At 33.3% G+C, this 60948-nt stretch overlaps 4 protein-coding genes across 4 annotated transcripts; 1 reads left to right on the top strand and 3 right to left on the bottom strand.

The window, feature by feature from the left end:
* Positions 1–3508: 3508 nt before the first annotated feature.
* Positions 3509–6237, bottom strand: LOC130967732 (norbelladine synthase-like). The gene is made up of 2 exons (XM_057892722.1): positions 6012–6237; positions 3509–3953 (listed from the first exon to the last, which is right to left on the bottom strand). Exons 1-2 carry the CDS (start codon positions 6193–6195, stop codon positions 3661–3663), a joined length of 477 nt encoding a protein of 158 aa, XP_057748705.1. The 5' UTR covers positions 6196–6237; the 3' UTR covers positions 3509–3660.
* Positions 6238–18826: 12589 nt separating this feature from the next.
* LOC130965469 (uncharacterized) lies at positions 18827–19499 on the bottom strand. Its single transcript, XM_057890228.1, has 3 exons — positions 19329–19499; positions 19108–19251; positions 18827–18877 (listed from the first exon to the last, which is right to left on the bottom strand). Exons 1-3 carry the CDS (start codon positions 19497–19499, stop codon positions 18827–18829), a joined length of 366 nt encoding a protein of 121 aa, XP_057746211.1.
* A 2135-nt stretch (positions 19500–21634) lies between these two features.
* Positions 21635–24395, top strand: LOC130965468 (cation/H(+) antiporter 19-like). Its single transcript, XM_057890226.1, has 3 exons — positions 21635–21838; positions 21994–22995; positions 23148–24395. The coding sequence occupies exons 1-3, from the start codon at positions 21635–21637 to the stop codon at positions 24393–24395; spliced, it is 2454 nt and encodes an 817-aa protein (XP_057746209.1).
* A 475-nt stretch (positions 24396–24870) lies between these two features.
* Positions 24871–27302, bottom strand: LOC130966079 (histone acetyltransferase MCC1-like). Its single transcript, XM_057890841.1, has 5 exons — positions 27066–27302; positions 26833–26977; positions 26133–26232; positions 25821–26049; positions 24871–25223 (listed from the first exon to the last, which is right to left on the bottom strand). The coding sequence occupies exons 1-5, from the start codon at positions 27170–27172 to the stop codon at positions 25037–25039; spliced, it is 768 nt and encodes a 255-aa protein (XP_057746824.1). The 5' UTR covers positions 27173–27302; the 3' UTR covers positions 24871–25036.
* Between the last annotated feature and the right edge of the window lie 33646 nt (positions 27303–60948).

Here is a 60948-nt window from a genome sequence, read left to right as displayed (position 1 = left end):
TAGCTGAAGTGTGGTTTGATTTTAATTTATTTTTTCGTTAGTAGTTTATAATTTTATAGGTGAATAATGTTTCATTGTTGATGATTTGAATTGAATATAATGAAAAAGTTCTGTATTAAAGAAAATATTTTTCTATCTTTGCAGCAAATTTAGGTGTAACACGAAGATATTTGAGTGTATTGTTTAAGAATTTTCGGTGTATGTGTGCTGATAAGTTCTGCATAATTCAAAACTCTTCTTCTCACTTCTCTCCATCTTCTGCTGCTTCTTCTTCTTTTTCATCATCATCATCATTATCTTTTTTTTTTCTTATTTATCTTTTTCTTTTTATTTTACCTTCTCAAGTATTTTTTTGTTTTACTCTTTTAACAAGAATAAAAATAAAAAAATCAAACAAAAAAAATACATAATACTGCAAAATTATTTGGAAGATGATGAACTTACATTCATTCAACTAAAAGAAAGAAAGAAATAAGAAAAAAAAAGAAAAAAAATACAGCATTAGAGGAAATATTTTTCTATATTTACAGCAAATTTGGGTGTGACACGAAGATATTCGAGTGCATTATTTAAGAATTTTCGGTGTATGTATGCTAATAAGTCATAATTTAAAACTCTTCCTCTTCCTCCTCCTCATCTTCTGCTGCTTCTTCTTTTTTATTCTTCTTGGGAGGAAAAAATCAAACAAAGAAAAAAAATACATAATGTTGTAAAATCAATAGAAAGATGAGGATGAAAAAATGCAGCAACAATAACAGTAATAAAAAAAACGACAATAAAGATAAAACATAGGAAGAAAAAAGAGAAGAAACGCAAAGAAAAAAGAGAAGAAGAAGAAGGAAGAGGAGGAGGAAAAACGCAGAATACAAAGAAGAATAATATAATTTCACACACGTATTATGTAAGTGACTCTTATATCAAAAAGACTTGTATGTGTAGCAATCTCCTTAAATAAATAATTAATCAATAATTAATAGGAGAGTTGGCATCATAAGGAACATTAATTCTTTGGGCAAAAGATTTACCACACCTACTAAGGTCAGAAGCTTACTCTAGAAGACTATTCAACAAATTAAGATTTTTTAACCATTCATATCTTCTTCTACCAATACTCCAATGGGTCTTTATAGCGCAGAATCCAATTTGCATAATATATGCCATAATTTCAGAATATATTGAATATTTATCCTTGCCGACAAATTTAAATATCTGTATAGATGAGATGAATATAAGGTAGCGTTTGATTTGAGAGATATAGACACTGGGATATAGACACAGTGGTACACAGTGATGTATGTCTACTGTTTGATTTGGTGAGATATTAAATTTGTGTATCTTTAATTTAGTGAGACACTAAGACACAACTTGTGAGACACTAATTTTTCACTCTTTTACTCTTATTGAAAATTAAAAATTTATCCTCTTATCTCCCCAAACCTTTCTTTTTTCTCTTCCTCTTTTAGATTCTATAACTAAATTTATCTTTTTATTTTCTTTAAAAAAAAAATTGTACATTTAATTTTTAAACTACACCATATCCGGTTTTCTTTTTCTGCGATAATCAATGAGTGTTTGTTTCTCAATATAGTAGATATTTAGTGCCTTAATTTGGAAATTAAAAAGATTCTTATTGATAGACCTCTCCTTTTTTATATACCCCAATTCAGTTGGGTTGAATGATAAAAACTTTTGTATGTTATATACTAAATGCATTTATCATATTGAAAAAGCTAAACCTTTTTTTTTTAAATTTTATTATCCAAAATTTTGAGAGTCTTATATAGTGTCCTTATTCTTTAAGACTTAGGATACTATTAGTTAATTTCTTTTTGAATAGGTTTTTAAAATAAAACTCGAATACTGATATCCCTCGATTCGACAGCATAAAAATTAATCTGTCGTAAATTGAAGTTTCATTTAAGAATTTATCGTTGATCAATAAATTACTGTACATACAAAATGAAATTCAAATTATTGAGTTAACCACTAAATTAACCCAACTTGGTTCAACACTAAGAATTTTCATTCACCATGTGACCTCTCCCAAGTCTCAAACTTGAATGTACCTGTGGCAAAACAAAAGTAATCATATCACCACTAGACTACAGCCTTGCATGCTGAAATTAAAAATTTGAGAAAAAGATAAATATGTTATTGACCTTTTGATCTACAAATATTTAAATTTTTAACTTTTTCAAAACTTAGATATATCGATCCTTTATGTTCACTTGGATCTATTAAAATTAACGAAAAAATTAAATGTGACTCTCATTGTACTGACTTGGTTGATATAGATATACATGTGGAGGAATTTTTAAAATGGAACAAATTAGATCTCATGATCAATGTGTCCAAATTTTGAAAATATTAAGAATTTAAATGTATTTTTAAATTCTCAATACTTAAATGTCTACGGACCAAAAAATCAATCATCGATTTGGCTTTTTATCTGAAAATTTGTAACATCATAGGTGACAGTTTCAAAAATAGTATTTTTTTTTTTTGGTATTAGAATAGTGTGTGGTTAAAAGCCCTAACTCTCACGGCAATTTTCTATATTCCTTTTTGACTCTTTGTTGGGCCAGCTTCACACAATATAATCCCCTTCTGGATTTTCGGCCTTCAATCTACATCAAGTACCAAAAAGTTATGAAATTAAACACAATGAGGCCCAAGAATTTGTAATGTTCTGACCCAAGAAAAAGAAGTTGTTAATGTTTTTTTAACCAACGCAAGTTGGCACAGATGGATGAGGGTCTGTGTCTCTTAACCATTTCTCCTGAGTTCGATACTCACTGAAGAATGGGAATGGAGCTTGTTTGCTTGGGAGGGTCGCCCACTTTGTGTGCCTCTGCAGTACCCGAGGGATTAGTCATTGGGCTTTCGGCCTGATGGATACCCTGGTGCAAACCAAAAAAAAAAAGAAAGTAATTGTTGTAATACCTAAATTTTGGTTTCGAATTACTAAAAACAAAATTAAGAGTCAATATTTAGTTTAAATAATATGAAAATAAATAATTTCAAAATATTAAAAAGTTACTTCAAAATAAAAATTAGACAAATTTGATATTAAAATAATCCACACCAGAGAATTGGCCTAAAAAGAGAACTTGTAATCTTTTAAATATTTTTTAAAATAAATTATAAATGTTGTAAAGTAAAAAAGATGGTAGAAATAAAGATGAGAGAATGTCCAAAAAAAAGAGAAATAATATACCAAAACAAAAGATGAGAGAATAAGAAGCAGCAAGTATTTACACTATGGGTGAGGAAAAGCTGAATTTGCATGAAATGGGATAAAATAACAAAATAAAAAATTACTAATATATAATGCCACTTAACCCCAAAGCCTAGTCTAGTTTGTAACTCATCTTAGAATTGATAGAACAAGACCTAATAATTATGTATGTACTGCTAATTAAATTGATAAGATTTAGTTAGATCGAATTAATCCTTATTGCATTGAGTTTGGAGATATATAGAAAAATAAAATAAAAAAACCATGACATTTCCTGATCAAAGAAATGCAACATTATCATATCAATTAATTCTCATTTAATAGCATAGGTGTCTCTCAATCCCCAAAACAAAACACAATAATATAACTTAATGAGAGAGAAACATCTTAGTAATTATTTTATTGAGATATTTGTGCTAAGCTTATTTTGGAGCCTTGTTTTTGTTGAGATAATTCTTTGCAAGTTCAGCAATATTTGCAAGTATCTGAGTGGAAACAAGTGATTCATTAGCAGCATGATCTTCTTTGAGTTCATACTCAATTGTGGATTTGATTATGCTTGAATCTTCACCTTTTTCAATCACTTCAAATCTAACCCTAAATAGAGTGAACCCTAACTCCAAGTACCCACCTTCAACTACCTCTGTTTCCTTTATGCGTTTCTCATTATCAATCTTTGTGAACTTCTCCTTGTAACTTGGTGGCCCCGGAATGCCTAATTAACATCCATGTAAACCAAATCAATGTCATTCAACACTTCTATAAAACAATTAATCAAACAAGAATATTAATTTCTCCACCAATAATAGCTTTTTTTTAAATCTAAATTGCTAGGGTGTATTTGTTTAACATTTTGCGATAAAATAATAGAGACATTGATATCGTAAAAACAGAGACGATATAGAAATATAATCTTTTGTTTTTGTCTCAATTTATATAGTAGTATTTTAAATTAGTCTCTACAAAATTTTTACTCAAATACTTTTAATTTTCAATAAAATTTAATCATTAAGTTGATTTTTAACTTTTTATTCCATCAGATAAATGAGTTTTCATATTAAATTTTTTTTCTTAATGTATTCATTGACCTATGAAAATTCTTAAGAATTATGTTTTTATTAGATAACAATAAAGACTGATTCGTCTATTTTTTTTTTTTATCAAATTTGAGGTGAGAATTGATTTTTCTAATTCTAACAAAATAAAAGATTAAGAATTGATTTGGTAATTAAATTTTGTTAAGGATTAAAGTTTTTTTTTCACGATATCTCCCAGTTCACCAGATTAAAAATTAATTCGTTGCGGATTAAAATTCTATTTAAAGGTTTGTCGCTAACCAATGAGTTATTGTATACACAATGCGGGATTCGATCCCACGACACTTTAACGGACTAGTTAGCAGTAGGCCAATCTAAGTTGGTTAAAAATCAAAGTATTTGATTAAACATTTTTTGGAAATTAATGCTATTACTCCCATTTATAAATAAGTAACTGATTAAATTTGTTTCATAGCTTCGTATCAAATCAAATGGCTAAATGATTGTAGTTAATTGAGTAATTCTAGGCTTCTAGCTAACAAGATATCCTAGCTTTGACAATTTTTTTTTCATGGACCTAGTACCATAATTTCATACATCTAGGCATCTAGGTAGCACAAAACTCTTGGATAGTGATTGGGTAAGAAACTCACAATCAACCGATCCCCAATGCCGGCCCTTTCCGTTAAAAGAAATAAAAGAAGTTGAAATAAATAAATAAAACAAACGATTACCTAATACCTAACTAGCAGTATACATTTTAGATTTGAATTTTCTAAAGTTTGAATTTCATTTTAGAGAGTAAAATGTGATCTTCTATCTTTGAATAGTTTCTCTTTCATATTTATTCTTTGTTCTACCTATAAAATCAATGGTGAAAAATCATACTTTATTTTCTAAAATAAAATTCAAACTTTAGAGGATCCAAATCCATACATTTTCCATTATAAGCAAGTATATGATGCTATTATATATCATTACTTTTCAGAATAGAAAAGAAAATGCATGTGCTAATTAATAGCTAGTTTGGCCTATTGTTAATGAGTACTGTTAGGAAGCCAATGGTTTAAGTGTATAAAGGATTGAACTTTTGATCTTTTGGATCTAGAGCTCTAATACCATGTGATACCACTCATCTAAAAAACTTTCGTTGATAGAAAAAGGTAACACTAATGGTTATATCTTTAATACTCTCTAAATCTCCATTGTACACATTGTATAAATATTTCATTGGCTCCTCATACTTTTCCATTGTATAAATATTCTATTGACTCCCTATACTTCCTCATTATTAATTGATGGTGAGTATGATTATAGTTAGAGGAATGCTCCTGGCCGGTTGCATGATTTTCCATAGCCTTATTATTCTATTATGTATATATAGAGACATTGAGATAGAATACACTATTAAAATAATATTCAAAAATTTATATCATTGATAAAAAAAAATCCTAAAAAATGTTAATAATAAATAAGTTTTCAAAAAACAATTACTAGAGCCTTGGCTCTAAATCTTGTTGGACTTCGACAAATCTAGTTCTTTCTTTCAAATATTATGTTCCAAAAGCCAAACATTATTCATGCCATAATCACATTAAAAAAATAATAATAAAAAAATGTCGATATATCTGTTAAATAAAAATTCTAAATAGGTAGTGAATTAAGGTCAACAGAATAAATAAGAAAAATTAGAAAAATACATGAGTAACCCTAATTAATTTGAGTATTTAAATTACCTGGAACAAAAGTTAGTTTGAGGACAGTTCCAAGAGTACCATCTCCTTCAGTCAACTCCACCTTCTGAAAGATTTGTGGCATCTCTTTCTCAACAAATTTTGCAATCTCAAGTGTCCCAAACAGCTTCCATGCTTCACTTGCTGCCACCTCAAGCTCTAGTTCGTGCTCAACCTTCCCAAACATCTTCTCTCTCTAATTTTGCACAAAAGTAAAGCTTATATATATAGGTCCACCACAAGGCAAATGTGAGACGTGGACTTTTTTATATCCAATCCAATCTACACCTTACCGTAAATTTAATTTAATTCAGAAAATAAAAATTATTAAATTATATTATTATAATTTTATAATTGTTTTATGTCTATATCTTTTATAATAAATTCTGTTTTGATATTAATATGTTTTAATAATTAATATATATTTTGTTTTGTTAATTATTAAAAAATAATTTAAATATATAATTAATAAATAATAACAATATTTTTATACGAATATTATGAATGTTTGGTGTATGAATTATATTATTGAAGATTTTATAATTTAATAAGTTTAATATCTCGATTTATCTTATTTGTAGTGAGTGCAGTATTTTATATTAGATGAAGTAGTTATGTGAAATTATAAAGAAATGAAATTAAACTTTTATTAATAATTATAACTTTTTCCTTAATATATAATTATTTGATTAAGAAACATAAACTGAATTAAATTATAAATTGAACCTCGCAAATAACCCCGCAATATAAGTTGTAGTATATGTGACGACAAATTTGCAGGCTCAAATTTGTGCTGAAGTTAGCTCCTAAAGATTCCTATAATTTTTTTTTTCAGAAAAAAGGAAAAATAATATAGTTTTTCTAGGGTTTAGCAACAATGGCAGGCCAGGCCTGTTTATCAAGTAGGGAATAATGCTGGTAAAACTTCATTTTCAGTTTAGTCAAATGCTTCCACTATGTACCAAAATAGTTCTTAACTACTTCCATTGCATGATTATACATTAGTATTTGCCTCATAACTACAAGGGATAAGAGTGAGAAGAGTGAGTTGGAGTCAGGGTAAATATGTAAATATTTAAGGGATAACATAATTTAGTTAGTTAGCATTTTTATTGTAGAGTTAGTATGTATATATATGTGATGCGTGTATTTGATTCTAGTGTGTGTGAAAAAGTAATAACAAATATCTTTCCATTACCCTTTATTTCTACTCTCAATTTTCTCTGTCAAGAAACCAACACTTGCTACATAGCTTTTTGCTGCATCTTTTATGGTATCAAGAGCCACCATTTCATCATTAGATCCACAATGAAAATCACTCTATCAGATTCAACAAAAAAGACTTTCTCACCCATTGCTGAAAAATTCAATGAAGACAATTACTCAACTTGGAGATATCTTGCACTTCTTACCATTGAAAGTTTGGGTCTCGAAACCCACCTTGATCCATCAAAGGCTCCAGAACAATTCACATCAGATGCCACCAAGAAAACACTCACTGAATCAGAAGAGTTCAAGAATTGGCGAAAGCGTGATAGAACCCTCACAACCTGGCTGGTAGCTTCGATGACAAACCCCTTCAAGAATAAAATCATTCATCTATCTAAATTTTCTGATGTTTGGAATCAAATAGATGAATACTTCCAAGCTGCCTCCTCTGCGCGTGTACAAAGCCTCAAGAGTCAACTACGATCCTGCAAGAAGACTGGTCCAGCAACTGAGTACCTTGCCAAAATTCGCAAAATTGTGGATTCCTTGTTTGCTGTGGGATATGAAGTACCAGAGGATGATCACCTTCAAGCTATCATTGATGGGCTTTCTGAAGATTATGCCGTATACATCTCTTCCGTCACAGCAAAGAGAGAATCTTTTCGAGTTGTTGAGGCTGAAGCATTTCTCCTTTCGCATGAAGAGATGCTCGAGCGCTTCAAAAAACCTGACATTGGTATGCCAACTGCTCATTATGTTCAAAATTCTCCATCAGGCTTTGATTACAACCGTGCCACCGCCAATCGACGCGGCCGTGGAGGCAGAAATGGCCGTGGTGGTGGACGTTTTGGCTTCAATAACAACAATTCAAGAGTGCAGTGTCAACTATGTGGAAGATTAGGGCATGTGGTGTGGAACTGCTACCACAGATTCGACCATTCGTTCAATCCCAATTCTGGAAATCCTTCTACGACACCTCAAATTCCATACATCAATGCACACCCACCACCTCCCCCCGCGAATTTTCACCAACCAACAGCCTTTCTTACTGCCCCATCCTCATCATTGAGTGATGCATCCTGGCTTGCAGATTCTGGTGCCAGCCACCATCTCACACCAGACCCTTCAAATCTTCTTTCTTCTTCTGCGAGCAACACAGACGCAAATCAAGTCTTTGTAGGTAATGGTACAGGTATTGCCATCAAGAATTCTGGCTCCTCTATCCTTTATGATAAATATGCTAATATCTCTTTCTGTTTAAAGAATTTGCTTCATGTCCCTCAAATTACCCAGAATTTGCTAAGTGTGTCCAGGTTTGCAGCTGAAAATGGGGTTTTCTTTGAATTTTGGCCTGATTTTTGTGTTATCCATGATCAGGCTACCAGGGACTTTCTCCTACAGGGCATAGTTAAAAATGGAGTTTACTCCTTTGACACTCTCAGAGTTCCTAAGCCTAATACTCAGGACACTGCTTTAAGCTGTAATTCTAATTTTCATCATGATGTTGTTCCTGGTTTAGACAACTTCAATTCAGCTCTTTGTAATTCTAATGTCATCAACAATTCTAATTTCACTGCTTTCAATACTCAATGTAATGTGAATAGTAATATTGTTCTATGGCACAAAAGACTTGGCCATTGTGCCATGAAAACTGTGCTTACCATCATGAATAAATGCTCCATTCCTATTACAAATTCTGCATCTTCTTTACAATATAAGTGTGAAATTTGTCTTCTGGCAAAGATGCATAGATTGCATTTTGACCAAACTGAAACAGTGTATAGTGCACCATTGCAGTGTGTTTTTGCTGATCTATGGGGACCATCCCCTGTGACTTCCCGAAATGGTTATAAATATTATGCTTGCTTTGTAGATGGCTTTTCAAAATTTACTGTTATTTTTCTTTTACAGAATAAATCTCAAACTTTATTAGCCTTTCAAAATTATAAGAAACTGATGGAAAAACAAACTGGTCACAACATTAAATTCCTACAAACCGACAAAGGAGGTGAGTTTCTTTCTAAACCCTTTACTAGCTTTCTTGTTACTGAGGGTATAGACATATTACAGAAATGGGGCTTTCCCTATTAGCTACAGCATCTCTTCCTATGGAATTTTGGGAAGATGCGTTTATTACATCTATTTACATCATTAATCGATTACCCACTAGTGTGTTGCAAAATAAAAGTCCTTATGAAACTCTATTTCACCATACACCAGATTTCACTTTCTTTAAAGTATTTGGATGTGCATGCTTTCCTTTCTTCAGACCATATAAGAATGTTAAATTTGACTATAAATCTGAGATTTGTCTTTTTCTTGGCTATGATCCTAATCATAAAGGTTATAAGTGCATGACAAAGAATGGTAAGGTTTACCTTGCAAGGCATGTTAGCTTTATTGAAACTTTATTCCCGTATCATTCTATATTTTCTAATTCTGCAATCAAGTCTACTGTAGATACACAAGATTATATTCCTGAATCCACTAAGTTTGAAATACACATACCCTCATCATCACCCTCTTCTACAGAAAATCCCTCTCTCCCAGCATCCTCTGTTCTGCCAGAACCACCAAACACCACCTCTAATGATTTCCCTATTCACATCAGACCTTCAATTTCACAAATATCAGACCCCCCACCTCTGCCTCAACCCCATTCACCTATCCCTGTTAGTGGCTTAAAGAGAGGTTTACCCTCCATTACACCTACAAACACCCATTCCATGATGACAAGGGCCAAATCTGAAATACACAAGCCAAAAGCCTTCAACACACAAGTGGTTGATCTTGTTTACAGTATACCACTTACAGTTAAGCAGGCCCTTAACTGACCTCATTGGAAGAGAGCAATGGACGCATAAATTCAGGCTTTAGAGAGGTGTAATACCTGGACTCTTACAGAACCACCAGCTAATGCAACAGTAATAGGAAGCAAATGGGTTTTTGCAATCAAGAAAAATCAAAATGGAGAGATTCTTAGGTATAAAGCTAGGCTGGTGGGCAAGGGTTTTCATCAAAAGGAAGGTGTGGACTATGAACAGATCTACTCACCAGTAATTCGACCAACCACAGTAAGAGTTATGTTAACCATTGCAGTTTCTCTGGGGTGGCCATTAAGGCAATTTGATTTTGACAATGCCTTCTTAAATGGCACACTGGAAGAGAATGTCTACATGGTTCAGCCTTAAGGGTATGTTCATCATAATAGTTCATTAGTTTGTAAGCTAAATAAAGCTATATATGGCTTGAAACAAGCACCTAGAGCTTGGTTCAAGACCTTAGCAGATACTCTCTACAAGTTTGGGTTTAAAAGTACTAAATCAGATGTGTCATTATTTGTTAGACACAATTCTTCCAATGTGACTTATTTGTTAGTGTATGTGGATGACATTATAGTCACAGGGAACAATTCACAGGAAATTGAAACTTTAATATCTCAATTACATGGAAAATTTTCTTTAAAAGATCTTGGCAGATTCAACTATTTTTTAGGTCTTGAAGCTACCTATCTTCCCCATGGAGATCTTTTGATATCTCAAATGAAGTATGCCAAGGAACTATTACTCAAGGCTGAAATGAATAATTCAAAGCCTTTGCCAACGCCAATGTCGACAGATTTGAAACTCTACTCCTCTGATTCAGAACCATTTGAAAATCCAACAAAGTACAGATCTATAGTTGGAGCCTTACAGTACTTAACAATGACCAGACCAGATATTACTTTTGCATTGAACCGGGTGTCTCAGTTTTCTCATGAACCAACCCTTAAACATTGGAAAAGTGTGAAGAGGATACTTCGTTATGTGCAAGGTACAGTAGAACATGGAATTGTTTTTACCAAATCCACTAATTTTAGGATTCTTATATTTGCAGATTCTGATTGGGGAGGTGACTTGGAGGATCGAAAGTCCATCACTGGATTTTGTGTTTACTTGGGCAATAACCTGATATCATGGAAGAGTAGCAAGCAGACAAAGGTCAGTAGAAGTAGTACAGAAGCCGAATACCGAGCTATGTGTGCAGCCCAAACTGAAATCATTTCAGTCCAGCAACTCTTGAGTGAATTACATATACCACAGGCTACACCGCCTACCATCTACTGTGATAATCAGAGTGCTTGTCTTCTAGCTGCTAATCCCATACTGCATAGTAGATGCAAGCACCTAGAGTTGGATCTTCATTTTCTTAGAGATCTAGTCAATCAGAAATTTCTTTTTGTGGCACATATTCCATCCCCTGATCAAGTTACCGATTGCCTGACTAAACCATTATCCCAGCACTTATTTGACAGATTCAGACACAAACTGAGGGTATTCTCATGTCCATACCTCAGTTTGAGGGGGGGTATAAGGGATAAGAGTGAGAAGAGTGAGTTGGAGTCAGGGTAAATATGTAAATATTCAAGGGATAACATAATTTAGTTAGTTAGCATTTCTATTGTAGAGTTAGTATGTATATATATATGTGATGCGTGTATTTGATTCTAGTGTGTGAAAAAGTAATAACAAATATCTTTCCATTACCCTTTATTTCTACTCTCAATTTTCTCTGTCAAAAAACCAACACTTACTACATAGCTTCTTGCTGCATCTTTTAATAACTTCATATTGGTGATTTATCATATGGTCTACTTGTAATTTATTATATTTCTAAGGTTATTTTGTTTATATTTTATTTTATTTGTACTCTATTAAAGAAGTATTAAGAATTTTATTTAAGAATTTATTATAAACTAATAAATTATTATATGCATAAGATGATATTTCTATCAATATTTTTAAACGAACTAATAAATTAATTATTAGATGAATTCAAATTAGTTAAAAGTTAATTCAATTTTAATCCACATGGGTCGTAGCTTATGCCCAATTAAAGCTGGAAGCTTGAACTTTTAACTAGTTTAAAAGTTAAAACTACTTTAAACATTAGATAAACTTACCCCAATAAGGTTTGCATAAATAAAAACATTAATAATTTATTATTTGTGCTGAAACTAATATATTATTATAATATTATTTTGGGTATTCTAAAGCTAATATATTTATGTGGACATGATTTACTTTGAATTCCGTTTGGGACTTTGGGTCATAGATTATATTTTTTGACATAATTTACACATCATTTTTTCTTGGTCAAATTTTTTTTTTGGTCTTGATTGGTCAACTTAAATACTCACTCTCGCACAGTCCAAACAAAAAAAAAAAAAACTCACTCACGCTAACAGGCACGCACACACTCCCCCTTTTCTTGGGTCTACCTTTTTATTTGTTTTTTTGTTTTAATTAGAAATAAGCCTTGAAACTGAGTATAAAAAAACTATAATCTGTTGACTTTTTATGTCTAGCTTTTGAGCGCATTTAAATTTTACAAAAAATAAACTCTTCTATTTAGCCCTATAAAAACATGATTATTATTGTGATAAGCTTAGTTACTAGATATGGCGGTTCAGTTTTTTTATGAAAGTATACATTTAATAAGAATTTGAAAAAGTTACATAATGAACATCTATAAATAGAGGCTTAAGCCTCTATATGTAACACATAGCAATAAAAAAGCGTTTCTTTCTCTCTTTTTACTATAATACTCTTCTACATTGCTAACACTTCTCTCTCTTACTATAGATATATAAATTATTCTTATTATATTGAGATTATTATATTGGCTAATATTAATACTAGATTTTCTACTCCTACTTTTATATTTAGTATATCTTTTATTTATTTTACAACAATATTTAGTATATCTTTTATTTTACAACACGTTATCAGCACGAGACTCTGATCAAATTTTTAGGAAGATTCAGGTAACAAATTTTCATTATGTCGAAGCTCTCTCATCTTGAATTCAATGCTCTTGATATATCTGGAAACAATTATTTATCATGGATACTAGATGCTGAAATTCATTTTGATTCAATGGATCTTGGAGATACCATTAAGGCTGAAAATAATGCATCCCAGAAGGATAAAGTCAAAGCCATGATTTTTCTTCGTCGTCATCTTGACGAAGGATTGAAAAATGAATATCTCACATTAAAAGATCCTGCAGATCTTTGGAAAGACCTTGAAAAAAGGTATAATCATAAAAAAATGGTGATACTTCCGCAAGCTCGATATGAATGGACGCACTTACGTCTACAAGATTTTAAATCTATAAATGAATATAATTCTGCAATATTTTGAATTACCTCACGAAAGAAATTATGTGGGGAAAAGATAACTGACCATGATATGTTGAGAAAACTTTATCAACCTTCCATGCCTCCAATGTTCTCCTGCAGCAGCAGTATCGAGAAAAAGGGTTTAAAAAATATTATGAGTTAATTTCTTGCCTTCTTGTTGCTGAACGCAACAATGAATTACTTTTAAAAAATCATGAAGCGCGTCTAGCTGGCGCCGCCCCATTTCCTGAAGTAAATGCGGTAAATCACTACCCCAAGAGAGGTAAATGACAAGGTTTTAATAACAAAAAAAATTATGGAAGGAAAAAGAATTATATTCAAAAGAGAGGATCTCACCAGAAGTGGGATAAAGAAAGAAATGTCGGGCATAATAAATCAACAGAGGATAAGTGTTTCCGTTGTGGTGGAAAGGGCCATTGGTCACGTACCTGTCGTACCCCAAGGCACCTAGTCGATCTTTACCAGGCATCTTTGAAAAAAGACAACAAGGGAAAAGAGTCGAATTTCGTTTCAAATGATGCTGAAAATTCCACCACTCATTATGATGTATCTGATTTCTTTGAGAATCCTGAAGGAAATATTGGTCATTTGATCAATGATGGAATAGTTTAATATGTGAGATTGTTAAGTATTCATGTAAATAAATAATGTAAAGAACTTATTATTAAGTTTTATTTTCTATGTATTTAAGTTTCAAATATGATGTATATAAATAATGAAATATTAATGTTTATGAATTTTGAAATCATTAAATGTGTCATGTTTTAAAATAAAATTTTAGTATATGACATTATTTTTATGTGCAGTATTTCTTAGAAAAATAATTCCGATCAAATATTCAATTTAACTGTGCATACTACTCATTTTATTATTATTTGTCTTTGAAGAGAATGGCAAGGATATGTAATGAAGATGTATGCCTTGCGGATAGTGCAAGTTCGCACACTATTCTCAAAAGTGATATATATTTTACTCATCTTGTGCCAAAAGAAGAATGTGTTAATACTATAATTGGCGCAGGCAATGTGATTGAAGGTTTTGGAAGAGCTATAATTTTATTTCCCGGAGGAACAAAATTCATAATAAATAATGCACCGTTGTCTACCAAATCTCGAAGAAACTTGTTGAGCTTTAAAGATATTCGTCGAAATGGATATCATATTGAGACTATGAATGAGGGAAATCATGAGTATTTATGTATCAAAACTCATGATTTAAATAAAAAGGTTATATTAGAAAAATTACCCTCACTTTCATCTGGGTTGTATTATACTAAGATTAGTGCAATTGAATCACATGCCATTGTAAACCAGAAGTTTACTAGCCCAAATGAGTTCATAAGTTGGCACGACCGATTGGGTCATCCGGGAACAACCATGATGAGGAGAATTATTGAAAACTCCCATGGACATTCACTAAAGAACCAGAAGATTTTTAAAACTAGTGAATTTTGTCGTGCTGCATGTTCTCAGGGAAAGTTAATATTAAGGCCATCACCAGTAAAGATTGGATTTGAGTCCCCTGAATTCCTAAAAAGGATTCAAGGTGATATATGTGGACCTATTCATCCACCATGTGGATCTTTTAGATATTTTATGGTCCTAATAAACGCATCTTTGAGATGGTCACATGTGTGCTTATTATCTTCTCGCAACCTGGCGTTTGCGAGATTAATGACTCAAATTATTCGATTAAAAGTACAATTTCCAGAAAATTCAATTAAAGCAATTCGTCTTGATAATGCTGGTGAATTTACTTCCCAAGCTTTTGATGCTTATTGTATGGCTAATGGAATAAGTGTTGAACATCCAATAGTTTATATTCACACACAAAATGGGTTAGCAGAATAGCTTATTAAACACCGTCAATTAATTGCTAGACCCTTACTTATGAGAACAAATCTCCCAACCTCGGTTTGGGGTATGCTATTTTACATGCTGCAACACTTATTCGTTTGAGGCCAACGAGTTACCATCAGTTCTCTCCTATGTAATTAGCCTTTGGCCAGCAGCCAAATATTTTCCATTTAAAAATATTTGGGTGTGCGATATATGTTCTCATTGCACCACCTAATCGCACCAAAATGGGACCCCAAAGAAAATTGGGGATATACGTTGGATATGATTCTCCCTCTATAGTGAGGTATCTTGAAATACAAATTGGAGATGTATTTAAAGCCCGATTTACGGATTGTCATTTTGATGAATCAAAATTTCCAACATTAGGGGGAGAGAATAAACTTCTTGAAAAGGAACTTAACTGGAATGCATCATCGTTGATGCATTTAGATCCTAGATCAAGGCAATGTGAACTAGAAGTTCAAAAGATTATACATTTGCAAAGAATAGCAAATGAATTGCCTGATGCATTTTTCAATACAAAGAGGATAACTAAATCTTATATACCAGCAGAAAATGCCCCAATTCGAATTGATGTCCCAGTAGGACAAGTAGCCACTGAAGCAAATTCACGCCAGAAGCGTGGCACGCCTGTCGGTTCCAAAGACAAAAATTCTCGAAAGAGAAAAGAGGTAAATAATATTCCTGTTAAAAAAGATATAGTAGAGACACTTGCAGTTGTCCAAAATTTTGATATAGTGTTAACGCCAGAAGACGTTCAGGTACCTGAAAACTGTGAAAATGACGAGATCTCGATAAATTATGTCTTTACAGGAGAGAAATGGGACCGAAATAAGACAATGTCAATGAAATATTTGCATATAATGTGGCATTGACTATCATGCATGAAAATAAGGATCTTGAGCCAAGATCAGTCGAAGAATGTCGACAAAGAAATGATTGGCCAAAATGAAAAGAAGCCATGAAGGCTGAATTAGACTCACTTGCAAAACGTGAAGTCTTTGGACCTGTAGTCCGTACACCTGAAGATGTAAAACCTGTTGGATACCGATGGGTATTTGTGAGAAAACGAAATGAGAAAAATGAAGTTGTGCGCTACAAAGCCCGACTTGTGGCACAAGGTTTTTCACAAAGGCCCAGTATAGATTATGAAGAAATGTATTCCCCTGTAGTGGATGCGATAACATTGCGTTATTTGGTTAGTTTATCTGCATATCATAAATTGCATTTGCATTTAATGGATGTGGTAACATCCTATTTATACGGCTCATTAGATCGGGATATCTATATGAAAGTCCCTGAAGGACTAAAGATATCTAAACCATCCAATGAATATTCGCAAGGGTTATACTCAGTCAAATTGCAAAGATCTTTATACGGTCTAAAGCAATCTGGACGAATGTGGTATAAGCGTCTTACTGAGTATCTAGTCAAAAATGGATTCAAGAATGATGATATCTGTCCATGTGTTTTCATAAAGAAATATGCATATGGATTTATTATAATTGCTGTGTACGTTGATGATTTATATATCATTGGGACTCTTGAAAAGATTCCAACAATTATAAAAACTCTAAAAGAAGAGTTTGAAATGAAAGATCTTGGAAGGACTAAATTTTGTCTCGGCCTACAAATCGAGCATATAAAAAATGGGATCTTTATTCATCAAACAACATACACAGAGAAGATCTTGAAGAGATTTTTTATGGATAAGTCACATCCATTAAGTACTCCAATGATCATAAGATCATTAGATGTGAAAAAGGATCAATTTCATCCTAAAGAAGAGAATGAAGATATCCTTGGTCCTGAAGTACCATATCTTAGTGCCATTGAAGCGCTGATGTATCTTGCTAATAATACGCGACCTGACATATTATTCGCGGTGAATTTACTAGCAAGGTATAGTTCCTCTCCAACCAGAAGACTTTGGAGTGGAATCAAGCAAATCTTTCGATATCTTCATGGAACGGTTGATATAGGATTGTTTTATCCCTATGGATTCAAGTCACAATTAGTTGGCTATGCAGATGCTGGATACTTGTCTGATCTACACAAAGGGAGAGAGTAAAGTATTATTTTTGTCCCCAACGTTTGGGATAAGTCCTATAATTGTCCCTAACATTTCATTCGTCCTATTTACGTCCACAACATTCCAAAACTGATTCAATGTTACCCTTCGGTTAAATTCACTGACGGAACACTAACGGAGATGCCTACGTGGACCAGACACGTTGGTAAGCCCACTCGTATGTATTGACACGAGTTTTTCTTTGCGCGTAATGTTTGCTTTAACCTTACGAAATGCTTGCAAACAGAGGAGAGCAACAAAAAACGTAACACTTCACATTCCACCCACACTTCGTAAACCCTATCGAGTTTTGATCGCATGTTCTTCGCCCTCGATTACTAAGCAAGAAGACGGATTGAAGCGGCTTGGTGTGGTCTATATTCCCTACAGAGAACAGCATTGCCCCGTGCGAAGAGTGGATCTTAGGAATTAAGAGTGCTCGTGTAGGAAGTTCCAACTGTCTGGGATTCCCTGTGCACATGCGATGACTTGTATAAGGAAAATGTGCTTCAACGTTGATACCTATGTATCTGACTACTATAAGAAGGCTGCATACATCTCCTACTACCAACATGTTGTGTTCCCTGTTAATGGACCAAACCTTTAGGACATAACTCAATTCGAGGATGTGTTGCCTCCCACTTATAGAAAACCCATTGGGAGGCCAAAGAAGAAGAGAACACGAGCTGCTAATGAGCAATCAAATAGGACTGGCCTGTCTCGTGAAGGACAGCAACAAAAGTGTTCCTATTGTTTATGCTCTGGTCATAACAAAAGGAGTTGTCCAAAGAAGCGCAAAGTCACTCCAAGTCCTGCTGTAAGTATATGTCATTTATTATTTGTTGGTGTGCTTACTGGTGTCTTCATCATTTTGGTAACTCAATTATTTGTTGCTCTGTCTTGTGTATAGGTTGACAATGCTGGTAATTCTACTTCAAAGGAGACGTCACAGAGAGGGGTCAGAAAAAGTGTGAGACTCTCTGCCAAGACAGCTTCTAGTAAGGCTACTGAAAGTGAAAATAGGAAGCAGAAGGGAAACAACAATAAATCACCCTCACACTCAAAGAGAAAGTCAGGTGTCAGCTCACAGCAATCACAAGCTGCAGTGAAAAGGGCTAAAGTTGATCATTCACAAACTGCTTCTGCACCAGCCCCAACAACTGCAAGGGTTCTGCCCACTCCAGTGAAGAGGGTCAGCCAGTCCAACCTTAGGTTTATGGCCAGGACTCCACCAAGAGCATGGAAGAATTTGGAGTGATTTACTGTCACTTGTGAATTTATATGACTAGTGAGATCTTTTGTATTTTGCATTTTGTATTCTGTTAGAAACTATGGTTGTTGGTTTCACTTTTTGTATCTGGAGGTGTTGCTACTTCAAAAACAATGTTTAGTATCTAGGTTAACTTATATTTCCAGTTTTTAGATATCTACATGACATCTATGTTGGTTAATGTTGAGGTTAATCCTTTATGTTATTCCTGTATCACTGATTCATTTAATCAAGGTTGCAAATAGTTACTTCAATGATGTTCCATGACAATGTAAACTGAACAGATAAAATTGGGTAACAATGAAGTTTTATTCAAAATCATTCAATCAACATCTTACATTTGATCCAACCCAATCCCTACAGCCACACTCCAGAATACAGACAACATATTGCCAACAAGCCTACACTAGCACCTATGTTCTACAACCTTAATGCAGAAAAAACCTCCCATTTCTTGTCAGTGACAATTTTTCACACAATAAAATCATAGCACATGTCCATCCAACCAGAGCTACTGCTACTGCCATTGTTAACATCCTCTCAAGTGTTGTCACTTTACCCTTCAAGCCTGTGATTTTCCTTTTCAATCGAGCAACTTCTTGCTCCTTTTCTGACTCTGCCCATACAAAGTACCCACACTCTTCTCCAATCTAGGCCAAAATCAAAAGAAAATTCAAATCAGATAACCAAGTAACAGCTAAACCCAACAATTACATTTTCTACTTACCCCATAGTTAACACAGCCCAAAAACCTCCTTCCGGGATTCTCTGCCGTTGATGAAGTCACAAGCACTGGCCTTTTCCCACAGTAACAAGTTGTTCTCCGTCGCCTCCCTTGGCTGCTGTTTCGATACGAAGCACTGCAACTACGCTCCGCCTGGGAGGCCTGCGAAGCCATGGACTCACCCAGGACTGCAATAGAGACGGCGATGGTGAGAAGAAGAAGGGACAAGAGGTGCATTCTCAAATTAGGGTTCACCCATTTAAATTATTATTTCTTCTTTTTTTGTTTCTCAGTAACGATCACTAGGAAAAACATTTGCCACAGTGGACAAAATTAGCCACGTAGGCATCTCCGTTAGTGTTCCGTCAGTGGATTTAACGGGAGGGTAACATTGAATCAGTTTTGGAATGTTATGGACGTAAATAGGACGAATGAAACGTTAGGGACAATTATAGGACTTACCCCAAACGTTGGGGACAAAAACAATACTTTACTCCAAAGGGAGATCTCAAACAGGATACTTGTTCACATATGGTGGTACAGTTATATCATGGAGGTCCACGAAATAGACGATTGCAGCAACATCTTCTAATCATGCTGAAATACTAGCGATACATGAAGCTAGTCGCGAGTGTTTTTGGCTTAGGAGTCTGATCAAATATATTTTGTCATCATGTGGACTGATTGATCATAAGATAGCTCCAACTGTCCTGTTTGAAGATAATACAACATGCATTGCTCAACTTAAAGGCGGATACATCAAAGGTGATAGAACAAAGCATATTTCTCCCAAATTCTTCTTTACTCGTGATCTTCAAAATCAAGAGACAATTGATGTCCAACAGATCCGCTCAAGTGACAATCTGGCAGATTTATTCACAAAGTCACTCTCAAAATTCTCCTTTGAAAGATTGGTACATGAGATTGGGATGCGCCGATTTCGAGACATTAAATGATGTCGCCAAGAAGGGGAGATTGTACTCTTTTTTCTTTGATAAGGTTTTTTTTCCATAGGGTTTTTCTTGACAAGGTTTTTAATGAGGCAGTCCTCATCACTAAAGGATATTGTACTCTTTTTCCTTCACTAAGATTTTTTTTCCCACTGGATTTTTCTTTAGTAAGGTTTTAACGAAGCAATAATCCTAAATGGTCATCCAAGTTGGAGTGTTGTGATAAGCTTAATTACGTGAATGCCCATTTATGATGGGCGGTTCAGTTTTTACAAGAAAGTGTACATTTAATAAAAATTTGGAAAAACTACATCATGAACATGTATAAATACTTAAATAGAGGCTTAAGCCTCTATGTAACACATAGCAATAAAAAAGCATTTCTCTCTCTTTTTACTATAATACTCTTCTACATTGCTAACACTTCTCTCTCTTACTATAGATATATAAATTATTCTTATTATATTGGAATTATTATATTGACTAATATTAATACTAGATTTTCTGCTCCTACTTTTATATTTAGTATATCTTTTATTTATTTTACAACAATATTTAGTATATCTTTTATTTTACAACAATTATTTATTTATTTGTTTGTTTTAAAATCCAGGAATAACAAGCTTTGTTCTACAAAACTGCAGTGAATGAAATTAATTATCATATGACCAAAATTAATAATAGCAATAATAATAAATCATTAAAAATATGATTTTGTTTGCTTTCTGAGAAAAAAAAATCGAAATATTATAACGAATAGTGATAGAATGACTCATTTTATACATACTAAGATAAAAAAAATTTATAAATATAAAAATAAGCCCCACCAATATTCTAATTTGTATTTGATTGTCTAAAATTTTGAGAACAAAAGTAACTAACATCCCATCTATAGTTTTATAAATTACTCACTCTAAACAACTTTTCCTTTTTTTTTTTCCTTTTCTTACACGGATCATCTAAATGAATTAATCAACTTTCTTCATGCAAACTAGGATTTGAACCGTACGTGTAGTTAACTATATAGTTAAAATAAACCTCTCAACACTTGCTACCATATATAAGAGAGTGAACATTTTCCATCATAACAAAATGCATAGCCCTTATAACACGAGATACTATCTATAGCAAAAGAAGCAAACCTCAAAAAGTTCATTGCCTTTGATCTTTCACCATTCACCATCTATCAGAAATTCGCGTTTGTGTGTGTTCACAAATTGGTCACATTAGCTAGTGTTGACACATGTTTTGTCCCTTCACATTCTTTCTCATTCCATGCACATATGAACCTTTCTATGTGTCTCGATAATTCTCTCTTTTTTTTTTTTCTTCTGTTAGTTAGGCCTGAATCCATTGGAAATGGCCACTCCTACTCCTCCTAATTCTTCAACATGTTCAACACCAATGAAAGCTGTATCCAATGGAGCATTCCAACATGAAAACCCTTTGGATTTTGCACTTCCATTGTTGATCCTTCAGATATGTTTGGTTGTTGCCTTCACCAGATTCCTTGCACTGATTTGCAGGCCTCTCAAACAACCTAGAGTCATTGCAGAAATTATTGTAAGTTTTTCATGAATAAGAATTAGACCCTTCATTGCATGAATCCTTGCCTTGAAACTATGACATGAAAGATTTTTTCTTTTTTATGCAAATCATTGCCATATCCAATTAAATCTTGTTTCATAAATTTCTTGGTCCACAAAATTCTAATGCAGGGTGGAATACTACTTGGGCCATCTGCAATTGGGAGAAATGAGAAATTCCTTAAGACAGTTTTCCCCAACAAAAGTTTAACTGTTCTTGAGACATTAGCCAATGTTGGTCTTTTGTTCTTCTTGTTTCTGGTTGGTCTTGAGCTAGACCTTAGTTCGATTCGAAAAACAGGAGCTAAGGCCTTGTGCATAGCCCTTGCAGGGATCACATTCCCTTTTGTACTTGGCATTGGAACATCATTTGCTCTCAAAGCCACCATTTCCAAAGGTACTAATCCAACACCATTCCTTCTATTCATGGGAGTTGCACTCTCAATCACAGCCTTTCCAGTCCTAGCTCGCATCCTGGCTGAGCTTAAACTCCTCACAACTGATGTTGGACGCATAGCAATGTCGGCTGCAGCTGTCAATGATGTTGCAGCATGGATACTACTTGCTCTGGCCATAGCCCTCTCTGGCTCAGAAACTTCCCCATTGATTTCACTTTGGGTCTTGCTTTGTGGTGCTGGTTTTGTTCTCTTTGCCATCTTTGCCATTAAACCAATTCTTAACATAATGGCTAAGCATTCGCTTGAGGGCGAGCCGGTGAAGGAGACCTACATATGCTTTACCTTGACACTAGTCCTGGCTTGCAGCTTTGTCACGGATGCCATTGGCATCCACGCGCTCTTTGGCGCATTTGTAGTAGGCGTAATTGTTCCCAAGGATGGCCCTTTTGCTGAGGTATTGACAGAGAAGATAGAAGACATTGTAACAGGCCTTTTCTTACCACTGTATTTTGTGTCAAGTGGATTGAAGACTGATGTGGCAAGTATAAGAGGAGCACTTTCTTGGGGATTGCTAGCACTAGTTATATTCACTGCTTGCTTTGGAAAGGTCATTGGCACATTCTCTGTTTCATTGTTATGTAAAGTTCCTTTTAGAGAAGCCTTGGCACTTGGATTTCTCATGAACACCAAGGGATTGGTGGAGCTCATTGTTCTCAACATTGGCAAGGATCGCAAGGTATGGGTATCTTCTGTCATCAAATGTTATTTTCTCCAGTTTCTTAATATAGTTACTTTTCTTGAGACATTGGCAAAAGTTAGTACTCACTAGTATTTTTTGATGACTTATATTTCTCACCATTTCACCTATCATATTTCTTGCAAATGAAGGTATTGAATGATCAGGCATTTGCAATATGTGTTTTGATGGCATTGTTCACCACCTTCATCACAACTCCAATAGTTATGGCAGTGTATAAGCCAGCTCGAAGAGGAGTACCATACGAGCATAAGATGATCCAACGCAAGGATCCTGACACTGAACTTCGGGTGCTAGCTTGCTTCCATAGCAACCGGAATATTCCTACCTTGATCAATTTGATAGAGTCATCAAGGGGAACTAGAAGGCGAGGGAAACTTTGCATATATGCTATGCATTTGATGGAACTCTCAGAGAGACCTTCAGCCATCACAATGGTTCATAAGGCGCGCAACAATGGACTTCCCTTTTGGAACAAAATACATGATGGCAAAGATAATTTGGTGATCGCATTTCAGGCTTTTGGACCCCTAAGCAGCGTCAATGTTCGCCCCATGACTGCAATCTCTTCTCTCAGTAATATTCACGAGGATATCTGCGCCAGCGCGCACCAAAAGAGAGCAGCAATGATTCTCCTCCCATTCCACAAACACCAACGCATTGATGGGACTATGGAGTCACTAGGACATTCATTTCGGATGGTGAATAAGAATGTCCTGAGCCATGCTCCTTGCTCCGTGGGAATTTTGGTTGATCGTGGCCTTGGAGGGGAAAGACAAGTTCCAGCCAGTGATGTTTCCTACAATGTAGTGGCTGCATTCTTTGGAGGACGTGATGACCGCGAAGCACTAGCCTATGGTATGAGATTGGCTGAGCATCCCGGAATTTTGCTTACTGTCATCAAGTTTATAGCTCCACCAGGGCAGACATTCGCCTTTGGTGCCAACTTGGTTGGTCTAACAGCAAACAAGGACAAGAAGGTAATATCTGTGGCTGATGGAACAACCATTGAAGAAGATAAAAGAGAGGATGACCAGTTTTGGTCTGAGTTCTTAAGTGTATGCAGTAGTAGTGAAGAATCTATAGTGTATGAGGAAAGGTTGGTGGAAAACAAAGATGATGTTAAAAATGTATTGATGGAAAAGAATAGGAGCAATCTAGTTTTGGTAGGTAGGATTCCACAAGTAGCACCTTTGGTAAACACAAGTGATTGTTCAGAGCTTGGTCCTGTTGGAAGCTACTTGGCTTCTTCAGATTTCTCCACTTCTGCTTCAGTTGTAGTGTTTCAGCAATATAATCCAAAATCAGACATACACCCGCTGGTACTGGAGGTTTCTGATTACTCAAATATGCCAGATACACCAAATCATCCTTTGTAGAGTTCATAGATAGATTCATTTTGTTACATAGGAATGTAGAGGTAAAGTTTGTGTATGGAGTTGTTGACTCTCAAGACATGTACAAATAAGATACCAAAAATAAAGGTAGAACAAAATCTGAAACTACTAGCTGGTTTGTAAAGTTAGAAAATATGAACCTTTAGATGTTAGAATTTCATTCCATATTGAGATACCATTTCTGCTTCCATTGTTTCAACTAACTACCAATGCTTAAATTAAATGACATCTACATGTACTAATAGGTCCATGTTTACAAGGGAGGACAGTATCATATCACACAGTAAAGAATTCAATGATACCGAGTATGATATCATTTAACCTCAATTGTTAGTGTATGTCTTTACAAATCAGAGTGTGTTGTGTACAATACTATTTAGGTTTATGGAAACTCAGAGCAATTTATCATTGTCAAAATGGTCAACAATATCACATAGGTTGCACAAACAGTAAAAACTTCTACAGGAGATGGGAAGTTTATTAAGCACGTGGTAGTTACAATAGGTATTATTTGGTTTCAATATAACCTTTTCTGGAGGCAATCAAGAGTAGAGTTGAATGATACAGGTAATAGTAGGAAGGGTAAAGACTAAAAAAGAAACAATAAATAAATAAATATAGGATTAAACAACATCATATCCAGTACACTCCACTGCTAGGTTTCTCTTGTTATGTGTTGGGGACACAAGAGAATGGCTTTCTTTACACTTTGCCCACTTTGAGATCTTCCTGTCGTCACTCTTGCACAGCCTTGCAGCCATCAACTTAAAGCCGCTCCTCAAGTAACTTACTATTGCGGCAAGTAGCTCTCTGAAATGAGAAATTGGAATTACAATTATTGAGGCGATTTTACTTGTGTTTAAAAAGAAGTGCAAAAAGATATACATGTCTGCGAAATACAAAAGGCCCTTGCAATTTGTACATTGGATCGAAATCCAATTAAGGTAGTGTTTCATTATGTGCCACATGATATGAGTTAAAAACAACAATTTTTTTTTTATCATAGAAACGAAATACTTGTCACAAAATAATAAGATGTACATATCAATAAAGAAGACCCTTATTGGTTACCTAATTTGATTGGGCAAAAAAAGGTTTAAGAACTCATGTCCCAAATCCAAATAAATAGTAAAGGTGCAAAAATCATACATTATCTTTTAAAAGGTTAATTAAAAAATGTGTAATGCGATGTTTTAAACCGATTACAGTGTGAACCATTCATGTTCTCGGTTCAAGTAGTTTTTTTTTGTTCAACCAGGATATATAATAACTGTTCAATTACTAATTTAGCTGGTTGAACCAATTGGATCATGAACCAAAAGCTTTACTGGTTCAACATCTGGTTAGTTTTCCAAAATATTGATTTAGTGCCAACAAGTCAAGGAAAAGAAGGTGTTTTGTACTTACAATGGTGAGCAAGGAGATCGTCCCCCATTTACATAGTACATGAACAAGTATGAATCATAATGTTGGCCATTGATTAAATAAAATCCCTGCAGCCTCCTTATGCACTTGAAAGACATTTTCTTGTACAAAAAGATTGCTGGGTTGTTGTAAGAAATTACGTGCAAATAAACAGCTCGGCATGTTGGAATGCTTGAAGCATATTTTATGACCTCCTTAATCAGAGAAGATGCTGCAGATGGGGCATAAATTAGACTGCTAAACTACCAATTATACATGCAGAAGTCCAATATTGAAAAAGATACAAACTCCTACCGATTCCAAGATTCCTATAAGTATCCACTACTCCAAGCGTCAGAATGTAAACTAAAGTTTGATCTGATTTGGCCGAGTCATATCCAAGCAGATCCACTATCTACAGGAATAAGATTAATCAGCAAAGATTCACAATTATCAGTAAGTGAAGGCAATAAAAATTTTGTATGCTGAAAAGGGCCTATCCTAGGAGACAATTTGTATATTTCTTGTGAAGTCAATTTTATCAAGCCATTATCCAACAGAAGTTAGCAGTAGAAAACTAACAAAATAACAAAACAACTTAATCAGATTGTGAGTATTAAAAACTAGTATAAGATCATGTTTGTCTTGATTATTTTGGAATCAAAACAATTTATTGAATCAGATTACAGACTTTAAGCACTAAACTTTCTCATCAAGTTTGCCTTGGTTAGTTGGTTTGTAGCCATAGCATGAACTGCAACTGATATTTGCTTTTTAAGACTATTAATGCATCCTAAATAAGTTTTCAATTAACAGTTTGCTATAAAAAATATATCCTTTAAAATCACCAAATAATTCATCAAAGCAATAAAGATTCATACTTTACAAATGAATGATGCTTTAACACAGGTTAGAAGACTTAAAACTCAGCTTTTCTTTCAGTCTAAAATTCAAGCAGGCACAGATGCACAAAACTTATTAAATCTGTTTGGAGAAATCAAACACAAAGACCAACCTCGCTTTCTTTCGCAAAAACAACCCGTGCTGTCACAAATCCAATGAGCTCATCACACCGGCCATCTGGTCGATTAGAGTCTACAACTCCCCATGACACAATGTCACATCCATTTACCACATCGTGGAAGAAAGTAGCTTCATACCTGAAAAATTGACAAGACTTCTAAGTAACACAATTTCATGGGCACATACCTAAAACACTGAAACATTTTCAATTTTTCATTATCTGACCTGATAGGAAACAGTTTCGTATGGATATGCTCTAAAGTCTCTAAGTCAGAAGGTCGAATGGGCCTGTAGCATATTTTTGGCTTAGTAGAAAATTTTGGGGCTACCATTGAGGTTTTTGTTCAAGAAGAAATAACTTAATCGCCAGCAAATATCTGATATCCTTGGAACGGTCGTGCAACCACTTCTCCTTCCATTTACTCTACAACAATGATAAAGGCCATTGAATACTTGCTATTACTGCACATTCAGCAGAATTTCAGATTCATCACATGTATAACATATTAGGATTAGAAATAGTATAACTGCCACCCAAAAAAAGAAAGAAAGAACATGAAGTGTTTTTCGCATTTCTGTTCCAGGAAATAAAAATCAATTCCTGTTAAGCAACGTAATGAAAAAGAATTTGGCTTTGTTATTGAGGGGAAAAGCTGAAGTGGAACACAAAAGAAAACAGGGGAAGAGATATGTACTCATTGGAGAGCTTGATAACCATATAAATTCAGTGTCTTTATTTAATGAAAACCTGAAGGGCCTTCAATTGAGCCTGGCTACTTCTCAAATAAGGTAACTAACTATGAATTACAGAGGCTTCTCTGCCAGCTAAGCTATATTGGAATATCTACAAGCTAGTGGTTTCACATTTCAATGTTCAATTCCATGGAACAAAAAGATTGAAGTGGAGTGCGCAGCATGAAATAGAAACCGAAATCGAAAACTTAAGAACGCGGGATAAAGAGACTATTACTTTCAATAATTAATTGAAGCAGAGAGGTGGTTATAACTGCAACAGTGGAGAAATAGTGTAAGGTGGATATTTATTATAGAGATCCAAATTCCAAAAGCAGTAAGTTAAGATCAGAATAGAGACAAAATTGGTTTCAAATTGGAAACCCTACAATGGTAATTGGGAATCATATAAACATAGTGCATGAGAAACAGCATAAGCAATATGATTCTACAGGATCGAAAACATAAGGAAGATCAGAAACGAAAGGAGTAAAATTGGAGGAATTTAGAATAAAAAGAAAAAAGATGGAGAAGGGGGAACGAACCAGATGCGAGGCGAAAAGAGAAGAGGGTAGAAGCAGAGATTTTGGCTTTGGGTGTTCGCGGTTGAAAGATGATGATCTGAGTCTCTCAGTCTGACGAGAATACGTGTTAAGGTTACTACCCTGTCACCATGTAACTGGGAACCACCTTTTTCTTCCTCTTTTTATTTTTTATTTTTATTTCTCACCGTATCTCTTAATACGATAGATTAAAGATTAATTTGTAGTAGTAGTGACTAGTGAGTTCCATTTAAGAATTTTTTATTGGCTAATAAATTTCTACATGTTTAAGGCTGAACTCTCAACGCTTGCTTAACCGAATTAGTAAATTAATCACTAGACCAACTCAATTTAATTTTTTATTTTTATTTTTATTTTTGATTTTTTTGTTTGTACTTTAATTTTTTGGTAATTGTCTGTGCTTATTTTTATTTTGATCTTTTTGTCTGTGCCACTGCTAACTTTTTCTTGTCTTTGTAATTTTTGCTTGTGGGCTTGTTCACTTATAATTGGGCTTCCTAGCATGACCAAACAGCTTGGTACCAAGTTAGCCAACGGGAGATAGCTTCCTGAAAGTTGGGGTGAAACTTTGAAGAGTTTTCTTTATAGTTAGAGTTCGAATTAATACCCAAAAGAAAAGAGAGTTCCAATTGGAAACTATCAAACTAAGAACTGGCACAACGGTAATTCATTCGCCTCGTGAATAATTATACTCAGGTTTAAAATTTAGTTGAGATGAGATGAAGAATTTTTAAAATATTTTGCGTGTGAGTGTGTAGTGTGACTAAGTTTGGATTGCCAGTTTTCTAATATGTTTGACCAAAAAAATAAACTAAAAAGTTTTTGCAAATTTGGAAAATAGTCAAATTTGTTTGAAGAAAAAAGATATTTAATTATAGTGTAGTATATCTATGTAGATTTAGAAACAAAATAAACTCATAATGATCTCTATTTTTAATTACAAAGATTTTTTGTAATCGAATATATATTACGCTTTCTATCTATAAATATCATTCGGTTTTCTATGAATAAAACTTTTTTTCTGTCTAGGTTTTGTAAGATTTACCACTCAAAGTTAGAGATTTATGCTTCTTCACCTATCTTTCGTAAACAAAAACCTATATTTGTGTTAGTAAATACAAGGAATGATTTTTTAGATAGAGACGAAGACTTTCAGTTAACCATGATTCTTGAGGCGAATGGAAAATGGTACTTACAATAGACTCTAATGATCATTTCGATTTCAGTTTAAGATGTGTAACTGTGTAAGTGCTAGGATTATATCATATATCTTTAGTGTAGTTTTTGTTGGAATAAATTATTTTATTAACCAAAATCATTTATATTGAATCACCAAAAATATATTATAATACGAAAACGTACTTTTATTTATAGAAATCAGAAATTGATGAAAGAATTTGGATCTTGTGATTCTTTTCGATCTTCTTTAACCAAAGTCTTCTGTATCCATAGGATTAAATTGTAACTCTTCTAATGAGTAAAGAGCGACAAAGGCGATTTTGGTATATGTTGGGGACTCAAACCCTGAAGGCACTATTTATATTTAAGCATGATACTCATTAAACCCTAAAACCTAAATAAAAATAGTATTTAAAATCCAAAAGATAATATATCTAAAATCCAAAAGATAATTATCTAAAGAACAAAAGATGATATCTGGTTTTATTCTCATTTAATTCCAAATCAAAAGTAACAATGACTTATTCAATTTAGCATTTAAAACAATAAATGAGATCACCATTATATAAGTCATTTAATTTGAAATAGGATAATTTGTGATTATAATTAATATATGTATTGCACACAAACAAATTAGAAAATTAAAATAATTACCTAACAATCTCCCATTTGGACTATACATATTTTTTTTCTTGACATAATCACATCTTATAAATTTTATGCACGCATCTGAATGCTATTTCTCTCATTACTTTAACAACCTGGTCTGTCTCACATATTAGATATGGAATCACCGCAACTTTCATCACATTAATGTCGTGACTAAACCACAATAATCACCATCCTAATATACTTAACGACAAAGATCAAATTTGGATGAGTAATATGGAAATTATATGCCAAGTAATCTCATGCATGTCTATTTCCAGTTGGTCCAACTTTAAAACTTTATGGAGATCAAGCACAAAACAAATGTTGCAAAATGAACATTTCACATAACATGAAATAAACCATCAACTTAATTCTGCAGAAAAAATAATTCAATTATCTGTCATAGGACATATAGCATAAAATAAATTCCCACTAAACTAAGGCATCACAAATATTGACACCCATCCGAACAGTGTGCTCATGAAAGATTTTAGGGATCAATTCCTTGGTTAATGAGTTTGCTAGCATCTCTGTTCCTATATGTCTTATGAAAATCTGTTTTTCTTAAACTTTCTCCTTGACAACTAAGAACTTGATGTTTGTATGCTTCGATTTTGTCAAACTCTTATTGTTGTTGGAGTATAGTACTGCTGATTTATTATTACAAAATATCTTTAATGACCTTTCAATGTCATCTATTATACGAAGTTCAGTGACAAAGTTTCGCAACCATATGCCATGAAATTGGAATCAGAGTACCCAATGATCTCCAAATTTTCTGATCTCTAATAAGTAAGCATGTAATCCTTTGTTCTCTTTAGAGAACACATTACTCGTTTAACAACTATCCAATGATCTATGCCCAAATTGCTCAAGTATCTACCCAACACTCCAACTATAAATGATATACTAGAATGTGTGTAGACTTGAGCATACATTAAATTCTCCAGTGCTGATGCATAAGGTTTATCATGCATTGCTGTCTTCTCAAGATCATTTTGGGGCATTGCTTGAGACTAAATGTAAGAATCGCAAATTAATTAACTAATTAATTAACGTAAAATAATAATAATTTAATTGCCCAAAATAGGTTCAAAATTTAGAATATTAATTAGAAAATATAAATACGATATTTGGACGCAATAGATTTTTCTGAGTTGGAAAATGTAATTTTATTTGAAAAATTACGTAAAAACGCGTACCGGTAAATTAACCGGCAGTACCGACTTAAGTTTGTTTGGTATTGTGCAAGAATAATTAAAAACAGTAGAAAACCTTAGAAAAATATTTAAAATTGAAAATCGAGCACTAATTAAAAAGGTTTGGCCCAAAATTGGACCAAACTGGACAAAAACGCTAATAGGTTGGACCGGACCCAAGTTAGGCCTAAGCCCAACATATAAATACACTTAAATGAACCCATTTCAGCCACATTCATCCTCATAACATAAACACAACAGCAGCTGAAGTGAGGAGAGAGGTGAGAGCTTTCCACTATTGTCACTATTCACTCCTCTCTTCCGGTGACCATAACTTGAGCTACGGTGCTCCGATTCGTGTGCCATCAGCGGCTACGCAAAACTCTCGCTGAGCCCGTCATTTCTAGCTAGGTATTGTGGTAAGCTTTTCAATTATCTCTGTCCAGTTTACTACCCTAAGAATTTCGAAAATTTGGATTTTGGTTTTAAGTGAATTTTTGTGTTTTAATTGATTAAGTGGTCTTTAAGGTTGGACTATTGATGGTTTGTGCCCCAAACACCATCGAAAAAGGTAAGGAAACTCTTTACCTTGTGAATTTGTGTATTTGGAAACCCTAGGTGTTGATTTATGGTAATTTATATGGTTTTAGTTAAGTTCTTGCACTTGTTGGAGTTGATTTGGAGTTTTGAAGGTGAGATTGGTGGTTGGTTGGTGATTGAAAGCTTGCTTGTGCTCCATCGGGGTTTTGGTACATATTGGGAATCGGCCAAGGTATGATTTCGATTTCCTCTATGTAGTATATAATATTCATGGATACTTAGGCTAGAGACCCATAGGATAGGGATTGAATTAATATGGTTGTTGATGTTGGTTGGTTGAATGAGGTGTGATGAATTGCTATTATTTATGTTGTTAAATAATGATGTTGAGATTATGATGTATAATGAATTTTGCATGAATGATTATTGTTGATCATTGATGTAGAGCATGAATGAGTTTAAAGATGAAAATTGATAGTGATAGAATGATGGATGGTGAATTTGTTGGTGGATAATTGTTTGTAATTATTATATGTTGATATTGAGATTGAAAATGATGAAGTGTGATGGAAGGTTGGTATCGAATGTGAATTGTGACCCAAGAGGGTAGAACTTGGTGAAAAATGGAGTTTGAAATGGCTTTATTTGGTTTTGGTTGGTTTAAGTTGTGAAAAATTGAGAAATTGGTTATTGGTGAACTTTTGGTAAAAGTTGATTTTTGGTGAACTTTGTCTGATCATAACTTATGCCTCAGTTGTCAAAATTGATTGGAATTTGTTTGAAATTAAAGCTTATTAAAAACCCTTCAATTTGTTACAAAGTTTGTAAGAATTGGGTTTTGTAGAGGAAGTTATGATCATTCAAAGATTGGTGTAAAAATATGAAATTCTGCAAAGTTGTAGAATTTTGTGATATCTAGTATGTCCGCACGCACATCTCTGCAAAAAATTTTAACCTGTGCGCACGCACAAATGTGCGTACGCACACGCAGAGGCAAGCAATCTGTTTACAGTACTAGCACAGCTTGTGCGCGCACATACCAATGAGGATTTGCAACCTGTGCATACGCACAGCCCTGTACGCACGCACACGTTGGGAAGGCCAATCTATTGAGGGCGCTAGCACAGGTTGTGCGAGCGAACAGACCTTATGAATTTTGGTACCTGTGCGTACGCACACCTTTATGCGTACGCACACCTTTAAAAACTTCTCCTGGGCGTGCGCGCACACACCCTTGTGTGTACGCACACTCCCTATTTCTCAAATTTAAACTTTGTTTTCAACTAATTCACCTTTCCAACAAGATTGTAAGCTTCTATAACACCATTTTAAAGCTTTTGGACTTGATTTTGAGTATGAGAACTTGGGAAAAAAACTAAGGGTTTTAGTTGGTATTAATATGATAATTAGAAAACGGAGGATTAGGTTTCGGGTGTATTGGGGATGGTTTGATGGCGGGTAAAGGTAGACTGGTATGTGAAAATGAAACTGATGAACTGTTGAGTTCGAAACTGAATTGTGAATGGACAGTGGTTGAGATGAGTCGAGGACTCTAAATGAGATAATGGATCCATGTATGTTGAAAATGTTTCTGAAAACTACTGAAGTGCTGATTCATATTGAGATTATGATACACTATGCGCCCAGCAAGAACGGTGGTTGGATCCCGCTTGTCGAGGTAGTGGCTATTGAGATAATGAGATGTTATGCGCCCAGCAGGGACAGCGGTTGGATCCCACCTGTCGAGGTAGCGGCGGCAGCGTAAGGACGGTGGTTAAATCCCGCTTATGTTGAGACGTGAGGTCTGAGGCAAGAGTATCCCGCTCGCATCCCTTCGGATCAATAGAGTCTGCAGGCACAAAACCCTGGACAGTGATTCGAGCACTATATCTCGGGGGTTCCCAATAGTGATTCCGAAGGGCGACATCTCCATGGAGATGTGTCAAGTTGGCAGTTGAACCAACAATGTGATATCACAGCCAATAGGACAGGCATTTATCATGTGCATTTTCTATCTGCTTGTTTGCTTTGCCGACTTGTAATTGTATGCCTAATTGAATAACATGCCTATTTGCTTACTTGAACTACTTGTATTATATGCTTCTACTTGTGTTTTACTTACATTGTAATTAATTGTGATTTCTATTGGGATTGAGGAGGTTCGGAAGGCGGTGGCGATGGGATCGCGTAGAGGATAAATTGGTGAAGGCTATGGGACATCGAAGATTGTTAGAATAGAATATCCCTTAAGTTAGATTACCCTTTTTATACTGCTAAGGTTTTAATTTATGTTGAGGTTTATATGTATGCTTTATTGTTTTAGTATGCCTTAAGATGAGATCTTGTAATGGATATGAAGTTTAGGATTGCCTTTGGCGTCCTGAGGTCTTATATCCTACATCACTGGGCACTGTTACCATACTGAGAACCTCCGGCTCTCATACCATATTTCTGTTGTATTTTTCAGATGCAGGTCACAACACACCTCGGTGAGTTTCTTGGATGGTAACAGAAGCGGAGGATCCGGATACCTTTGGAGTCTTTTTTATTTCTTTTGTTTATACATCTCTCACTTTGTGTTTTTGTTTTGCTTAGAGGTTTGTATTGAGAGAACAAAACTTGTATAAGCTGTTTTACTGTCTGGTTTCATATATGGTCTGTATATGGCTAGTCGGCTTAAACTCCACGAGCCGTGGCTAGATTCTTATGATATTATACTATTATGTTTTGATATATCTTATTTGAATCTTGTGTTTTAAGTTAGTAGCATTGTTAGTACGTTTTGCACTTTTCAAATCCTGTTTTTGAGCTATATCCTTCATCGGGCTTCTAGTTTATATTAATTCTTTCTATATATTATATGTATGAGCTTAGAACTGTCGTAATCTATGATTAACCTTTGCTTTACGACGCGAGGTAAAGCTTAGGGTAATTAGGGTGTTACACTAAACTTGTCTCGTTTAGCTACAAGTGTGTACATTGGTCTACAATTTTCCATGACATATCTACTTAAAATCTTTTTTGTATGCCTAATTGAATAATATGCCTATTTGCTTACTTGAACTACTTGTATTATATGCTTCTACTTGTGTTTTACTTGCATTGTAATTAATTGTGATTTCTATTGGGATTGAGGAGGCTCAGAAGGTGGTGGCGATGGGATCACATGAAGGATAGGTTGGTGATGGCTGTGGGACAACGGAGATTGTTAGAATAGCATATCCCTTAAGTTAGATTACCCTTTTTATACTGCTAAGGTTTTAGGTTATGTTGAGGTTTATATATATGCTTTATTGTTTTAGTATACCTTAAGATGAGATCTTATAATGGATATGAAGTCTAGGATTGCCTTTGGCGTCCCGGGGTCTTATATCCTACGTCACTGGGCACTGTTACTATACTGAGAACCTCTGGTTCTCATACCATATTTCTGTTGTATTTTTCAGATGCAGGTCACAACCCACCTCGGTGAGTTGCTTGGATGGTGACAGAAGCGGAGGATCTGGATACCTTTGGAGTCTTTTTTATTTTTTTATTTTTGTTTATACATCTCTCACTTTGTATTTTTGTTTTGCCTAGAGGTTTGTATTGAGAGAACAAAACTTGTATAAGGTGTTTTACTGTCTGGTTTCATATATGGTCTGTATATGGCTAGCCGGCTTAAAATGTGTGAGCCGTGGCTAGATTCTTATGATATTATACTATTATATTTTGATATATCTTATCTGAATCTTGTGTTTTAAGTTAGTAGCATCGTTAGTACATTTTGCGTTTTTCAAATCCTATTTTTGAGCTATATCCTTCATCGGGCTTCTAGTTTATATTAATTCTTTCTATATATTATATGTATGAGCTTAGAACTGTCATAATCTCTGATTAACCTTTGCTTTACGATGCGAGGTAAAGCTTAGGGTAATTAGGGTGTTACACTAAACTTGTCTCCTTTAGCTACGGGTATGTCCATTGGTCTACAACTTTCCATGATATATCTACTTAAAATCTTTTTTGATATAGTTCTTTTGTGATAATCCAAGAATACCTTGAGAGCGATCTCTTAGTATCTCGATTCCTAATACAAAAGGGGTATCACCAAGATCTTTCATTTCGAATTTGTTCGATAGAAATTTCTTAGTTTCATGTGACAAGCCTACATCGTTACTGGCAAGTAGAATGTCATCAACATATAATACAAAAAATATGTTTTACTCCCACTGAACTTGCGATATACACATTTATCTATAATATTTACCTCAAAACCATATGAGGTAATGACTTGATTAAACTTGTGATACCATTGATGGGAAGCTTGTTTGAGATCATAGATGGATTTTCTTCTTTCTCTGTTGGATCTCCTTAATGAAACTTCTTGAGATTGTTGACCTTGCTGTATGGGTTGGGATTAAGGAGGATTCTCATTATTTTTCTGTACTGTAACTTAATCTACAGTAGGATTCTCATTATGCTCTTGTACTATATCTGTTTCTTGAACAATAATAGGCACAAGGACCTGATCATTGTCAGCTACAGAATCCTCATCAAAAGCAACATTCTTAATATTTCCTTTCCCCTCAAACTCAAGATCCTCAAGAAATCTTGCATTTCCCGTTTCAAAAAATAGACATTGATATAGGATTGTAAAACTTGTACCCCCATGAACGCTCAGCGTAACCAATAAAGTAGCAACTAATTGTCCTTGAGTCCAATTTTCTTTCATGCGGCCTATAAGGTCGTGCCTTAGCTGGACATCCCAAAATACGCAAATGTTTTATACTAGGTTTTTTCCCAGTCCAAATTTTATAAGGGGTTTTGTTAACTGTTTTACTTGGCACCCTATTAAGGATGTACACTGCAGTCTTTAAGGCTTCTCTCCAGAGTGATTCAGGCAAGGAAGAATGACTAATCATACTTCTCACAATGTCCTTAAGAGTTCGGTTTCTTCGCTCTGCAACATCATTCATGCTAGGTTTGCCTGACATGGTGTATTGCGAAACAATACCACACTCTTCTAGGAAAAGAGCAAAAGGCCTGGAACGTTTCTCACTTGAACTATCAAATCTTCTGTAGTATTTACCACTATGATCAGATTTGACAACTTTAATTTTCTTTCCAAGTTGAAATTCAACTTCAGCTTTGAAAGACTTGAAAACATCCAAGGCTTGCTACTCTTCATGAATTAAATATAGATACCCGTAATGAGAGTAATCATCTATGAACGTAATAAAGTACCGTTGTCCATTCCAAGAGACAGTAAGGAATGGGCCACATATATCGGTATGTATTAGTTCTAAGACCTCTTTAGCTCTCTCGGCACCTAATTTCCTTTCGTTTGTCTTTTTCTCCTTTATGCACTCAATGCAAACTTCAAAGTCCGCCAAATTTAAAGGTCTAAGAATTCCATTCGACACGAGTCTCTAAATTCTATGTTTAGAGATGTGACCTAGGCATTTGTACTATAATGATGCTCATCTAGTTTTCGTTTTGTACCTATTTGAAATATTTCATTATTATAGGAATTCAAATCAAACCTATATAGATTATCCACCAAACAACCAGAGTGAATATTATTCAAATTATAAAAGAGACTGACTTTATTGTTTTCGAATAAAAAAAATAACCTGATTTGTCTAAACAAAAAACAGAAACTAAATTCCGTCCAAATGACGGTGCATAAAATAAATCCAAGTAAAATCTACTCGTGGAACATAATTTAAAGGTTCCTATAGCTTCGATTGCAACTATATTGCCGTCTGCCACATAGATGTATCTTTCAACATCACTTGGCGGTTGGCTCCATAGACAATCCTGCATAGTAACACTTACATGAGTAGTAGCAGCGGAATCTACCCACCAAGTATCAATAGGTGCATAACTTAAACTAGCCTCAGAACAAACGAAAGTAAGAATTATACCCTTCTTTACACGCCAGGTGGCATATTTGGTACAATTCTTCTTCATGTGTCCCACCTTCTTACAGAAGAAACAGGTTGAAACTTGATCCTATTTCTTAGCCTTTTTCTGCTGAGAAGGCACATCTGCAGTAGTATCACGCTTTCTTTTATACTAAGAAGATGAAGCCATGTGAGCACTTTCAGTCTTTTCTTACTGTAGCCTCTCTTCTTCTTTCACACAGTGAGATATAAGCTCATTTAAAAACCAAGTGTCCTTCAGAGTGTTACAACTCAGTTTGAATTGCCCAAAGTGTGCAGGAAGGGAGATCAAAATGAAATGCACCAGTAAGTCTTCAGACAACTCTAAATTTAGTACTTTCAATTTTAAAGCAAGATGAGACATTTCCATAATGTACTCCCTTATGTTTCTTTTCCCTTTTTACCTTATGGAGACAAGATTTCTCAAAAGGCTACTTGCCTCCGCCTTTTCATTCTTAGTAAAGAATTTTTTATTATCTTTCAGGAACTGTTCGGCATCTTTATTCTCAGTAATTGAGCCCCAAACACCTCAGGAATTCAGTGTTTCATGATCATAATGCTCATTCGATTAGATCTCTCCCACTTCTCTATTTTAACCTCATTGAGATTTTCTGGAGTGGAAGTGGGTTTCTCCTCTCGAAGAGCTATATCCAGATCCATATAACCGAGGACAATCTCCACAGTATCCTTCTAAACCTTAAAGTTTGACTATTCAGTATAGGAATACTGTTATTGTGTAGAACCATTGGCAATCGAAGCCATCGTTTCTTTATTAGAACAAAAAAGGAACATGTAGTAAATATTAGTTAAATAATGGGGAAAAAATCCATATTAAGATATCTAGAACAACATTAATTTTCAATATTTGGATAGAAAAATTATATGTAAGTGATACTCCCACTGCAGTAATAAAATATTATCAAAATTTATGTCACACATTAAGCCTTTCTTTAGACCGACTGAATGCGCACATGGAAACTTAAACTTCGCAACCTATTTATTACCGCATATATTTTCTATTAATTGGCCAAACAATAACCTTCTTTTGGACCGATTATTAACCGCATAATTAATAGAAAATAAACAAAAGTGTACAATGCTTATTATTTGGCCAAACAATAAACTTTCTTTGGGCCGATTATTGTCTGCATAAATAATAAGCATTACTTTATTCTTAATTAGTTACCCAAACATGTATTTACCATCAATATGTGTATATAATTTGGCTAAATATAGACCTTCCTTTAGGCTGACCAATATTCGCATGAATTACATATTACCATATTCCTAATGTTTTAAATAAATCAATTTTCACAAAAGAGGCTACTTTGGCAGCATAATATTCAATCAATTTATTCCAAAACTATATCTTTATAAAATAGATGGGTATAATAATCCAAATTGTTACTAGTTTTCTTATGTAACAATTAAAAAAATATTTAAATCACAAAAAGAATTAAATCTTAATGGCGTCTTTTTCAGACCTTAAAGAAAAAAAATGTGATTATAATTGTGCAACAAATTCACGTGCCAAAAAATTTTTTATCCGTTAAGATTAGAATCAATCATTAACGTAATTAATTCGTTAAGGGCTCTGATACCACTTGTTGGAATAAATTATTTTATTAACCTAAATTATCCATATTGAATCACCAAAAATATATCATAATGCGGAAGCATACCTTTACTCATAAAAATCAGAAATTGATGGAAGGATTTGAATCTTATGGTTCTTTCGATCTTCCTCAACCAAAGACTTCTGTATTCCTAGGACTGAATTGTAACTCTTCTGATGGGAAAAGAGCAACAAAGGTGGCTTTGGTATATTGGTGCAGAATTTACAACCACAAACTAACCGACAAGTGCACCCGGTCGTACCAAGTAATACCTCAGGTGAGTGAGGGTCGATCCCACGAGAATTGATGGATCAAGCAACAATGATTGAGTGATTAGCTTAGTCAGACAAACAGAAAATGGTTTTGAAGATTCAAAAGCATAAACAATAAATTCAAAATATTAGAAAGACAGGCAAGTAAATAAGTTGGGAGAAACAATATGAAGAAGACGTTAAGGTTTCAGAGTTATCTATTTTTTGGATTGACTTTTCTTACTAACTATTTTAATCATGCAAGATTTAATTCATGACAAACTATATGTGACTAGACCCTAATTCCTTAGACCTTTCTAGTCTCCTCTAAAATTCATCAACTGCCAATTCCTTGGTCAATTAATTCTAATTAGGGGGTGAAGTTTAATTCTAGTTATTATGCCACAAAAATCCTAATTACCCAAATATAAGAGGATTATATGTCACGTATCCCGTTAAGTCCAGATAATTATAATTTAGGAGAAATTATTTTCAAGCTGTTGTTCAAGTAAAGACCTTTTCCAAGTTATACAAGAACTCAATTAGAAAGAGGGTCATACTTCCGTTCCACTCAAATTCATAAGATAAAGAACAAAAATAATTCTTGATTATAAATCAAAACATGAATTAAAATAGAAAAATAATAGTATCAATCCATACAATAGACAGAGCTCCTAACTTTAACGGTGGAGGTTTAGTTGCTCATGGTTCAAAGAGAAAATAAGGATTCAGGTAAACTGTAAAGTGCCGAATGTAAATTGGCATAGAATGGAATTGAATCCTCCTAGAAGAAAAGTTTCTCCTTTTTATATATAATCCTAATTAATTTAAAAATCTATTTTCTAAAATTAAAATAATATCTTTTCCTATTTTAAAATCAAATTTGAATTTAAATTAGAATTAATTATAGCAATCAGCAAGTCTTCAATTGATGGATGGGGACCACTTGCTTCACTGGATCCACGCCTAACTTGGCAATGAGTTGCGCCTTACTTGAGTGCCAAAATGGGGCCCAGAAACAACCCCAGCATTTTCTGCATTTTCTACACGTGGCGCATGTCACGCATACGCGTCAGTCACGCGTACACGTCGATAGTCTTCTTCGCGTGTCACGCGCACGCATCGCTGCACAAATCTCCAAATCACGCGCATGCGTCAGGTACGCACACGTGTCGCTCCTCGCTGATCATCTCCTTTAATTCTTGTGCTCCTTCCATTTGTGCAAGCTTCCTCTCCATCAAATCCAACCAAATACTACCTAAAATAAACAGAATTGCACAAGACTCAAAGTAGCATCCATAGTGGCTAAAAGATAATTAATTCTTGATTAAACTCAACAATTTAAATGCAAATTCACTAGGAAAAGATAGGAAAGATGCTCACGCATCATATATGTTGGGGACCGAAACCCTAAAGGCACTATTTATATTTGAACATGTCACCCATTAAACCCTAAAGCCCAAATAAAAATAGTATCTAAAGTCCAAAAGATAATATATCTAAAATCTAAAAGATAATTATCTAAAGAACAAAAGATAATATCTAGTTTTATTCTCATTTAATTCCAAATCAAAAGTAATATTGACTTATTCAATTTTGCATTTAAAACAATAAATGATATCGCCATTATATAAGTCATTTAATTTAAAATAGCATAATTTATGATTATAACTAATATATGTATTTCTCACAAACAAATTAGGAAATTAAAATAATTTCCTAACAGCTTTCACTCCATATTTATAGTGTGCACCTGATTAGTTTGGAAAAATATCTCTAACGGATACTGTTTTTGCTGAAGTTGGCTGGTGTATAGCTTGTCCGATGATGAATGTCTTTAAGTTTCTCGTTGAAATGAGTTATACGTCGGCAAGGAGAGAACAAGGGGGTGGGTACCTGCAAAAAACACTTCGACGCTCAAGTCAGTAAATGTTTAACAGGTATAAAAATTCTATGATTATAGAATGCTAAACATGAAATAGAATTTATCATTTGTGTCCTTATAATAATTCTATGAATATTGAATGTAAGACATGAAATAGAACTTATCATGTGTTCTTGAGAATAGATATAGAAGGTACCTTTTATAGGCATAAAATTGATTAATGATATTCATCTTATGACCGTTTGGTCATTAAGATGGAAATAATGGTCATTAAATCGGTAATGAAGGTGTTGGTTACAAGCAAATTGTGAATAATAATTAAGGCCAAACTATGACTCATAATGCACAATAAAGACCGAGCTATAAGGTGACGGTTCACAGCCTCCAAGCTTTGTCTGCCAATCATATGATCCAGGCTAAGCTTAGAAAATAAAATGAGTTATAACTCAGTTAAAAAATAAGTGAATAATGATATGGTGAGCCTCCAAGTTTTGTCGGGTTATTATGTCAGCACTTATTCAAAAAATAATTGAGTGGTAAGAGTCATTCAATCAAGATAGTTGTGTGGGGATATTTTTTCGCTTGGAAACATTTTTTTTATGACATGCGTCGTATAGCATTTGATTGTATGTGAATTGAAAAGTTCATAAATAGATATCCATTGACGGAATCAATTGTATGATCCGAGGATATAATGATTAATTGTCTTGAAAATTTTTTCGACCTACAACAATTTATTGATGAATTTCTCGCTCAAAGCAATTAGTTATTGAATATTTATAATTTATATTGAAGGTCATATGACATGAATAAGATAAATTGAGAAAATAAATATGTACAAAATCGCAACATATATTGACTAATATATATTGTAAAAGTACAAAAGTTCAAAGTAGAAAGATATACCTTAAAAGTTGATAATTGTAGAGAAGAGAAGACAACATATGAATGTCATACATACCAAATATGAATTACTTAATTTTATTTGTTAATATTATAACTTTATTTCATAAAATCTACATTAACTTATTAATAAAGCAATAAAATAATTAGTCATTTAATAATATAATAAATCTTGTTTAGCTATAAAGTATATTCTCTGTGCAAAAATAGCAAATTTGTATGTTTATAACTATTTTTTTCTTAACTTTCTGCATTAAACAAATAAAATCTAATAGCATAAAGTGAATAGTATAATAGTTATATACAATTGATTTTTGATGGAATCTAATTTTAAGATTTGAACTCCTCATTATTGTTATTTAATTGTATAAATGAAAACATCAAGTAATAATAAGATAATATATGATGAATAAAATATATAATTTTATTTGTGTAAGTAGAAAACTTTGAAAAAATTAGCAAAATTGATAGGCGAGTTTGTACTCGAATTGACTGAAAACCGAGTTTCTTTTTTCTTAAATTGATTGAAAGTCGAATTTATTTTCGAATTGGTTAAAAGCTGAGTTTGTTCTCGGATCGGTTGAAAGCCGAGTTTGTTCTCGGATTGATTCATTGATCGATTATGATGTGTGAAATAGTATGATACGTAAAAGTGAAACAATTCGAATGTATACAGTACATACTTTATAAAAAGTTATGATAGATTAAAATTTGATAAAAGGTATTAAATAAAATCTTAAACAAGATTATTGAAATTGGTTAAAAAATTTAAATATAAATCATGTTTTATGAACCTGAGGGAGTAGGAATTATTTTACTTGTCCTCACAGACAGCGCCAATTGTTCTTGCTGAGGTTGGCCGGTGTATAGCTCGTCCGTCGATGAATGTCTTCAAACTTCTCATCGAGAAGAGTTATACGTCAGCAAGGAGAGAACAAGGGGGTGGGTACCTGCAAAAGACTTTCTGATGTATAGAATGTTAAATATGAAATAGCACTTATCATCTGTGTCCCTATAATAATTCTATCAATATAGAATGTAAGACATGAAATAGAACTTATCATGTGTTCTTGAGATTAGATATAAAAGATTTATTTTATAGGCATAGAATTGATTAATGATATTCATCTTATGACCATTTGGTCATTAAGATGAAAATGATGATCATTAAGTCGTTAATGAAGGTGTCGGTTACAAGCAAAGAATGAATGATAATTAAAGTCGAGTTATGACTTATAATGCACAATAAAGACCAAATTATAAGGTGACGAATCAGATACTAACTATTGTCAATTTTGATGAGATATAATTTGACTACGGGATTATCATATAGCACTATAATGTCCCCAAAGAGATGTGTAACAGTTGGACAGTAACAGATAGACTTGTAATTCGTTCTTTGAAATATTCAACTAATTAGGTAGTAAAAAAAAGTAATGTCCATTTGGATCTTTTTTTTATACTCAAAGTGGCTAAATGCCTAAACAAAACAAAAACTAGCTAGCAATCAATCTAAACAATCTTATCCCTATACAATTAGCAAGAAGATGAGGCATTAGAATAGGTGGATGATGCATAAAACCAAAGAGACTAACATCCTTTTCATGGCCAAGTTTGGCAAAGGCATTATCATAGTAGTTCGCCACTCTAAAAATATGTCTAATTTGAATTCTTCTCAATAATTTTAGCAATTCCTTAATTGGACGAACTAGAGAAGCTTTCGAATGGGACCAATGGCACAGGTAGGGTCTAATTCAATAATCAAGTTAGGGAATCTCTACCACGAGCTTAGTTCCCACATAGAAGCCTCGCAACTCCTCCATAATAATCATGCATGTTCCAATATTAATATAAAACCTAGAGATGAAGTTGCCCTCTGGGTCACGAATGATGCCGCTTTACACTTCCTTATCTCCTGGTTGAATCATCGCCCATCAACATTTACCTTAATCCTATTCTTTTAGAAGTCTCCATCCTATCAGCTCTTCTAGTAATTCTAAGAACTTTATTACTATGTGTTAGTCAAAAAATATTTCGATCGGAGTGAATTAGATCGAAATGCTGAAAAGTGCACGTGCAGGTATAAGTTGATAGTTACTCGACACAAGCTCGATTTCGGACACGTCATTAAATCGAGTGGGCATAGTTGAATGGATATTCAAAGGAGAAACTGAATGGACGCTCAGAATAAATGAATCGAACGGTTACATAAGTAGAGAAGTTGAGGGCTTTCACCACGTGAGGAATTAATGGGTAACATTTTATTGGCAAAAGAGTGGGAACGGTTACCAGGGAGTGCGTGCGCAAGACAACATTGTGTAATTAATGATCAGTTACAAAAAGAAAGCTATAAATATTAGAAAGTTTTAGAAAATAAGGGTTGGAACTTTAACTCAGAAAACACTCAAGCACACTCACATCCCCTGCGAATTCCTGAGTCTGCGGTCGAGTTTCTTTTCTGTAGGATTCCTTCCATGTTTTATCTTTTCAGTTTATCTTTCTATAAACTTTACTTTTCAAGTAAATTTATCTTTCAAGCATTTTTTAATTTCAATGTCCAATTTATATTTCAGCATCTTTAAGTTTCATGCCAAAACCCTTTTACTCTGTTGAAGGTATTTTATTGCTTTTCTTAAATTTCAATGCAATCTTTCCGATTTTCAGTCAATTTACTTTTCGAAAACTTTCCTTTTAATTTATTTTGTTTCTTTACAAATCGTAATTCATTTTCTATTTCGATAGTCGTCTAATTCGAGGTGCTTTGATGCACTTTTAGAAAACTAGTACCTGCACAGAAGTGTAGGTTTCGCTCCTAAATCATTAGATATCGAACCATCATCGATTTGCTAAAATTCGACAAAACAAATTGGCACGCCTAGTGGAACAGTTTTAAAATTGAAGTGTGTCAAAAAGTTTTTATATCATTTGGTGTATGCGATTGAGAAGTGGAAAAATCATTCACATGGCTAATAAAGTGTCAATATTTTGATCTTTTTAAATTCAATTTGGTCGATATTTCTTCAAAATAACTAATCCTTTAATTTCTGAAATATGATTTTCATTAATTCTTAATCAATTTTTCATCTCACAATTATTAGTGTAATATTGATGAGAAGAGTAAATATTACTTTGGTGTTGTAATGAATAGTTGGTATGATTATATTTAAAAATTTAAAAATAGTTGGTATCATATAACTTAATTGATGTAAAAATGGAATTTATGTAAGTTATAAGATAATGTTTTTTTTTTCAAAGGTAGAATTTCATTTTATGAAAATTAAGATTTGGGTGTATGGTAGATCACATACAAGATTAAAAAGAAAATTTTCAGCAAAGAAATATCTAAATCAGAAAACAACATTGAAAGAAAAAAGAAAAAGTAAAATTAATAATTCTTCTTCAGACATCTCTAATCATCTTTAAATTTCTCAATCAAGCAAACACGCTTGAAACTCTGATTCACTTTTTCTGGTTTGTTTAAGAACACAAGCCTTGTCAAAAGCTTCACCTTCCATATCTTCCACATCAGGTTTGCTACTTCTCTCAATTTCTGCTTCGTTTCAGCTTCTCAGTTAATGCCATCCACAATTGCCAAATTAAACTTTTTGGTCCGTTTGGCTTGCAAGGCTCCAATTTCAAATCTGAGCAAAGTAGACCATGATTGACCACCACTAATCATTTAATATTGGACCTTTTCTTTCATCTCGTTACATCTTCGATAGGTTGGAGGGTATTCTAATTCTTGCAGAGTTGTTGATTTACCGACAACCTCTTGTGCATTACTTTTTAGAGGAAGACTCTTATTTTTTGTTGCACTTTTACGTCCCAAATAGAAGTCCAAAGCTTCGTCTGTCGGCAGTAGAGGGGGTGGAAGAACTGGTGCGCTAGTAAATAGCCTGAAGCCACATTGTAGCGACCTCTTTTTCCCTTGGCCAAGTAATCGAATCATCTCTTTCTCTAATTTCAATTTGTAAAATATTCTGTCCAATATCTATACTGAATTGTTCTATTATTGGTTGCTGCTTCTATTGTTTGTTTTCATTTAGGAGTTGATTAATCCAATTAGTTGCGAACAAGAAGGAATTAACATCTTAGTAGATAATGCTTATTGATTTTTGATTCAAGAGTCCTCTATTATCCTCATTGAATGCACATTCTTGATTCTCTATTTGATTCCTTTTTCCGAAACCTTCCTCCCCTCCAATAAACTCCCCCAATCCCATAAGGGGTTATTTTCAATTTCTGCTTGTAAGAAGTCAGAGTATAAAAAATATTTACTCTTATAGACTCGATGAATTAACGAGTTAGATTTTGTCTGTAATTACTATCCTTGTTTACCTAACATTGCTAAATTGAAGATTCTGATATCTTTGAAGTTTAGCCCTCCTTGATACTTTGGTTTACAAATGACACTCCATTTAACCCAATACATATTCTTCTCCGCTTTTATTTATCCCCACCCGAATTACATTATCATCTGGTGAATCTCTTCTAAGAGTATCTTCAAAAGTTTAAAGCAACTAAGTGTGTAAATAGAAATAGTTGTCGCTACCGCTTTAATGAGTACCTCCCTACCACTCATCGATAATAAGGCTCGTTTTCATTGTTAGAGCTTGTTAGAAACCTTGTCTTTGACATAATTAAAAGTGATTTTCTCGATCTATTAATCACTTTGGATAGTTCAAGGTATTTATCCTGATTACCGACATGAGAAACCTATAGAATTGAAGCTAGGTGCATGTTGTCTAGATTTCATAGGAATGTTGTAGTTAAAAAACACATAAAATTTGTTTAGATTGACCACTTAACCACTAATTAGTAAATATGTGTGTATCACATTCATTAAATTGTGGCATGCATCCTCCGAGGCTCTATTAAATAGGATAGAATCATCTGCAAAGAAAAGATGACTGATAGTAGGACATCTACGATTTAGTCTCAAATTCACAATTGTGTCTCTGTTCTCTTCTCTGGAGCAAATAGGACATACTCTCTGCACAAACAAAAAATAAATAGGAAAAGAGAGGATTGTCTTGGCGCAATCCTCTACATAGCTTAAAAATATCATGAGGTTATCCATTCACAGTAACAGAATACGAGACCGTGATCACACATTCCTTTAATCAATCCACCCACTTCTGACAGGAACTCAGCTTCTTTAAAATAGCCTATATAAAATTTCATTCCACCATATCATACGTTTTATTCATATCTAACTTCAAAACAATTTTTTCTTCATCAGATCTCTTATTCTTGAGGAAATGCATAAACTCATGTGCGATAAGAATATTATCACTTATGAGTCTTCTTTGAATAAATGTATTTTGATTAGTACTTATGACAGTCTTATTATGTTTTGCTGTGAATTAAGATTTTTGACAGAATTTTATAAAAGATGTTGTTGAAGTTGATTAGTCTTATTTTCTTAATGCTATTATTGTTAGATATTTTTTGAATTAGGCAAATATTAGTATTTAAGATTATGTTGAGTATTTTATTAATGATAAATTATATTAAGTTCTCCTGAGGTTAAACAATATTATACATGGTTTTTTTTAAATTCATAAAATCATATATTAAAAGTTTGTTTAGATGTTACTAAGTTGTTAAAAAAAATTAAAAACTCATATAAAAAAATCCTAACATTAAAGCATATAACATTCATGAGGGTTATTTTCAATTTCTCCAAAACCTTCCTCTTCTCCAATAAACTCCTCCAAATCCATGTGGGGTTATTTTCAATTTCGGTATGTAGAAAGTCAGAGTGTCAAAAATATTTATTCTTACAGATTCAATGAATTAATGAGTTAAATTTTATCCGTAGTTGCCATCGTTCCTTATCTAACATTACTAAATTGAAGGCTCTGATATCTTTAAGGTTTAGCCTTCCTTGATACTTTGGTTTACAAATGACACTCCATGTAACTCAATACATGTTCTTCTCCACTTTTTTTTGTCCCCACCAAAATTGCATTATCATCTGGTGAATCTCCTCCCAGAGTATCTCCGAAAGTTTGAAGCAACTAAGTGTGTAAATAGAAATAGTTGTCGCTACCGCTTTAATGAATACCTTCCTATCACTCATCGATAATAAAGCTCGTTTTCCTTTGTTGGAGCTTGTTAGAAACCTTATCTTTTACATAATTAAAAGAGAATCTCTTGGATTTGTTAATCACTTCGGGTAGCCCAAGATATCTGTCCTTATTACCGACATGAGAAACCTGTAAAATTGAAGCTAGGTGCATGCTGTCTAGATTTCATAGGAATGTTGTAGCTAAAAAACACATAAAATTTGACTAGATTGGCCACTTGAACACTAATTAGTGAAAATGTATATATCAGATTCATTAAATTATGGCACAACATCCTCCGAGACTCTATTAAATAGGATAGAATCATCTGCAAAGAAAAGATGACTAATAGTAAGACATCTGCGAGTTAGTCTCAAACTCACAACTTGGTGTCTCTATTCTCCTCTGTGGAGCAAATAAGATAGACCCTTTGCACAAACAAAAAATAAATAGGAAAAGAGAGGATCGTATTGGCGCAATCCTCTACATAGCTTAAAGAAATCATGAGGTTGTCCATTCACAGTAACAGAATACGAGATCATGCTCACACACTCTTTTAACCAGTCCACTCACAACTTCTGACAGAAACCCATCTTCTTTAAAATAGCATAGATAAAATTTCATCCTACCATATCATAGGTTTTATTCATATCTAACATCAAAGCAAATTTTTTTCACCAAATCTCTTGTTCTTGAGGAAATGCATGAACTCATGTGCGATAAGAATATTGTCACTTATAAATCTCATTTTATTAAATGCATTTTGATTAGAACTTATGATAGTCTTATTATGCTCTGTAACCTGTGAAATAGAATTTTTGACATAATTTTATAGAAGTCGCTGTTGAAGTTGATTAGTCTTATTTTTTTAATGCTATTATTGTTAGACATTTTTGGAATTAAGCAAATATTAGTATATAAGATTATGTTGTGTATTTTATCAATGATAAATTATATTAAGTTTTCCTGAGATTAAACAATATTATACATGATTTTTTTTAAATTCATAAAATCATATAATAAAAGTTTGTTTAGATGTTATTAAGTTGTTAAAAAAAATTAAAAACTCATATAAATAAATCCTAACATTAAAGCATATAACATTCATGAGGGGTTATTTTCAATTTCTCCAAAACCTTCCTCTTCTCCAATAAACTCCTCCAAATCCATGTGGGGTTATTTTCAATTTCAGTATGTAAAAAGTCAGAGTGTCAAAAATATTTATTCTTACAGATTCAATGAATTAATGAGTCAAATTTTATCCGTAGTTGCCATCGTTCCTTATCTAACATTACTAAATTGAAGGCTCTGATATCTTTAAAGTTTAGCCTTCCTTGATACTTTGGTTTACAAATGACACTCCATGTAACTCAATACATGTTCTTCTCCACTTTTTTTTGTCCCCACCAAAATTGCATTATCATCTGGTGAATCTCCTCCCAGAGTATCTCCGAAAGTTTGAAGCAACTAAGTGTGTAAATAGAAATAGTTGTCGCTACCGCTTTAATGAATACCTTCCTATCACTCATCGATAATAAAGCTCGTTTTCCTTTGTTGGAGCTTGTTAGAAACCTTATCTTTTACATAATTAAAAGAGATTCTCTTGGATTTGTTAATAACTTCGGGTAGCCCAAGGTATCTGTCCTGATTACCGACATGAGAAACCTGTAAAATTGAAGCTAGGTGCATGCTGTCTAGATTTCATAGGAATGTTGTAGCTAAAAAACACATAAAATTTGACTAGATTGGCCACTTGACCACTAATTAGTGAAAATGTATGTATCAGATTCATTAAATTATGGCACAACATCCTCTGAGACTCTATTAAATTGGATAGAATCATCTGCAAAGAAAAGATGACTAATAGTAAGACATCTACGAGTTAGTCTCAAACTCACAACTTGGTGTCTCTATTCTCCTCTGTGGAGCAAATAAGACAGACCCTTTGCACAAACAAGAAATAAATAGGAAAATAGAGGATTGTATTGGCGCAATCCTCTACATAGCTTAAAGAAATCATGAGGTTGTCCATTCACAGTAACAGAATATGAGATCGTGCTCACACACTCTTTTAACCAGTACACTCACTACTTCTGACAGAAACCCATCTTCTTTAAAACAGCATAGATAAAATTTCATTCTACCATATCATAGGTTTTATTCATATCTAACATCAAAGCAATTTTTTGTTCACCAAATCTCTTGTTCTTGAGGAAATGCATAAACTCATGTGCGATAAGAATATTGTCACTTGTAAATCTCCTTTTATTGAATGCATTTTGATTAGAACTTATGATAGTCTTATTATGCTCTGTAACCTGTGAACTAGAATTTTTGACATAATTTTATAGAAGTCGCTGTTAAAGTTGATTAGTCTTATTTTTTTAATGCTATTATTGTTAGACATTTTTAGAATTAAGCAAATATTAGTATATAAGATTATGTTGTGTATTTTATCAATGATAAATTATATTAAGTTTTCCTTAGATTAAACAATATTATACACGATTTTTTTTAATTCATAAAATCATATATTAAAAGTTTGTTTAGATGTTATGAAGTTGTTAAAAAAAATTAAAAACTCATATAAACAAATCCTAACATTAAAGCATATAACATTCATGAGGGGTTATTTTCAATTTCTTCAAAACCTTCCTCTTCTCCAATAAACTCCTCCAATTCCATGTGAGGTTATTTTCAATTTCAATATGTAAGAAGTCAGAGTATCGAAAATATTTATTCTTGCAGATTCAATGAATTAATGAGTTAGATTTTGTCCGTAGTTGCCATCCTTCCTTATCTAACATTACTAAGTTGAAGGCTCTGATACCTTTAAAGTTTAACCTTCCTTGATGCTTTGGTTTAGGAATGGCACTCCATATAACTCAATACATGTTCTTCTCCATTTTTTTGTCCCCACCAGAATTGCATTATCATCTAGTGAATCTCCTCCAAGAGTATCTTCGAAAGTTTGAAGCAACTAAGTGTGTAAATAGAAATAGTTGTCGCTACCGCTTTAATGAATCCCTCCCTACCACTCATCGATAATAAAGCTCATTTTCCATTGTTGGAACTTGTTAGAAACCTTATCTTTGACATAATTAAAGAGATTCTCTTAGATCTGTTAATCACTTCGGGTAGCCCAAGGTATCTATCCTGATTATCGACATGATAAACCTGTAAAATTGAAGCTTGGTGCTTACTGTCTAGTTTTCATAGGAATGTTGTAGCTAAAAAACACATAAAACTTGGCTAGATTGACCACTTGACCACAAATTAGTGAAAATGTATGTATCACATTCATTAAATTGTGGCACACATCCTCCGAGACTCTATTAAATAGAATAAAATCATCTTCAAAAAAAAGATGACTAATAGTAGGACATCTGCGAGTTAGTCCCAAACACACAACTTTGTGTCTCTGTTTTCCTCTATGGAGCAAATAGGACAGACCCTCTGCACAAATAAAGAATAAATAGGAAAACAGGGAATCGTCTTGTCGCAATCCTCTACAAAGCTTGAAGAAATCATGAGGTTGACCATTTACAGTAACAGAATACAAGATCGTGCTTACACACTTTTTTAACCAGTCCACCCACTACTTCCGACAGAAACCCATCTTCTTTAAAATTGCCTATATAAAATTTCATTCCACCATATCATACGTTTTATTCATATCTAACATCAAAGCAAATTCTTGTTCACTAAATCTCTTGTTCTTGAGGAAATGCATAAACTCATGTGCGATAAGAATTTTATCACTTATAAATCTCCTTTTAATGAATGTATTTTGATTAGCACTTATGACAGTCTTATTACGCTCTGTAACCTGTGAACTAGAATATTTGACGTAATTTTAAAGAAGTCGCTGTTGAAGTTGATTAGTCTTTATTTTGTAATGCTATTATTGTTAGACATTTTTGGATTAAGCAAATATTAGTATATAAGATAATGTTGAGTATTTTATCAATGACAAATTATATTAAGTTTTCCTGAGATTAAACAATATTATACACGATTTTTTTTAAATTCATAAAATCATATATTAAAAGTTTGTTTAGATGTTATGAAGTTGTTAAAAAAAATTAAAAACTCATATAAACAAATCCTAACATTAAAGCATATAACATTCATGAGGGGTTATTTTAAATTTCTCCAAAACATTCCATTTCTCAAATAAACTCCTCCAATTCCATGAGAGGTTATTTTCAATTTCTGTATGTAAGAAGTTAGAGTATCAAAAATATTTATTCTTGCAGATTCAACGAATAAATGAGTTAGATTTTGTCCGTAGTTGTCAACCTTCCTTATCTAACATTACTAAATTGAAGGCTCTGATACCTTTAAAGTTTAGCCTTCCTTGATGCTTTGGTTTACAAATGGCACTCAATGTAACTTAATACTTGTTCTTCTCCACTTTTTTTGTCCCCACCAGAATTGCATTATCATCTAGTGAATCTCCTCCAAGAGTATCTTCGAAAGTTTGAAGCAACTAAATGTGTAAATAGAAATAGTTGTCGCTACTGCTTTAATGAATACCTCCCTTCCACTCATCGATAATAAAGCACATTTTTCATTGTTGGAGCTTGTTAGAAACCTTATCTTTGACATAATTAAAAGAAATTCTCTTAGATCTATTAATCACTTTGGGTAGCCCAAGGTATCTGTCCTGATTATCAACTTGAGAAACCTGTAAAATTGAAGCTAGGTGCGTGCTGTCTAGATTTCATAGGAATGTTGTGGCTAAAAAACACATAAAATTTGGCTAGATTGACCACTTTACCACTAATTAGTGAAAATGTATGTATCATATTCATTAAATTGTGACACACATCCTCTGAGAATCTGTTAAATAGATAGAATCATATGCAAAGAAAATATGACTAATAGTAGAACATCTGCGAGTTAGCCTCAAACTCACAACTTTGTGTCTCTGTAGAGCAAATAGGACAAACCCTTTGCACAAACAAAAAATAAATAGGAAAAGAGAGGATCGTCTTGGCGCAATCCTCTACATAGCTTAAAGAAATTATGAGGTTGTCCATTCACAATAACAGAATATGAGATCATGCTCACACACTCTTTTAACCATTATACTCACTACTTCTGGCAGAAACTCATCATCTTTAAAATAGCCTATATAAAATTTCATTCTACCATATCACACGTTTTATTCATATCTAACATAAAAGCAAATTCTTGTTCACCAAATCTCTTATTCTTGAGGAAATGCATAAACTCAAGTGCGATAAGAATATTATCACTTATAAATCTCTTTTTAATGAATGTATTTTGATTAGCACTTATGACAGTCTTATTACACTATATAACCTGTGAACTAGAAGTTTTGACACAATTTTATAGAAGTTGCTAATGAAGTTGATTAGTCTTATTTTTTTTAACGCTATTATTGTTAGTTATTTCTGGAATTAAGCAAATATTAGTATATAAGATTATGTTGAGTATTTTATGAATTATAAATTATATTAAGTCTTCCTGAGATTAAACAATGTTATACACGATTTTTTTTTAAATTCATAAAATCATATATTAAAAGTTTATTTAGATGTTATTAAGTTGTTAAAAAAAATTAAAAACTCATATAAACAAATCCTAACATTAAAGCATATAACATTCATGAGGGGTTATTTTCAATTTCTCCAAAACCTTCCTCTTCTCCAATAAACTCCTCCAATTCCATGTGGGGTTATTTTCAATTTTTGTATGTAAGAAGTTAGAGTATCAAAAATATTTATTCTTACAGATTCAATGAATTAATGAGTTAGATTTTTTCTGTAGTTGCCATCCTTCCTTATCTAACATTACTAAATTGAAGGCTCTGATATCTTTAAAGTTTAGCCTTCCTTGATACTTTGGTTTACAAATGGCACTCCATGTAACTCAATACATGTTCTTCTCCACTTTTTTTTTGTCCCCACCAAAATTACATTATCATCTGGTGAATCTCCTCCCAGAGTATCTCCGAAAGTTTGAAGCAACTAAGTGTGTAAATAGAAATAGTTGTCGCTACCGCTTTAATGAATACCTTCCTATCACTCATCGATAATAAAGCTCATTTTCCATTGTTGGAGCTTGTTAGAAACCTTATCTTTGACATAATTAAAAGAGATTATCTTGGATTTGTTAATCACTTCGGGTAGCCCAAGGTATCTGTCCAGATTACCGACATGAGAAACCTGTAAAATTGAAGCTAGGTGCATGCTGTCTAGATTTTATAGGAATGTTGTAGCTAAAAAACACATAAAATTTGACTAGATTGGCCACTTGACCACTAATTAGTGAAAATGTATGTATCAGATTCATTAAATTATGGCACAACATCATCTGAGACTCTATTAAATAGGATAGAATCATCTGCAAAGAAAAGATGACTAATAGTAAGACATCTGCGAGTTATTTTCAAACTCTCAACATGGTGTCTCTATTCTCCTATGTGGAGGAAATAAGACAGACCCTTTGCACAAACAAAAAATAAATAGGAAAATAGAGAATCGTCTTGGCGCAATCCATTACATAGCTTAGAGAAAACATGAGGTTGTCCACTCACAATAACAGAATACGAGATCGTGCTCACACACTCTTTTAACCAGTCCACCCACTACTTCCGACAGAAAATCATCTTCTTTAAAATAGCCTATATAAAATTTCATTTTATCATATCACATGTTTTATTCAGATCTAACAGCAAAGCAAATTCTTGTTCACAAAATCTCTTGTTCTTGAGGAAATGCATAAACTCCTGTGCGTTAAAAATATTATCACTTATAAATCACTTTTTAATGAATGTATTTTGATTAGCACTTATGACAGTCTTATTACGCTTTGTAACCTGTGAACTAGAATTTTTGACACAATTTTATAAAAAACGTTGTTGAAGTTGATTAGTCTTACTTTTTAATGCTATTATTGTTAGACATTTTTGGAATTAAGCAAATATTAGTATATAAGATTAAGTTGAGTATTTTATCAATGATAAATTATATTAAGTTTTCCTTAGGTTAAAAATTATTATACACTATTTTTTTAAATTCATAAAATCATATATTAAAAGTTTGTCTAGATATTATTAAGTTGTTAAAAAATATTAAAAAACTCATATAAACAAATCCTAACATTAAAGCATATAACATTCATGAGGGTTTATTTTCAATTTCTCCAAAACCTTCCTCCTCTCCAATAAATTCCTCCAATCCCATGAGGGGTTATTTTCAATTTCTGTATGTAAGAAGTCAGAGTATCAAAAATATTTATTCTTACAGATTCAATGAATTAATGAGTTAAATTTTGTCCGTAGTTGCCATCCTTACTTATCTAACATTACTAAATTGAAAGCTCTGATACCTTTAAAGTTTAGCCTTCCTTGATGCTTTGGTTTACAAATGGCACTCCATGTAACTCAATACATGTTCTTCTCCACTTTTTTTTGTCCCTACCAAAATTACATTATCATCTGGTGAATCTCCTCCAAGAGTATCTCCGAAAGTTTGATGCAGCTAAGTGTGTAAATAGAAATAATTGTCGCTACCGTTTTAACGAATACCTCCCTACCACTCATCGATAATAAAGCTCGTTTTCCATTGTTGGAGCTTGTTGGAAACCTTATCTTTGACATAATTAAAAGAGATTCTCTTGGATTTGTTAATCACTTCGGATAGCCCAAGGTATCTGTCCTGATTACTGACATGAAAAACCTGTAAAATTGAAGCTAGGTACGTGCTGTCTAGATTTCATAGGAATGTTGTAGCTAAAAAACACATAAAATTTGGCTACATTGACCACTTGACCACTAATTAGTGAAAATGTATGTATCACATTCATTAAATTGTGGCAAACATCCTCCGAGACTCTATTAAATAGGATAGAATCATCTGCAAAGAAAAGATGACTAATAGTAGGATATCTGCGAGTTAGTCTCAAATCACAACTTTGTGTCTCTGTTCTCCTCTGTGGAGCAAATAGGATAGTTCATTGGCACAAACAAAAAATAAATTGGAAAATAGTGGATCGTCTTGGCGCAATCCTCTACATAGCTTAAAGAAATCATGAGGTTGTCCATTCACAGTAACAGAATACGAGATCCTGCTCACACACTCTTTTAACTAGTCCACTCACTACTTCTGACAGAAACCCATCTTCTTCAAAAAAGGCTATATAAAATTTCATTCTACTATATCATACGTTTTATTCAGATCTAACAGCAAAGCAAATTCTTGTTCACCAAATCTCTTCTTCTTTAGGAAATGCATAAACTCATGTGCGATAAGAATATTATCACTTATAAATCTACTTTTAATGAATGTATTTTGATTAGCACTTATGACAGTCTTATTACACTCTTTAACCAGTGAACTAGAATTTTTGACATACTTTTATAGAAGTCGATGTTAAAGTTGATTAGTCTTATTTTTTTTAATGCTATTATTGTTAGATATTTTTGAATTAAGCAAATATTAGTATATGAGATTATGTTGAGTATTTTATCAACGATAAATTATATTAAGTTTTCCTAAGATTAAATAATATTATACACGATTTTTTTAAACTTCTTGAAATAATATATTAAAAGTTTGTTTAGATGTTATTAAGTTGTAAAAAAAATTAAAAACCCATATAAACAAATCCTATCATGAAAGCATATAACATTCATGAGGGGTTATTTTCAATTTCTCCAAAAACTTCCTCTTCTCCAATAAACTCCTCCAATTCGATGGGGGGTTATTTTCAATTTCTGTATGTGAGAAGTCAGAGTATCAAAAATATTTATTCTTACAGATTCAATGAATTAATAAGTTAGATTTTGTTTGTAGTCGCCATCCTTCCTTATCTAACATTACTAAATCGAAGGCTCAGATACCTTTAAAGTTTAGCCTTCCTTGATGCTTTGGTTTACAAATGGTGCTCCATGTAACTCAATACATGTTCTTCTCCGCTTTTTTTTGTCCCCACCAGACTTGCATTATCATCTGGTGAATCTCTTCCAAGAGTATCTCCGAAAGTTTGATACAGCTAAGTGTGTAAATAGAAATAGTTATCGCTACCATTTTAATGAATACCTCCCTACCACTCATCGATAATAAAGCTCATTTTCCATTGTTGGAGCTTGTTGGAAACCTTATCTTTGACATAATTAAAAGTGATTCTCTTAGATCTGTTAATCTCTTCGGCTAGCCCAAGGTATCTGTTCAGATTATTGACATGAGAAACCTATAAAATTGAAGTTAGGTGCGTGCTGTCTAGATTTCATAGGAATGTTGTAGCTAAAAAACACAAAAAAATTTGGCTCGATTGACCACTTGACCACTAATTAGTGAAAATGTATGTATCACATTTATTAAATTGTGGCACACATCCTCCGAGACTTTATTAAATAGTATAGAATCATCTGCAAAGAAAAGATGACTAATAGTAGGACATCTGCGAGTTAGTCTCAAACTCACAACTTTGTTTCTCTATTCTTCTCTGTGTAGCAAGTAGGATAGACCCTTTGCACAAACAAAAAATAAATAATAAAAGAGATGATCGTCTTGGCGCAATCCTCTACATGGCTTAAAGAAATCATGAGGTTGTCCATTCACAATAACAGAATACGAGATCGTGCTCACACACTCTTTTAACCAGTCTACTCACTACTTCTGACAGAAACCATCTTCTTTAAAATAGCCTATAAAAACTTTCATTCTACCATATCACATGTTTTATTCATATCTAACATCAAAGCAAATTATTGTTCACGAAATCTCTTGTTCTTGAGGAAATGCATAAACTCCTGTGCGATAAGAATATTATCACTTATAAATCTCCTTTTAATGAATGTATTTTGATTAGCACTTATGACAGTCTTATTACGCTCTATAACCAGTGAACTAGAATTTTTTACATAATTTTATAGAAGTCGATGTTGAAGTTGATTAGTCTTATTTTTTTAATGCTATTATTGTTAGACATTTTTGGAATTAAGCAAATATTAGTATATAAAATTATGTTGAGTATTTTATCAATGATAAATTATATTAAATTTTCCTGAGATTAAACAATATTATACACGATTTTTTTTAAATTCATAAAATCTTATATTAAAAGTTTGTTTAGATGTTATTAAGTTGTTAAAAAAAATTAAAAACTCATATAAACAAATCCTAACATTAAAGCATATAACATTCATGAGGGGTTATTTTCAATTTCTCCAAAACATTCCTCTCCTCCAATAAACTCCTCCAATTCGATGGGGGGGATTATTTTCAATTTCTGTATGTAAGATGTCAGAGCATCAAAAATATTTATTCTTACAGATTCAATGAATTAAAGAGTTAGATTTTGTCCGTAGTCGCCATCCTTCCTTATCTAACATTACTAAATTGAAGGCTCTGATATCTTTAAAGTTTAGCCTTTCTTGATGCTTTGGTTTATAAATGGTACTCCATGTAACTCAATACATGTTCTTCTCCGCTTTTTTTTGTGCCCACCATAATTGCATTATCATCTGGTAAATCTCCTCCAAGAGTATCTCCGAAAGTTTGATGCAGCTAAGTGTGTAAATAGAAATAGTTGTCGCTATCGTTTTAATGAATACCTCCCAACCACTCATCGATAATAAAGCTCGTTTTCCATAGTTGGAGCTTGTTGGAAACCTTATCTTTGACATAATTAAAAGTGATTCTCTTAGATCTGTTAATCTCTTCGGGTAGCCCAAGGTATATGTCTGATTACTGACATGAGAAACCTGTAAAATTGAAGTTAGGTGTGTGCTGTCTAGATTTCATAGGAATGTTGTAGCTAAAAAATACATAAAATTTGGCTAGATTGATGACTTGACCACTAATTAGTGAAAATGTATGTATCACATTCATTAAATTGTGGCACACATCCTCCGAGACTCTATTAAATAGGATAGAACCATCTACAAAGAAAAGATGACTAATAGTAGGACATCTGCGAGTTAGTCTCAAACTCACAACTTTGTGTCTCTATTCTCCTCTGTGGAGCAAATAGGATAGACCCTTTGCACAAACAAAATATAAATAGGAAAAGAGAGGATCGTCTTGGCGCAATCCTCTACATAGCTTAAGGAAATTATGAGGTTGTCCATTCACAGTAATAGAATACGAGATCGTGCTCACACACTCTTTTAACCAGTCTACTCACTACTTCTAACTGAAACTCATCTTCTTTAAAATAGCCTATATAAAATTTCATTCTACCATATCATACATTTTATTCATATCTAACATCAAAGCAAATTCTTGTTTATCAAATCTCTTGTTCTTGAGGAAATGCATAAACTCCTGTGCGATAAGAATATTATCACATATAAATCTCTTTTTAATGAACGTATTTTGATTAGCACTTATGACAGTCTTATCATGCTTTGGAACCTGTGAACTAGAATTTTTGACACAATTTTATAGAAGACGATGTTGAAGTTGATTAGTCTTATTTTTTTTAATGCTATTATTGTTAGACATTTTTGGAATTAAGCAAATATTAGTATATAAGATTAAGTTGAGTATTTTATCAATGATTAATTATATTTAGTTTTCCTGATGTTAAACAATATTATACACGAATTTTTTTAAAATTCATAAAATCATATATTAAAAGTTTGTTTAGATGTTATTAAGTTGTTAAAAAAAATTAAAGACTCATATAAACAAATCATAACATTAAAGCATATAACATTCATGAGGGTTTATTTTCAATTTCTCCAAAACCTTCCTCTTCTCCAATAAACTCCTCCAATTTGATGGGGGGTTATTTTCAATTTCTGTATGTAAGAAGTCAGAATATCAAAAATATTTATTCTTACATATTCAATGAATTAATGAGTTAGATTTTGTCTGTAGTCGCCATCCTTCCTTATCTAACATTACTAAATTGAAGGCTATGATATCTTTAAAGTTTAGCCTTCCTTGATGCATTGGTTTACAAATGGCACTCCATGTAACTCAATACATGTTCTTCACTTTTTTTGTCCCCACCAGAATTGCATTATCATTTGGTGAATCTCCACCAAGAGTATCTCCGAAATTTTGAAGAAACTAAGTGTGTAAATAGAAATAATTGTTGCTACCGCTTTAATGAATACCTCCCTACCAATCATCGATAATAAAGCTCGTTTTCTATTGTTGGAGCTTGTTAGAAACCTTATCTTTGACATAATTAAAAGAGATTCTCTTGGATCTGTTAATCACTTCGGGTAGCCCAAGGTATCTGCCTTGATTAACGACATGAGAAACCTGTAAAATTGATGCTAGCTGCATACTGTCTAGATTTCATAGGAATGTTGTAGTTAAAAAACACATAAAATTTGGCTAGATTGACCACTTGACCACTAATTAGTGAAAATGTATGTATCACATTCATTAAATTGTGACACACATCCTCCGAGACTCTATTAAATAGGATAGAATCATCTGCAAAGAAAAGATGACTAATAATAGGACACCTGCGAGTTAGTCTCAAACTCACAACTTTGTTTTCCTTTGTGGAGCAAATAGGATAGACCATTTGCACAATCAAAAAATAAATAGGAAAATAGAGGTTCGTCTTGGCGCAATCCTCTACATAGCTTAA

Source organism: Arachis stenosperma, chromosome 3 (assembly GCF_014773155.1).
Source record: "Arachis stenosperma cultivar V10309 chromosome 3, arast.V10309.gnm1.PFL2, whole genome shotgun sequence".
Taxonomy (NCBI): Eukaryota; Viridiplantae; Streptophyta; class Magnoliopsida; order Fabales; family Fabaceae; genus Arachis; species Arachis stenosperma.
This window is presented reverse-complemented; position numbering and strand designations above follow the sequence as displayed.

What these genes read in the sequence shown, in the direction of transcription:
- LOC130966079 (XM_057890841.1), bottom strand. Translation starts at nt 27,172, where the DNA reads ATGGTAGCCCCAAAATTTTCTACTAAGCCAAAAATATGCTACAGGCCC. An exon ending in TTTTTGCGAAAGAAAGCGAG is followed by an intron (nt 26,233 to 26,832) that starts GTTGGTCTTTGT and finishes TTATTCCTGTAG; the next exon opens with ATAGTGGATCTGCTTGGATA. An exon ending in TTATAGGAATCTTGGAATCG is followed by an intron (nt 26,050 to 26,132) that starts GTAGGAGTTTGT and finishes CCCCATCTGCAG; the next exon opens with CATCTTCTCTGATTAAGGAG.
- LOC130965469 (XM_057890228.1), bottom strand. Translation starts at nt 19,499, where the DNA reads ATGGCTTCGCAGGCCTCCCAGGCGGAGCGTAGTTGCAGTGCTTCGTAT. An exon ending in TGGGCTGTGTTAACTATGGG is followed by an intron (nt 19,252 to 19,328) that starts GTAAGTAGAAAA and finishes ATTTTGGCCTAG; the next exon opens with ATTGGAGAAGAGTGTGGGTA. An exon ending in TGGCAGTAGCAGTAGCTCTG is followed by an intron (nt 18,878 to 19,107) that starts GTTGGATGGACA and finishes TTATCTGTTCAG; the next exon opens with TTTACATTGTCATGGAACAT.
- LOC130965468 (XM_057890226.1), top strand. Translation starts at nt 21,635, where the DNA reads ATGGCCACTCCTACTCCTCCTAATTCTTCAACATGTTCAACACCAATG. An exon ending in GAGTCATTGCAGAAATTATT is followed by an intron (nt 21,839 to 21,993) that starts GTAAGTTTTTCA and finishes ATTCTAATGCAG; the next exon opens with GGTGGAATACTACTTGGGCC. An exon ending in ACATTGGCAAGGATCGCAAG is followed by an intron (nt 22,996 to 23,147) that starts GTATGGGTATCT and finishes TTGCAAATGAAG; the next exon opens with GTATTGAATGATCAGGCATT.
- LOC130967732 (XM_057892722.1), bottom strand. Translation starts at nt 6,195, where the DNA reads ATGTTTGGGAAGGTTGAGCACGAACTAGAGCTTGAGGTGGCAGCAAGT. An exon ending in CAAACTAACTTTTGTTCCAG is followed by an intron (nt 3,954 to 6,011) that starts GTAATTTAAATA and finishes GATGTTAATTAG; the next exon opens with GCATTCCGGGGCCACCAAGT.